Source organism: Oryctolagus cuniculus, chromosome 19 (genome assembly GCF_964237555.1).
Source record: "Oryctolagus cuniculus chromosome 19, mOryCun1.1, whole genome shotgun sequence".
Taxonomy (NCBI): domain Eukaryota; kingdom Metazoa; phylum Chordata; class Mammalia; order Lagomorpha; family Leporidae; genus Oryctolagus; species Oryctolagus cuniculus.
In genome coordinates this window covers 54330225-54402313 of record NC_091450.1, presented here as the reverse complement: position 1 = coordinate 54402313, position 72089 = coordinate 54330225, and the positions used below count along the sequence as shown (strand labels likewise).

Genomic DNA, 72089 nt, shown 5'->3' with positions numbered 1-72089 from the left:
GATTCTTCCAATCCATGAGCATGGAAGATTTTTCCATTTCTTGGTATCCTCTTCTATTTCTTTCTTTAAGGTTTTGTAATTTTCATCGTAGAGATCTTTAACGTCCTTGGTTAAGTTTATTCCAAGGTATTTGATTGTTTTTGTAGCTATTGTGAATGGGATTGATCTTAGAAGTTCTTCCTCAGCCATGGCATTGTCTGTGTATACAAAGGCTGTTGATTTTTGTGCATTGATTTTATACCCTGCTACTTTGCCAAAATCTTCTATGAGTTCCAATAGTCTCTTAGTAGAGTTCTTTGGCTCCCCTAAATAAAGAATCATGTCATCTGCAAAGAGGGATAGTTTGAGTTCTTCCTTCCCAATTTGTATACCTTTAATTTCTTTTTCTTGCCTAATAGCTCTGGCTAGAACCTCCAGAACTATATTGAATACAGTGGTGAGAGTGGACATCCCTGTCTGGTACCAGATCTCAGTGGAAATGCTTCCAACTTTTCCCCATTCAATAGGATGTTGGCTGTGGGTTTTTCATAGATTGCTTTGATTGTATTGAGGAATGTTCCTTCCAAACCCAGTTTGCTTAGAGTTTTCATCATGAACGGGTGTAACAGAATTGAAACACCAGAAATCAACCCAAACATCTACAGCCAACTTATATTTGATCAAGGATCTAAAACTAATTCCTGGAGCAAGGACAGTCTATTCAATAAATGGTGCTGGGAAAACTGGATTTCCACGTGCAGAATCATGAAGCAAGACCCCTACCTTACACCTTACACAAAAATCCACTCAACATGGATTAAAGACCTAAATCTATGACTTGACACCATCAAGTTACTAGAGAACATTGGAGAAACCCTTCAAGATATTGGCACAGGCAAAGAATTTCTGGAAAAGACCCGGTAGGCACAGGCAGTCAAAGCCAAAATCAACTATTGTGATTGCATCAAATTGAGAAGTTTCTGTACTGCAAAAGAAACAGTCAGGAGAGTGAAGAGACAAACGACAGAGTGGCAAAAAATATTTGCAAACTATGCAACAGAGAAAGGGTTAATAACCAGAATCTACAAAGAGATCAAGAAATTCCACAAAAACAAAACCAACAACCCACTTAAGAGATGGGCCAAGGACCTCAATAGACATTTTTCAAAAGAGGAAATCCAAAGGGCCAACAGACACATGAAAAAATGTTCAAGGTCATTAGCAATCAGGGAAATGCAAATCAAAACCACAATGAGGTTTCACCTCACCCCGGTTAGAATGGCTCACATGCAGAAATCTACCAACAACAGATGCTGGCAAGGATGCAGGGAAAAAGGGACACTAACCCACTGTTGGTGGGAATGCAAACTGGTCAAGCCACTATGGAAGTCAGTCTGGAGATTCCTCATAAACCTGAAGATAACCCTACCATACAACCCAGCCATCCCACTCCTTGGAATTTACCCAAAGGAATTTAAATTGGCAAACAAAAAAGCAGTCTGCACCCTAATGTTTATTGCATCTCAATTCACAATAGCTAAGACCTGGAACCAACCTAAATGCCCATCAACGGTAGACTGGATAAAGAAATTATGGCATATGTACTCTTTAGAATACTATACCGCAGTAAGAAACAACAAAATCCAGTCATTTGCAACAAAATGGAGGAATCTGGAACACATCATGCTGAGTGAAATAAGCCAGTCCCAAAGGGACAAATATCATATGTTCTCCCTGATCGGTGACAACTGACTGAACACCAAAAAGGAAACCTCCTGAAGTGAAATGGACACTATGGGAAACGGTGACTTGATCAGCATAGCCCTTACTGTTAATGAACAACTTAATACATTATCCCTCTTAGTAGTTTTTTTGTCTGTTCTACTTAATATGACTGGTTTAATTCTGTAATTAATACACAGTTATTCTTAAGTGTTGAAAATTAACTGAAATGTGATCCCTGTTAAACATAAGAGTGGAATAAGAGAGGGAAGAGATGTATAATTTGGGACATGCTCAAGCTGACTTGCCCCAAATGGTAGAGTTAGAAACATACCAGGGGATTCCAATTCAGTCCCATCAAGGTGGCATGTACCAATGCCATCTCACTATTCCAAGTGATCAATTTCAGTTCACAATTGATCATAATGAAAGGACTAAGAGTCAAAGGGAGCACATAAACAAGTCTAGTACCTGCTAACACTAACCGATAGAATAAATAAAGGGGAGAGTGATCCAACATGGGAAGTGAGATACTCAGCAGACTCATAGAATGGCAGATGTCCTAAATAGCACTCTGGCCTCAGAATCAGCCCTAAAGGCATTCGGATCTGGCTGAAAAGCCCATGAGAGTATTTCAGGCATGGAAAGCCAAGACACTCTGGCAAAAGATCTCTGTGAGTGAGATCCCAGTGGAAAGAACAGGTCTTCAAAGAAGGAGGTACCTTTCTCTGAAGGGAGGAGAGAACCTCCACTTTGACTATGACCTTGTCTAAACAAGATAAGAGTCGGAGAACTCAGAGGGCTTCCATAGCCTTGGAAACTCATGACTGGTGCATAGGGAGATTACTGATGCCATAGACAGGAGTGTCAATTGGTAAAGTCAACAACAGGAGTCACTGTGCACTTACTCCTCATGTAGGATCTCTGTCCTTAATGTGCTGTGCATTGAGATTTAATGCTATAATGAGTACTCAAACAATATATTTCACTTTGTGTTTCTATGGGGGTGCAAACTGTTGAAATCTTTACTTAATGCATACTAAACTGATCTTCTATAAAAAAAAAAGAAATTATCAATTCCCAACTTGACTCTCACTGGGATTAAACATGACAGTAGGTCTGATCTGATTTCATCATCATTTAAAAAAAATCATCTATTATTTTTCACTTTATGTTTCTGTGTGGGAGCAAACTGTTGAAATCCTTACTTAATGTATACTAAGCTGATCTTCTGTATATTAAGATAATCGAAAATGAATCTTGATGTGAATGGAAGGGGAGAGGGAGTGGGAAAGGGGAGGGTTGTGGGTGGGAGGGACGTTATCGGGGGGAAGCCATTGTAATCCATAAGTCGTACTTTGGAAATTTATATTCATTAAATAAAAGTTAAAAAAATCTATTTTTTAAAAAAAAACTATTCTTTACAGGAATACAGGCCAGTTTACATGAGGAGCGTTGTCCTAATGATTTTGTAAGCTTTTTTTTAAGATTTGTTTTATTTATTTGAAAGATAAAGTTACAGAGAGAGGTAGAGACACAGAGAGAGAGGTCTTCCATCCACTGGTTCACTCGCCAGATGGCCACAACTGAGCCGATCCAAAGCCAGGAGCCAGGAGCTTCTTTGGGTCTCCCATGTGGGTGCAGGTATCAAATGACTTGGGCCATCTTCCACTGCTTTCCCAGGCCATAGCAGAGAGCTGGACTGGAAGAAGGGAAGCTGGGACTAGAAGTGGTGCCCATATGGAATGCCTGTGCTTCAGGCCAGGGCTTTTTTAACCCCTGTGCCATGGTGCCAGCCCCTTGATCTTACAAAGTTTGAATTAATGTTTTTATTCTGTTTAAAATTATGATTATATGACAAATAGGGAAGATAGGTTCTGAGAAAGTATCAATCTATTACTATAGCAAAAAGGTTTAATGCTCCCTTTTATCATTTTTAAACTTTTATTTAATAAATATAAATTTCCAAAGTACAACTTTTGGGTTATAGTGGCTTCCCCCCCGCCCAATAACCTACCTCCCACCTGCAACCATCCCATCTCCCACTCCCTCTCCATCCCATTCGCATCAAGATCCATTTTCAATTATCTTTATGTACAGAAGATCAATTTAGTATATGTTAAGTAAAAATTTCAATAGTTTTCACCCACACAGAAACACAAAGTATAAAATAATGTTTGAGTACTAGCTATACCACTAATTCACACAGAAAAACACATTAAGGACAGAGATCCTACATGGGGAGTAAGTGCACAGTGACTCCTGTTGTTGCTTTAACAATTGGCACTCTTATTTATGGCATCAGTAATCACCTTAGGCTCTTGTCATGAGTTGCCAAGGCTATGGAAGCCTCTTGATTTTGATAAATCCTATCTTATTTAGACAAGGTCATAGTCAAAGTAGAAGTTCTCTCCTCCCTTCAGAGAAAGGTACCTCCTTCTTTGATAGCCCATTCTTTCTGGTGGGATATCACTCACAGGGATCTTTCACTTTAGGTCACTTTTTTACTTTTTGCCAGAGTGTCTTGGCTTTCCATGCCTGAAATACTCCCATGGGCTTTTTAGCCAGATCTGAATGCTTTAAGGGCTGATTCTGAAACCAGAGTGCCATTTAGGACATCTGCCATTCTATGAGTCTGCTGTGTATCCCACATCCAGTGTTGGATCGTTCTCTCCTTTTTAATTCTATCAGTTAGTATTAACAGACACCAATCTTGTTTATGTGATCCCTTTGACTCTCAATCCTATCATTATGATCAATTATGAACTGGAACTGATCACTTTGACTAGTGGTATTGGTACATGCCACCTTGATAGGAATGAATTGCAATCCCCTGGTCCGTTTCTAACTCTACCATTAGAAGTAAGTCCAATAGAGCATGTGCTGAACTGTACATCTCCTCCCTCTATTATTCCAACTCTTATATTTAACAGGGATCACTTTTCAGTTAAATGTAAACACGTAAGCATAATGGTGTGTTAATTAAAGTGTTCAACCAATAGTGTTAAATAGAACAAACATATTAAAAGTAATAAAGTAGTAGATTGTAACATAAGAGTCAGGACAAGGACTGATCAAGTCATTGTTTCTCATAGTGTCCATTTCACTTCAACAGGTTTCATTTTAGGTGCTGGGTTACTTGTCACCAATCATGGAGAACACATTATATTTGTCCATTTGGGACTGGCTTAATTCACTTAGCATGATGTGTTCCAGATTCCTCCATTTTGTTCCAAATGGCTGGATTTTGTTGTTTCTTACTGCGGTATAGTATTCTAAAGAGTACATATCCCATAATTTCTTTATCCAGTCTACTGTTGATGGGCATTTAGGCTGATTCAAGGTCTTAGCTATTGTGAATTGAACTGCAATAAACATTGAGGTACAGACAGCTCTTTTATTTGCCAATTTAAATTCCTTTGGGTAAATTCCAAGGAGTGGGATGGCTGGGTTGTATGGTAGGGTTATATTAAGGTTTCTGAGGAATCTCCAAAATGACTTCCATAGTGGCTTGACCAGTTTGCATTCCCACCATCAGTGGGTTAGTGTCCTTTTTCCCCACTTCCTCGACAGCCTCTGTTGTTGGTAGATTTCTTCATGTGAGACATTCTAAGTGGGGTGAGGTGAAACCTCATTGTGGTTTTGATTTGCATTTCCCTGATTGCTAGTGACCCTGAAAATTTTTTCATGTGTCTGTTGGCCCTTTGGATTTCTTCTTTTGAAAAATGTCCATTGAGGTCCTTGGCCTAATTCTTAAGTGGGTTGTTTGTTCTGTTGTTGTAGAGTTTCTTGATCTCTTTGTAGATTCTGGTTATTAATCCTTTATCTGTTGCATAGTTTGCAAATATTTTTTCCCATTCTGTTGTTGCCTCTTCACTTTCCTGACTGTTTCTTTTGCAGTATAGAAACTTTTCAGTTTGATGTAATCCCAAATGTTAATTTTGGCTTTGACTGCCTGTGCCTCTGGGGTATTTTCCAAGAAGTCTTTGCCTGTGCCAATATCTTGTAGGCTTTCTCCAATGTTCTCTAATAATTTTATGGTGTCAGTCATAGATTTAGGTCTTTAATCCATGTTGAGTGGATTTTTGTGTAAGGTGTAAGGTAGGGGTCTTGCTTCATGCTTCTGCCTGTAGAAATCCAGTTTTCCCAGCACAATTTGTTGAATAGACTGTTCTTACTCCAGGAATTGGTTTTAGATCTTTGATCAAATATAAGTTGGCTGTAGATGTTTGGATTGATTTCTGGTGTTTCTATTCTGTTCCTTTGGTCTATCCATCTGTTTCTGTACCAGTACCATGCTGTTTTGATTACAACTGCCCTGTAGTATGTCCTGAAATCTGGTATTGTGATGCCTCCAGCTTTGTTTTTGTTGAACAAGATTGCTTTAGCTATTCGAGGTCTCCTGTGTCTCCATATGAATTTCAGCATCCTTTTTTTCTGAGAAGAATATCTTTGGTATTTTGATTGCTATCACATTGAATTTATGGATTGCTTTTGGGAGAATGGACATTTTGGTGATATAGATTCTTCCAATCCTGAGCATGGAAAATTTTTCCATTTCTTGGTATCCTCTTCTATTTCTTTCTTTAAGATTTTGTAATTCTCATCGTAGAGATCTTTAACATCCTTGGTTAAGTTTATTCCAAGGTATTTGTTTTTGTAGCTATTGTGAATGGGATAGATCTTAGAAGTTCTTTCTCAGCCTTGGTATTGCCTGTGTATACAAAGGCTGTTGGTTTTTGTGCATTGATTTTATATCCTGCTACTTTGCCAAACTGTTCTATGAGTTCCAATAGTCTCTTAGTAGAGTTCTTTGGCTCCCCTAAAAAAAGAATCATATCATCTGCAAAGAGGGATAGTTTGAGTTCTTCCTTCCCAATTTGTATCCCTTTAATTTCTTTTTCTTGACCAATGGCTCTGGCTAAAACTTCTAATACTATATTGAATAGCAATGGTGAGAGTGGGCATCCCTGTCTGGTACCAGATCTCAGTGGAAATGCTTCCAACTTTTCCCCATTCAATAGGATGCTGGCAGCAGGTAGAGGAAAGTTCCTTCTATACCCAATTTGCTTACTGTTTTCATCATGAGAGGGTGTTGTATTTTATCAAATACTTTCTCTGCATCTATTGACATAATCATATGATTTTTCTTCTGCAGTTTGTTAATGTGGTGTATCACATTGATTTGCGAACATTGAACCATCTCTGCATACCAGGGATAAATCCCACTTGGTCTGGGTGGATGATCTTTCTGATGTGTTGTTGCATTCTATTGGACAGAATTTTATTGAGCATTTTTGCATGTATGTTTTTCAGGTAAATTGATCTGTAATTCTCTTTCAATGCTACGTCTTTTTCAGGCTTAGGGATTGAGGTGATGCTGGCTTCATAGAAAGAATTTGGGAGGATTCCCTCTTTTTCGATTGTTCTGAATTGTTTGAGAAGAATTGGAGTTAGTTCTTCTTTAAATGTCTGGTAGAATTCAGCAGTGAATCCATCTGGTCCTGGGCTTTTCTTTGTTGGGAGGGCCTTTATTACTGTATCAATTTCTGTCTCAGTTATGGGTCTGTTTAGGTTTTCGATGTCTTCCTGGTTCAATTTAGGTAGGTTGCATGTGTCCAGGAATCTATCCATTTCTGATAGGTTTCCCTGTTTGCCTGCATACAGGTCCTTGTAGTAATTTCTGATGATTCTTTTTATTTCTGTGGTGTCTTTGTTATGTTTCCTTTTCATCTCTGATTTTATTGATTTGGGTATTTTCTCTTCTTTTTTTTTGTTAGTTGGGCCAATGGGGTGTCAATTTTGTTTATTTTTTCAAAACTCCAGCTTCTCGTTTCGCTTAATTTTTGCAATTTTTTTTTGGATTCAATCCTGTTGATTTCTTCTCTGATTTTAATTATTTCTCTTCTCCTACTGATTTGGGTCTGGTTTGCTGCAGATTTTCTAGATCCTTGAGATGCAGTGAAAGCTCATCTATTTTATGCCTTTCGAATTTCTTGATGTAGGCACCTATTGCTATAAACTTTCCTCTTAACTGTTTTTGCTGTATCCCATAAGTTTTGGTATGTTGTGCTGTTATCCTCATTTACTTCCAAAAAGTTTTTGATTTCTCTTTTGATTTCTTCTATGACCCCTTGTTCATTCAGGAGCATGTTGTTCAATCTCCACGTGTTTGCATACTCTCTAGGGATTCCTGAGTTGCTAATTTCCAATTTCATTCCTTTATGGTCTGAGAAGCTGCATGGTATGTTTCTAATTCTTTTGAATTTGCTGAGACTTACTTTATGGCCTAGTATGTGGTCAATCCTAGAGAAGGTTCCATGCACTGCTGAGAAGAATGTAAATGCTTTCCGTGTAGGATGAAAAGTTCTGTAGATATCTGTTAGATCCATTTGGGCTAGTGTCATTTAAATCTACTGTATCCTTGTTGATCTTCTGTCCTGTTGATTTGTCTATTTCTGAGACTGGAGTATTGAAGTCCCCCAGTACTATTGTATTGGGATCTAAGACTCCCTTTAAGTCCCTTAACAAATCTTTTAAATAAACCGGTGCTCTGTAATTAGGTGCATATACATTGATAATCATTATATCTTCCTGTTGAATTGATCCACTAATCATTATATAGTGCTGCTCTTTGTCTCTCCTAACAGTTTTTGTGGTAAAGTTTATGTTGTCCAATATTAAGATGGCTACACCCACTCTTTTTTCATTTCTGTTGGCATGGTATATCTTTTTCCAGCCTTTCACTTTAAGTCTGTATGGATCTTTGTTGGAAAGATGTGTTTCTTGCAAGCAGCAAATAGATGGGTTTTGTTCCTTTACCCAATCAGCCAATCTTGTCTTTTAACTGGACAATTCAGGCCATTAATGTTCAATGTGACTATTGATAAGTAGTAGCTTTGCCCTGCTATTTGCCAAAGATATTTTCTGATATATGTTTTGAACTTCCTGTGATCTTTTGGTGTGAGATTTCCTTCATTTACCTTCTTTCATATAGATGACCATGTTTCTGTGTTTCTGGGTGTAACATATCTTTAAGCATCTTTTGCAGGGATGGACGAGTGGCGACAAATTCTTTCATTTTCTGTTTGTTGTGATAAGTCTTTATTTCACCTTCATTCTCAAATTATAGCTTAGCAGGATATAATATTCTGAGCTGGCAGTTTTTCTCTCTTAGTACCTGGGCTATGTCTCGCCATTCCCTCCTAGCTTGTAGGGTTTCTGATGAGGAGTCAGCTGTGAGTCTAATTGGAGATCCTCTGAGAGTAATCTGACGTTTCTCTCTTGCACATTTTAGGATCTTTTCTTTATGTTTCACTGTGGTGAGTTTAATTACAACGTGTCGTGGTGAGGATCTCTTTTGGTCACGTTTATTAGGGGTTCTATGAGCTTCCTGTACTAGGATGTCTCTGTCCTTTTCCAAACCTGGGAAATTTTCTGCTAATATCTCACTGAAAAGGCCTTCTAATCCTTTCTCCCTCTCCATGCCTTCAGGAACTCCTAGAACCCGAATGTTGGTTTTTTTAATAGTATCCTGAAGATTCCCAACAATATTTTTTAGATTTCTAATTTCCTCTTCTTTTCTTTGGTTTGATTGTATATTTTTCTGTTCTCTGTCTTCTAAGTCTGATATTCTCTCTTCTGCTTCACCCATTCTGTTTTTAAGGCTCTCTAATGTGTTTGTCATTTGATCTATTGAATTCTTCATTTCATTATGATTTCTCATCACTATCACAGTTTCATTTTCTACTAGTTGTTTCATTTCATTTTGATTCCTCCTTAATATTTCATTTTCACGAGAGAGATTTTCTATCTTGTCCATTAAGGATTTCTGTAGTTTGAGAATTTGTTTTTGAGAACTTCTTAATGTTCTTATCAATTTTTTGAGATCTGCTTCCTGCATTTCTTCTATCTCATCATCTTCATAATCTTGAATTGTGGTGTCTATTTCATTTGGGGGCATCATAGTGTCTTCCTTGTTCTTGTTACCTCGGCTTTTGTGTTTGTTTGGCATATTGGAGATATTCTTTGGTTTTTTCTCGTTATACTGTGACTCTAGATTAAGAGGACTGTCTGCTTTTGATGGATCCTTAGAGGCTGTGATGGGTATGGCCAGACAGCTCTGGTTCTACAGGGTTAAGGGTGTGCCAAAGGTGATTCACCCTGATTGTTCTCTTGTTCGCTCTCGCTCTGGCTCTCTCGCTCTCTCGCTCTCTCTCTCTCTCTCTTTTTTTTTTTTTTTTTGACTCAGTTGGGAAGTAATTCCACACTGCTGAGTGGAATTGAGAGTAGCTGATGTATGAAATGTGCCCCCTGTGGGTATTCGCTTGCTTACCAGAGTCAGGTTTTTCTGCTTGGCTAATGAGGGGCACCCGCTTTACATATGCAAAATGGCACACACCGCTTTACTTACATAAAATGTTGCCTGCCCTTTGTCTTGCTCAGTTTTGTAAAGTGAGTGAAGAGAGAGGCTAAATATCTGTGCCAGTTCTCCTTATTTCTTCGATTTTTTTTATCTCCTCCAGCCAGCCAGGTGAACTTTCCCCAATGGGGTTTCAGGCCTCGTTCTCTGCAGGCTCTTTCTGCCTTTCCCAACCAATGTCTCAGGTTACTGAGAGAGGTTTTTGTCTCACCTCCCCTTCCAGCACTGGTGCACAGACTCGGCAGCTCCAGCAGGTCCAGTGGGTCCGGCGGGTCAGGTGGCTCCAGCAGGTCTGGCGGCTCCTGTGGCTCGGCTTCCACATGGTGGGCAACCTTGTTCTCCCCGTAGGTCCTCCGAGTCACAGCCACTAGATCTGGAAGAGTTTCCTTTGCAATTTTTCCCTGATCCTTTTCCTGAGGCTACCGTAACTCCACTTTTATTAAACTATCTTTCCCAGACTATCGGTGTGTGCCCTCGCTATTCCACCATCTTGGTTCCACCCTCAATATTCTCACTTCACAAATCTTCTCAAGGACTTATTGTGTTCTTGGATTATGAATAATTGTTTAGATTTATTTAAATCTTAAAATATGTTGAATGTGAATGTAATATTAATGTGCATGAGTTTCTTTTTATATCCAGGGTAGAATTTTGGGCTCTAAGGTAAATTACAGAGTCAAATAGTAGCCCATGGTAAGTTATTTCACCTAGTAGTTAAGATGCTGATTAAGATCATGTGCCATGTTGGAGTGCCTGGACTTCTGGTGGCTTCTGACTCCTGCCAATGCAGACGCTAGGAGGCAACAGGTGATGGCTCAGGTAACTGGGTTCCAGCTACTCGTGTGGGGGATCAAGATTGAGTTCCCAGCTTCTAGCTTAGGCCTGGCCCTAGCTGTTTTGGTATTTCAGGAGTGAACCAGTAAATGGGTGCTTTCTTTCTCTCTCCCTCTCCCTCTCTTCCTCCCCTACACACTTCAAAATAAATAAATATCAGAAAGCATATTCCAAGGTATTTTGGGGATTGCCTTGTTTTCCTCTTTTTCTTGCAATTGATTATTGGTGTACAGAAAGCCAACTAACTTTGGTATCCTGGTTTTACACCCTGCAACTTTTAAAAAAATTTATTTTATTTATTTGAAAGAGTTACAAAGAAAGGTAAAGCCAGAGTCAGTCTTCCATCAGCTGTTTCACTCCCCAAATGACTACAATGTCTGGAGCTGAGCTGATCTGAAGCCAGAAGCCAGGAGCTTCTTCCAGGTCTCCCACGCAGGTGCAGGGACTCAAGGACTTGGGCCATCTTCTACTTCTTTTCCAGGCCATAGCAGAGAACTGGATCAGTAGTGGAGCAGCCAGGACTTGAACCAGTGTCCATGTGTGATGCTGGCATTGCAGGCTGGGACTTTAACCTCTGTGACACAGTGATGGCCCCTTATACCCTGCAGCTTTTCTGAAGTGTTACTTACCAGTCCTACAATTTTTTCTTTGCTAAATCTTCAGTCTTTTTTTTAAATGAACTCTGTTGCTATTCTTTAGTCAGTATGTTGAAATATTATTATTTGAATTTAGCAAGTATTAGTAATATGGACAAAATGCATGTCTTAACTCCTTTCCTGAACACTAAAATAAGTTTAGGACATTTTCATTCCAGTCACTTAATATTTCCTTTTCTGACGATATCTTGATTTTTTCCATATTTTATTTTTATTTCTTAACTTTTTCCCAGAAAGGCTTTAAATTCACAAAATAAAAGTTGTGTAGGATGAGTTCTAATCTAGCCTACATGCAGCTTTCTCTATTGTTAATACCTTACGTTAGTATGTCACAGTCCTTAAACCACATCAAGCAGCCCCTACTTTTGAAATACAGTTTTTGCTGACTACAGAATTATGGATCTCTCTCCATATCATTGAGATTTTACTTTTCAGTACTTTGTCTTTTGTCATTGCCATTGAGAAACTGGCTCTAAGTCAGTTGTGATTTTCCTTTCAGGTTCTCTGTTTTAGTCTCTGCCTACTTTTCAGCTCATCTGTTTTTATTTTATGTTCTACAGCACTATTCCTGCATGTATTACAATGAATTTCTGTTTATTTATTCTGCTTGCTACATGTTGTATTTTCCATTCATGTGAACTTTGAAATTCTCATCTTTTATATACTTCAGTGTTTCCTGTTCATTATTTCTAGTTTTTCTTTCTGCAACTCAAAATGGGCTGTGTAAGATCTCTCATTCTATCTTCAATATCTCTATATATTTTGTTCATGTTATTATTCTGAAAAAGTTTTTTTAAGTTTTGTTTATTTATTTGAGAGGTTGAGTTATGGAAAGAGAGAAGGAAAGACAGAGAGAAAGGTCTTCCATCCACTGGTTCAATCCCCAAGTGGCCACAACTTCCAGAGCTGGGCTGATCTGAGGCCAGGAGCTTCTTTCAGGTCTCCTATGTGGGTGCAGGGGCCCAAGCACTTGGACTATCTTCCACTGCTTTCATGGGCCATAGTGGAGAGCTGGATTGGAAGAGGAGCAGCTGGAACACATACTGGCATCCATATGGGATGCCAGCAGTGCAGGTGGAGGCTTAGCCTACTATGCCATAATGCCAGCCTCCTGAAAAAGGTTTTAAAATGCGTCTTCCATTTTCTTTCTTCCAAGGTCTCTCTTTGTCTGTGTCTAATCCACTATGTAAGTAACATATCTTATATATTTTGTATTTCAACAATTATAATCTTAGCTTTAGGAAGTTATATTTGATTATTACATTTACATGGTAATTATTTATTTATTTGAAAGAGTTACACAGAGAGAGGAGAGGTAGAGAGAGAGACAGGTCTTCCATTTGATGGTTCACTCCCCAATTGGCTGCAATGGCTGGAGCTGTGCTGATCTGAAGCCAGGAGCCAGGAGCCTCCTCCGGGTCTCCCACACAGGTGCAGGGGCCCAAGGACTTGGGGCATCCTCTACTGCCTTCCCAGGCCATAGCAGACAGCTGGAAAAGAAGTAGAGCAGCTGGGACTCAAATGTGCCCATATGGGATGCCTGCGCCTCAGGCCGGGGTGTTAACCTGCTGCACCACAGCACAGGCCCCTATGTCATAATTATTAACATGCTTTGCTCTTCTTACACACCCTTTTTTTGAGCCCAAAATATGTAATTTTTTAATATTCTGAATCAGATAATTCCAAATTCCAAAGTCTTGGGAGACTAAATTTATATTTTGTTGTGCCCACTGTCTCTCACTTATGTCATCCTTCCTCAATGTATTTGTTTAAAAGCTTGAAGTATCACAATACCAGATTTCAAGACATAATACATGGCAGTTATAATCAAAACTGCCTGGTACTGGCACCAAAACAGACATACGGACAAACAGAACAGGATAAAAACCCCATAAATCAACCCACACATCTAAAACCAAACTTATCTTTGACAATGGAGCTATAATCAATCCTTGAAGAAAGGACAGTCTCTTTAACAAATGTTGTGGGAAAAATTGGATCTATGTATGCAGAAGTATAAAACAAGAACCCTACCTTACTATATCTTATACAAAAATTAATTCAAGGATCTGAACTAGGACTTGATACCACCAAATTACCAGAGAGGAACATTGGGGAAGCTCTGTATCACATTGGCATAGGCAAAGAATTCTTAGAAAAGACCTCAGAAACACAGGCAATCAAAGGCTAAAATAGACAAAAGAGATTACAGCAAGCTGAGAAACTTGTGCCCTGCAAAAGAAACACTCAGCAAAGAGACAACCGACAGAATGGGAGAAAATATTTGCAAACTATGCAACTGATAAAGAATTAATATCCAGAATCTATGAGGAGCTCAAGAAACTGAACAAAAAACAATGTGGTTAAAAAATGCACAAAGGCAGTATATTTCACTTTGTGTTTCTATGGGGGTGCAAACGACTGAAATCTTTACTTAATGTACACTAAACTGATCTTCTGTAAAAAAAAAAAAAAAAGAAAGAAATTATCAATTCCCAACTTGACTCTCACTGGGATTAAACATGACAATAGGTCTGATCTGATTTCATCATCATTTAAAAAAAATCATCTATTATTTTTCACTTTATGTTTCTGTGTGGGAGCAAACTGTTGAAATACTTACTTAAGGTATACTAAGCTGATCTTCTGTATATTAAGATAATCGAAAATGAATCTTGATGTGAATGGAAGGGGAGAGGGAGTGGGAAAGGGGAGGGTTGTGGGTGGGAGGGACGGTATGGGGGGGGAAGCCATTGTAACACATGAGTCGTACTTTGGAAATTTATATTCATTAAATAAAAGATTAAAAAAAATGCGCAAAGGACTTGGAAAGGCATTTTTCAAGAGAAAATTCAAATGGCCAATGGACACATGAAAAAATGCTCAGGATCACTAGCCATCAGGAAAATGCAAGTCAAAACCACAATGAGGTTTCACCTCACCCCAGTTATAATGGCTCTCATACAGAAATCAACCAACAATAAATGTTTGTGGGGAACGTTTGTGGGAATGTAAACTGTTGCAGCCATTGTGGAAAACAGTGTGGAGATACTTCAGAAAGCTGAAAATAGATCTACTAAGATGACCCAGCCATCTTACTCCTGGGAATTTACCCAAGGGGAATGCAATCAGCAGATGAAAGAGTTATATGTACTCCTATGTTTACTGCAGCTCAATTTGCAATAGCTAAGGTATGGAATCCACCCTGATGTCCAACAACTGATGACTGGATAAAGAAATTTTGGTATATATAAACTATAGAATAGTATTCAGCTATAAAATGAATAAAACCCTGTCTTTTACAACAAAATTGATGCAACTGGAAACCATTATACTTAGTGAAATAAGTCAGTCCCAAAAAGACAAATACCATATATTTTCCTTGATCTGTTGTAACTAATTGAGCACCTAAAATGTAATGTATAGGAGTGAAATTGACATTTTGAGCTTTGGTGATTGTTTACAGCCCTAAAAAGTAGTTTTTTTCCTTCCTTCTTGCTATTTGTTGAACTCTTTACTTAGTGTGGGTTTAATCTTATGCTTATAAAGTAAACTGTGGCATAGCAGGTAAAGCCACTGCCTGCAGTGCTGCCATCCCATATGGGTACCGGTTTGAGTCCTGGCTACTCCACTTCCAATCCAGCTCTCTGCTGTGGCCTGGGAAAGTAGAAGAAGATGGCCCAAGACCTTGGGCCCCTGCACCCAAGTGGGAAACCCAGAGGAAGCTCCATGCTCCTGGCTTTGGATCAGCACAGCTCTGACCATTGTGGCCATCTGGGGAGTGAACCAGCAGATGGAAGATCTCTCTCTCTGCCTCCCCTTCTTTCTGTGTGTACTCTGACTTTCAAATAAAATAAATAAATCTTTTAAAAAAGAATAGTAGGTCATTGTAAAAATTAAGTGTGGGATTAGGAGAGGGATGAAGAGGAAGGGTGGGAGTGTGGATGGGAGGGAGGGTAGAGTGGGAAGTATCCCTATGTTCCTAAATCTGTATACATGAAATACATGAAATCTGTATAAATTAAATAAAATTTTAAGAGGAGGGAAAAAAGCATTTGTTTATCTTTGATTGTGAGTTCATTTTTGTTTGAAAACTTGATTTGTAAGAAGATACGTATTTGCCTTTTTCAGTTGCCAGGGGTCTAAAGTACCTGTGACAATTTAGCCCTTCCCCATTTTTTTCCTGCCCTGTTGTGAGAGTGTCAGGACTTCTGGGTAAGTTTTACATGTGTTTACTGCTAAAATTTTCTTTCTTTTTTGAGCATTGCCCTTCAGCTGGAGATCCCAGTAATGATGGAAAAGTTTATATTTGTGTATTTTTTGCTTGTGTGGAGTGGAGAACTTTGTGGAGAATTTAGTACTCTACATAGGACATGAGCTTGCATTTTCTTTCCCAGGGAAGGCCACTAAATAGACATGGATGCTATCCTAAAACACTTACAAACACATCCTCCTGTCTTTCTAGGTTTTGTGTGAGGGGTTTGTCTTAAATTGCTCAAAATTGCCCATCAGTTCCATTTCTCAGACTTCGTATCTTCTAATGTAGCCTCTACAAAACACTAGGCTGGCCTCATCATGCCATTTTCCTGAAAAACATTATGACAAGTCCTTAGCATGCTCTGCAGGTCTCCATCACTTTTCCTCTTGCTTCCCAGGTGTCCCAATGCACTCCTTGCTCCAGTATCACCAACTTCATGGCCTTGTCAGTGTGTTTTCTGTCCTCTTCCAGGACAAAATAATTTCTCACTAGCTGTTAAGTTATTGTATTGTTTTACTCAGAAGTCTGTTCATTTTTTTCCTAAGTAATGAATCTGCTGCAGAGGCCAATTATTTTTAACCTACACTATTTAGTGAGAGCCAAATATTACAGAAGTGGGAATTAAAGAAGAAATCCCCAAAGTCAATTTTAATATACTGTATAACCAATCTACTCCTGAAAATAAGTTAATTGCAGAAAGAACTATCCAAGGATGAAATCATAATCAGGTTATAATCTTTGAAATCTGAACTTCTTCAATAATAAAAAAAAAGGTTTCATGGGATGACACTTCCTCCAGTAGTAACACATCTACACTGTCAGCCAGGCTAAGGTGTGAGTTATGCTTGGTGCGAGGAGGTTGTTTGCAATGCCTAATTCTTTAGCCTGACTGCATATCTGTCTAGTGACATAAAAACTGCATGAAGGCCTGAGTTCCCCATGTTGAAGGTAATCAGTATATTAAATTTGAAACCATGTTGAGGTAATTGGACAAAACCAAGAAAGATTATTTATTAAGAAAAATCTATCAGCTGGAGTTTTCGTTACCACATCAATAAGACAATCCACTGATTGACTATTTCCCTGTTGTTAGCATTGTGCTGCAGCCTTAATGAATAGACAATTTGGGGATGCATTGAGACCCTGTAGTGGATGAGAACATCAGTACAGCTCAGCAGTCTTGGGCCAATGATCTCAGATAACCCTACTTGTGTTCTAAGTTTCTCACATGGTTGATGTGATGATTAAACAAGTGAAAATATGGCAAACATCTACCATTGTACTTATTCTTAAAGACCTTCCACACTCAAGAGTACAATATAAAATTAACTGCCATTTTATGACTTTTATATACAGAGAAATCATTTTTCATAACCTGTAGAAACAACTTGAATAAAAGCAAATAAAAATGTGGTCATAAAATTACCTTTAGTGAATCAAGAACTCCAATGTTCACTAATTGCAAACATTTTATATGAAGTTCTCTTAAAGGAGGTTTCTTGTGTGAATAATTTATTTTTCTTTCTTATAATGAAACCTTTAATGTCTATCTATACCTTCAAAATATTGGACTATTTTCATTCAATTAATTTAAATTATGTAATGTGAAAATGAATGATGGCCAGGAGTCAGGGACGGTGTAATTCTGGTGAGGATTTATATTTTACACATTGTTTATTTAGTTAGAATTTTTTGGGGTAATAAAAATAGTGTTATATAGAAGTTTGTGGTATTTAGCCTCACACATACTGCCATGAATGACTCTTGCAAATCCTATACACTGCGCAACAGTGACAAGCCCTGCAGAAGGCAACTTTACAGGAAAGCTTGACTATTCCAGATTCACTGGGAATGAGTTGTTGTGTAGGTTCCAGATAGCTGTTTTAACATAGCAAAATAATGAATATTTCAATGACTTGTATTGGAATGTTTTTTCAACTTCAATAAGTTTTTAGTTAAAACTTTTTAATCGATATTTGGAAGACAGGGAAAGAGTTATAGCAACAAAGAAACAGAGAGAGAGACCTTCCAATCACTGACTCACTCCCCAAATGCCTGCAGCAATTGTGGATGGACCAGGCCAAAGCCAGGAGCTGGGAACTCAGTCTGAGTCTCCCATATGAGTGCCAGTAACCCAGCTACTTGAGCCATCATTGCCTGCTGCCTCCCAATGCACACCTCAGCAAGACTCTGGAATCAGGAGTGGAGCTAGGACTTGAACCAAGGCATGCTAATATGAGATATGGGCTTCCCAAATGACATCTTAACTGCTATGCCAAATGCATGTCCCAGATTTATTATTATTATTATATTAATTTATTTATTTGAAAGGCAGATCCCAAAGAGAGAAGGAGGGACAGAGAAAGATCTTCCATTTGCTGGTTCACTCCCCAAAGGCCACAATAGTTGTTCTGGGACAGGTCAAAGCGAGGAGTCAGGAGCTTCTTCCAGGTCTCCTACATGGGTGCAGAGGCCCAAGGACCTGGCTTTCCTAGGAGCATTAGCAGGGAACTAGATCTGAAGTGGAGCAGCTGGGACTCAAACCAGTACCCATATGGGATGCTGCCACAGGAGGCAGCCCAACCCCCTACACCAGTGCTAGCCCTCCAGATTTTTAATTGATTCAGTAATTGCATATATTTATAGGGTACAATGTGAGATTTTAATACATGTCTACAATACAATGTGAACGATAAGGTCAGGGTAAATGATTAAACACTTATTATTTCTTTGTGTTGGGAACATTTAGAATCCTTTCTACAAGCTATTTTGAAATTTACAGTTGTTAGGGCAGGAATTGTGGTGCAGCAGGTAAAGCCACCGCCTGCAATGTTGGTATCAAGTATGGGCACCAGTTTGAGTCCTCGTTGCTCCATTTCCAATCCAGCTCCCTGCCTGGGAAAAGCAGCAGAAGATGGCCCACGTGCTTTGCCCTGCCACCCATGTGGGAGACCTAGAAGAACCTCCTGGCTCCTGCTTTGACCTGGCCCAGGCCTGGCTGCTGCAGCCATCTGGGGAGTGAACCAGCAGATGGAAAATCTCTCTCTGTCTCTCCTTGTCTCTCTGTAACCTTGACTTTCAAATAAATAAATATTTAAAAAAATAAATATACAATTGCCAATCATAGTTATCCTACTGTATCCTGTAGAATATTTGAATGATCCCATCTATGATTGGAACATTATCTAATTGCATCATATATCTAGTTTTTTTCTTAAATGGATCATATATGGAACTTTTCTGAATGACTCATGATGTATGCCTCTATGGCCTAGATACTTAGGAATCAGAGAACTGGATCTCAGTATTTAAATACACATAAATACAGCTTCTTTGGAACACAGCCATGTCTGTGCATGTATATGTGGTCAGGCAGTTAAATATCATTTATTTATTTTAAAGGTAGAGGGACAGAGAGCAAACACACAGAGTGAGAGCTCCCATGATCTGGTTCATTCTCTAAATGTCCACAATTGCTAGGACTGGGCCAAGAGGCAGGTATTCAATCCAGGTGTCTCACATGGGTGGCAGGAACCCAACTGCTTGAACTATCAGAACTGTCTCCCAGAGTCTTAACTGGGAGGAAGTTGGAGTCAGGAATCAAACCTCAGTACTCTGATGTGGAGTATGGGCATCTTAACAGGGGCCTTACTCCTAGGATAAAGGCCCTCCACCTGGCAGCAAGTATTTTTTAGAAAAGCATGTTTCAAGCTGATCCCACATGTAATAATTATAAACACAAAATATTGTTTGAAAAGGATAATATTTGTATGATTATGTCAACAATTTTCACAATGCAGATCAAGGTTTTAACCTTCCCCCAGTCAACCAAGAGCATTCATTTACCTCAAGTTATTCAGAATTTGTTGAAATAGGAGAAAGAGAAGGAAAGGGCTGATCCCTAGGTTTTGCCTACCAATATGGGGTGTTTTTTGTTTGTTTGTTTAAATTCATTCAAACACAATGGTCTGGAAACTTTTAAGAATTTTCTAAATTTCTTAAGTAAATCATTTCTGATGACCCTGGAATGTGAGGTCTTCTCTCCCAGAGTGGGGCAAGCTGTTTCTCTCCCTAGCCCTTATTCCCAAGGGAAGATCAGGGACAAACAGTTCTGATAAACGAACTTTGAACCAGCTGAATGAATAACTCCAATAAAGAAGTTTTAAACAAGAAGAGTCTGAGTCTCTTAATTAACCACTTAAATTCTAAGCACTCTTTCTACTCATCTCTCCTACACAGGCATGCCTAGCTACGTAGGGACAAAAATCAGTTAAGAAAATATAGTCCTTTTCTTAGAATATATGAAGAGTAGTGTGCTGTTTTTTTTTTACTTCTCTTCTATATTCAATCATCTGTTTTCTCTTAAGCAGTGACTTCAAAATGTTTTGATCATACCCCTGAATAAAAATATATTTTACAGCATTATCAAGAATATTTCTAGTTATGCATGTGCTTGAAATAAGATGTCACAAAATGGGCAGGGTATTTGGCTGAGTGATTAAGATGTGCTCATCCCAAGTATCTAGGTTTCAGTCCCAAGTCTGCTTCTGGCTCCAGCTTCCTGCCACAGCATCAAATGATGGCTCAAGTAATTGAGTTTCTGTCAACCATGTGGGAAACCTCTACTAAGTTCCTGGTGGCTTTAGACCTGGCCCAGCTGCTTTGGGCATTTGGAGAGTGAACCTGTGGATGGGAGATATCCCTCTCCTTCTGTCTGCCTGTGTGTGTGTGTGTGTGTGTAAACAAATAAATAAATAAACATCCTTTACAAGTCAGAGATAAAATTTATCTTTACTCTGTGTGATGTACTCTGTATTTTCTGTGCTTTAAAAAAAGTCACTCACATACAACTAAATTTATTTCATGACCCAGGTGATATTCTGTGACTGATAACTTGAAATATACTTCCCTAAAGGCATAATGAGGTGAATAAAACCTTTGTCCCTTCATGGTATAGCTCCAGATGCTGTGCTTTCACATCGTTCTGTTTTGATAGCTCTACTGACCCCACAGTTGCAGGAAGCAATCAGTTATTAAGGCTATCACCATAACATTTACTGTAGAAATCAAGATGCTTTCAGTTATATTTTATCAAAACCCAATCCAAACCTAAAGTGATAAGTATGATCTCATGTAACAGGAGAACCATGATAATGTTAACTTCAAGCATAGCCGTATACAGGGACTAAGATATTTTTATTTCTTCTCTCACCTCTCTAAGTTGTCTTATTTTCATTGAGATCTACTCTACTAGGTAGGGATCATGTCTTGTCCCAAACAAGAATCCCCACAGTTCACAATGTAAAAAGATGAAAAGTGCTGCTCCCCCTCACTGTCCAGATGAAATCTCATGGAAGCATTCTGATTGGCCATGCTTTAGTACTCCTACACAGGCATGCCTAGCTACGTATGTACTCCCCCTTGAACCCATCACAAAGTCCAGATATATAAAGGAACTCTGATTGCTTCATTATGATCTCATGTTCAGCCCTTGACCTAGAGTGCAACAACAGATTGACAGTACCTCCAGGCCCACATGGAAGGGGGAAAGTGAGGTAGCTATTAAAATAAGGGAGGGGGCATTTTGCTCAGACAAGTAGAAAAATCAAGGAAGATAGATAGGTAGACAAATTAATAGTGGTACTTATAGAAAGATAGGTCTTGTGTGGAAGTATAAATAACTCTCTTATCAATCAAGTCAATTTAGCAGCAGACTTTGTGACATTCTGTGCCCTTTTAGGAAGACAAGGGGAGGAAAGTGGCAGATAAACTAAAGAAATAGTGAATCCTGGTTTTTGATATGCTAAATTGGAATAACATTGCAGGTAGCTTCAACAGTGCTTGCTCCTTCAAGGCAGAATCAAGCAAAGAAGCTGAGAAAGATGCTAAGGACAACTTTTCTTTTTGTCTTTGGTTACAAAAAGTATGTTAAAGAAATATAATCCCCAACGCACAGCTCTTATAGGATGAAGGGCATGTGAGTATCAGGCATTAAGTGCTATTATAGCCATTTACAAAGATAACACTAATGACCATTTCCTGTAGGAGTGAATAACATTGAGTCCATTTCCCATGCTGCATAGTTGATTGTGTCTCTTACATCCAAGCTCTTCAGCTGATGCCTTCAAATAACTCACAGCAGGTGTTCTTAAACCAAGGTCAAGTATGGATTCTGTATTTCTGAGACAGTGGAAACTTAGTTAACCCACAGGGGTAGAAATCAAGATCTTTGCCTCATTGGTCCCTTACAGTACCTGCAGAGCTAACTCAATGCAGACCATTTGAGAAGGAAAAAAAATTTAAATAAAAGATACCTTTGACAGCAATTATATAGCAGCTTTTGAAAGAACTCCATATGATTTACAAACTTTAAAGACAGTTTTTCAAAACATTCTCTTATGGCTGGTAAAGTGAGAGGGTAGTAAGAAGATAGAAATAAGACAAGAGCCCTCTGCTTTCTTCCTCTTCTAAAAGCCTTTCCTTCATCAAAGGAACACATGGCTGCTGAGCAGCAGCTTACCATTTTTCCAGGGTCAGGTCACTTGTCCTGCTGCTCTAAACTCTGCTGAAAGCTAGCTCCTTGGGGAGCCCCAGCTGTTGGGGCTGGCCCCTCTTCAGTCTGCACACACTCAGAAGGAAATGTCCCTTGCTGAGAAGGCGATGGTGTTGGGGGGAGAATCCATCTACTGTCAGGAAGTATCAATTAAATGTGGATGCCAATTAATTTAATTTATATTTCTGCATGAAAAATGTCATTCCATTATACATGCACTGGAAGGATGCCAGGAGCCCAGGTTAATAAATTACATCTCTACTGACATCATATGGAATCATAAACTAATCATATACTTATTAAATGCCCACCTGTGCTTGGGGCTATACCTTGCAGAAATCCAGTTGAAATAAGATCTGTCAAGTAGGGCCTGTGCCTACCCTGTGCTCCTCTTCTCCTAGCTTTAGGCCTGTCTCCTGGGAGCAACTCTAAAAACAAATAATCAATATTCAATTACCAGTGGTTCTGAATGGCTTCACTGGATAAATCAGGGAATGAACACTGAGGAAGTATACATAATCTCCACTTAATCAGGGAATTGGTCTGTTCCAGTTAACAGGTTCCCTGCCATAATTGATATGGATTCACATCAGCTGGTGGAGGGATGAAGGTTATGAAGCTCCCACTATGTGCCAGACTTGCTGCGTGTTTGATTTTGAAGCCTTATGGCAGTCTGTCAAGGTGGGGATTATTCTCTCACCCTACTCCACCCCTGTTTTATTTTTATTTATTTACTTATTTTAAAAGATTTGTGCATTTGAAAGGCAACGTGTCAGAGACAGAGACATATACACAGAGAGAGAGAGGGAGGGAGAGACAGAGAGAACTTCTATCCACTGGTTCCAGTATACACTAATGAAAAGGAGGTCAGATATATGGAGTATCAAGTAATTTGGAGGTTTGATATTTTCCACTAGTAAATATCATCTAACTGAATTCAGGTAAAATGCCCTTTGAGTAAGTCAAATAGACAGGAGCTTTGAATGGGGGAATTAATTATTGCTGTTCTCTCAAGGAAAAGAATCCCACTGTGGCAGGAAGAATATAATTAATGGGAGGTAAGCACCAACAAATCACTCCCTAAAATATTAATGCTATCAAAGAACAGCTGGGTAATGAGAAAAACTTGACCCTTGGGGACTGCAGAGGCTGCTGCTGTAGAACTTTATGTACTTGTGATGTAATGAAATTCCTCTCCATGTTAACAGCAATAACACTAAGAAGTGTGGTTCTGGGAAAGTTATTAGCAGTAAATATCTCTTTGTAGCTTTAGCATCTTATAATTATTCCATCTTACTTTTGCTGTGATTCCAAATTACCTTTCCCCTTCAGTGCTTAGGATATATTTACAACATTAATAACACTCCTAAAAACAAAATAGGGTAAAAAAAAATCATTAAGCCTGGTAAGAACATTTTTTTTTTGGTAAATAAAGGCCCAGTACCTAAAAAAAAAAAAAATTCTGCAAAAACATTTTTCTATGTGTTTAAATTCTTTAAAACAATATAAACTGTCCCAAGAGTTGTTGGTTGATTAAAAAAAAAAAGCCCTAACTTAATTTTGTTTTATTGAATAGCTTTTTATTGTCCCAAGAAACATCTATTTCTAAGAGAATACGGTTAAATATTTACAGTCCTACTGAACATGTTAAATGTGTTGGACATTTAGTTTTACAGGGCTATAAACCGAAGGATAATCCCAGTATTTAAAACTTAGAAGTCAGAAGCAATTCTTTAGTTGGAGTACACTTTAGCTTAGATTTCATAAAAGGAGCCATTTTATTCGAAGTTTGTTTGTTTGTTTGTTTTTTGTTTTTGTTTTTGTTTTTTTTTTTTTGACAGGCAGAGTGGACAGTGAGAGAGGGAGGAGAGAAAGGTCTTCCTTTTGCCGTTGGTTCACCCTCCAATGGCCGCCATGGCCGGCGCAGCGCGCTGAACCAATGGCAGGAGCCAGGTACTTATCCTGGTCTCCCATGGGGTGCAGGGCCCAAGTACCTGGGCCATCCTCCACTGCACTCCTGGCCATAGCAGAGAGCTGGCCTGGAAGAGGGGCAACTGGGACAGAATCCAGCGCCCCAACCGGGACTAGAACCCGGTGTGCTGGCGCCGCAAGACGGAGGATTAGCCTAGTGAGCCGAGGCGCCGGCCTTTTTTTTTTTTTTTAAAGAATCTCTAGAACAGACTGGACCATCTCGAAGCTGCAGGTGCGACAGGCCCTCGCTGTTGCACGCTGGCATCGCTAGTGCGCAGCCCATTTGGTTTCACTCACTTTGCCAGCATCTGCATCAGGGACAAGGGTACTCAGCGTGTTTGACAAATAGAGCCATGCCAAACACATTCACACATCCCCATAAACGATGAGAGGTAGCTCATGGTGCAGCAAAAATAAATTCTTTAATTTGGCCCAGGTTTCACATAACACCAGTCCATAAGGCAGTTACGCCTCTAAAGGATCAGTGCCCCTGCAAATAGCACATGGAGGATACATCATTTAAAGAAATGTGTTTCTTTGCCCGAACAGAAGTTCAGATCTGCTCAATTGTCATTCATTTTGTTCTATGTCCTTTAGGGGCGCAAACCGCGAAATCAGGCCCAGTTCGGGTGCGCGAGCCTTGGCTGGCGGAGGGGGCGAGAGGCGCGCAGCATAGGGTGGGCGAGGGGGCGACGGGGTGTGAACGTGGGAATACCGTCCCTTTCTTCCGGGAACCATGGTGACACAGGTGGAAAGCTCAGTGATAATGTTGCCGACCCGTAAATATCCTGTTGTGAGTCCCAAACCCCGAGAATCGGTGTCCTAGGAATGAGGAGACAGAAGATCTGACAAACTTCAGTCACCGCGTGGACACACGTGGAACCCCGCACCCTCGACCTCAGTGCGCACGCTTGTCTGGGCTGGGTGAGGGCTGGGGTGTGTGTCCCTGAGGTCCCAGTCCCGCAGGTTTAGCGTCCGGTCCTGGGGGAGCGCGATGGGCAGGGGTGACAGGGGTAGGCCGCGGACCGCGCGTGAACCAGAGAGTGCAGAGGCCCCGCAGCGCTCGCCGCGCCCGCCATGATTAGCTCCATTCGCGACACCCGGGAGGGCGGACTCTCTCTTCAACCTCATGGTCTCCTCCTTCTTCTTCTCCCTCTTCCTTTTTAAGGGACGCCTCGCTGGCAGGGCTGTCAGCAGCTGGGAGGCCATTTGCACTTGGCGGCGGCCAGTCTGACTCCAGCTCCTGTAACAGGCAAGGGCGGGGGCTGGGCAGCCGCACGCGGGGAACAAATTCTGCCTCCTTCGGGCTCCTCTTGGGACCAGGCTACAGGCACAAGTCGGGACGCAGTGTGGTCCTGGACTTGGCAGCCCTCGCCCTATGAGATGGCTCCCGTGAGGAGTGGGGAGGGAGGTGGCCGGGGGGATCCGCGCGCCCCTCGTGCCCCTCGCGCCCCTCGCATGGTGAGCCTGGCAAAGGGCGGCAGCAGCAGCCTCAGCGGCAGCCTCTGCCAGCACCTCCCATGGTCCCTCGCCAACTCGCACCCGTGCACCATGCAGACCCCCTGCCTGCGGAGCCCTCAGCGCAGCCCCTGTTGCCTCTCCGGCCACCGCTAGCCTCAGAGGGAGCGGTCAGCCGCCCGTGCCATACCCCGAGGGAGGCGGAACTGCGGTGCCAGGAGGCAGTCCCAGCTCAACCCTTCGCTCTCCAGCTGCGTGCGTCCCCTTCCCCGCCGCCCAGGCATCCAGAGGCGATGGGGGCGCTGCTGGCTCTCTGCCTCCTGGGCTGGCTGCCCTGGGGACCTGCGGGTGCCCAGCAGTCTGACGAGTACTGCCGCGGCTGGTTGGCCGTGCAGGGCAACCACCACGAGGGCTTCCAATGCCCGGACTTCGACACGTTGGACGCCACCATTTGCTGAGGCTCCTGAGCGCTCCGCTGCTGCTGAGCCGAGGCCAACGCCAGGCTGGAGCAGGGCGGCTGCACGAAAGACCGCGGGGAGCTGGAGCACCGGGGCATCACCGCGCATAAATGCCAAGCCCTGGGGAGAAGTCCCCCGCAGGCACGCCGAGAGCGTCCGAGTGCTCTCGGGGGAATGCGCAGGCCTCCCAGGGTCTGTGCGCAGAGTGCACGCAGCAGCCAGGTGGGGGGAATCAAGGGAGGAGTGGGTTTTCTGGCCAGGAGGCCTTGTTCCTTTGCAGCCCTCGCGAGTCCCCGCGAGGGACAGCGAGGACCAGGAGTTTACACCTGATGGTCCAGGAGAGGACGCTGGAGGTCCGGGGAGGAGGCGGTCGGGGTAGCACTAGAATACGGGTGGCTTTCGGGGCGGCGAGGGGCCACCGTGGTGCCAAGGGCGTGGCAGCACGACTGTGGCCCCGCTGCGCTAAGCAGCTTCAACCTCTTTCTTCTTCTCCTTTTCTTTTCTTTTCTCTCTCTCCTCCCTTCCTTCCTCCATCTCTCTCTTTCTCCCACCATCCCTGTAGCGTTTTTAAGACACTGCTCCACTCTTCCGACTTCCTTTCATTTCTCTGCATCGAATGAGTCTCCCCAGCCCACCCCCTATTGTCACGCCTTTCAGCAACACCCAGGACTTGGAGGTTGAGATTTAGAAACTGGGGTCGCAGGGGCCTCCCTGCCCCCTATTCTCGCGTCGAGAAACACGGGTCAAATTTCCGTTCACTTCAGAGGGAAATAAATCACGACCCCAGCATAGGAAATTTACACCTTGAAAAAAAAAGTTTCCACCTCAATCGGACCGTCAGGGAAACCCCTCAGGCTCCAGGCCACGGTTTTATGGTGAGGAAACCCGAGAGGCGGGCTGAGCCCAGAGCAGGGCGGCGGGGGGGGGGGGGGGCGAGGGGGGGGGCGAGGGAGGGTCGCCCAGGCCACAGCCCGAAGCCGGGGAGGGTCCCGGGAAAGGCTGGCGGCCTCACTGAGGAGGCCCTCCTCCCGAATTGCTGCCTCCAAGGAAAGCGGAGCCAGCCCTCTGCGGGTCCACCAGGCTCTCAAGGGAGTGAATTGCGGGAGTCCGGGATTCGCTGGCCCTGGCCTGCTTGTTGATTAAGTGAGTGTGTGAGTGCTTGGCGGGGCGCGCCATGAGGGCCTCCATTTACCTCCCTTGCCTTGCTCCACAGTACCATTAACCGCGGGAGAGTGGGTGGCCGGCAAGGGCTTAGACCTGGGAGTCCCCTGAGGTTGTAGGCTGTCAGCCACTGGCTGTGTTTTTGGAAAAGTCAAAAAAGCCCATGGGTAAGACAGCTTAGCATGTCCTTTTAACAGGCTCTCCATGGCACTTGAATCAGATCATGAAAGGGCCAAGTGCACAGTAGGACTTTAGTCAATGCAGGTTTTCTCTTCTCCCTGAGCTGGAAGCTGCATCCCATCGTGGCTCTATCAGAAGGGGAGAGACATGGAGAACTGAACCGGGTCGGGGTGGGGGATGCCAATGGGGTGAGAAATGTCTGTCTAGTAGAGAAAGAGAAATGCTCTCAGAGCTGTTGGAGCCTGGGCTGTGGACACCAACAGTGGTAATACTGAGCCTCCTCCTCCTTCTCCTCAGTTGCCCAGGCAGAGCCTAGGCTTGGGAGACCCTGATGCAAACACTTGTGTGTCTGTTTTCGCCTTGTAGAGCCCCTCTACGTCCCCTTCCTCATCGTTGACTCCATCTTCATTGCATTCATCATTCTGGGCTCTTTAGCAGCTATTTATTGTTGCACCTGTTTGAGACCCAAGGAGCCCTCACAGCAGCCAATCCGCTTCTCACTCCGCAGCTATCAGATAGAGATCCTGCCCATGATCTTGACCTCCACGAGCCTCAGGACACTTTCCAGACAGTCCAGCACAGCCACCAGCTCCAGCTCCACAGGTGGCTCCATCCTTAGAGTCTCCTTTGCCAGGATGGAGCCAAACTGCCTGGTGCTCTCACCTCCCCCACCTTACACCACAGGCCACCCAATCCACCTGACGCAGCCATCTGGTTTCCTGGTGTCACCTCAATATTTCACTTACCGCCTTCAACAGGAGCCCCCACAGCCTGGGAAGAACTGTCCAGACTTCAGCTCCAGTTGACAGGTCATGGCCATGAATCCAGCATGTAGTAAAGTGACAGACAGGTGGAGTGATGTTTCCAATGTCAAGTGCTTTGCTGAGGGAATTTCTCATGTAATTGACCAACGTCTTGGCAGAAAGTGGTAAGAAAACACAGCACTTTCTAGTCTTGAGAAAACACAGCACTTTCTAGTCCTGACTACAATCACAGAATGTCTGGCTTGGCAGATGTTATGACTATTGCATTTCAACCCATGCTACTTCTATTCAAAATATGCAACAGTTTGACTTTGAAGTCACAAATTGACTGAAAATGTTTTACTCGACAATTTAGCTGTGCAGTGCTTGGAAAAGGGCTACATGATCCTTTTTCACATCAGTTGTTTATGGAGTTATTATACAAATATACATAAATGAGTGAAGAAAAATACCTAATTGTGATTATCAAAGGATCAGTTAAAAATTAACTATGAAGTAAACTTGAGAAATCAATGAATAACCTATTTATATCTTTTGGAGTAACCTAATAATATTAGCATGTTGGGAACATTAACTTTTTAAATTAATAAGTAAATTTTGTTTTAAATATTATTATCTTTCAATAATTCAAAGTTTCAATAACCACAGGAGGAGCTTCAAGTTTTATGCACTCTTATATATTTGTTCATTGCAACACAGTTTCTATGTAAAGTCATTTCCCCAACCCACCTGAGGGAATATTTATTGCAGACTTTTTGGTCAGCAACATTTAATGTTAAAATGAAAGTTGAACAGTTGGCTCTTAAAACATTTATTTATAAAATTAGTTATCATTAAATAAAAGTTAAAAAAATGAGTTATGTATAAATGTAAAAATTGATATTTTAATATATTTACTACACTGATAGTACTAATTATTTAGTACTCACACTGTAATTTCTATGTTAATGATAATTGTGGCGTTCTAAGTCCAGCTATTGGTGTAATCATCTAATATTACATATCTCAAGGGCCACTGAATTTCATGCCTGATGATTATGTATGTATTTGGGCAAATATCCTGCTGGGTTAGAATAAATAAAATATGTTTTTATGAACTCTATTTGAATTTCAGATCAAAGCACTTCATTTTATCTCCTGAGAGATATTGTTTGTTATTCAATAAAAAGAAATGTCTTTACCTCATATCTTGAAATTAATTTTTTTTCTCCAGCAGGGCTTAGGAGAGCAGCAGAGGAATCGACATATTCAAGCAGTCTCAGTCTGAGGGCTGTACGCAGCCCTTGGACAAGTCCTTTGGTCTGTAGAGTTTTAGCAAAGCAACACTGCTTGTAAGAATCTAGATTTCTGGCTTCTTGTGACATGCAGAAGGGGTGGCATGATGGGTCCTTCACTGCCATGGGGTCAAGCCAACCCTCTTCAGTCAGGGCACCACCTGCCACTGGCTGGCTTTCTACCTGGTCTTCCCCTACCTGGCCCACCTGGCCCCTGCAGTGTGGCCTGGGAGTGCAGGTTTAAATGAATTCATACTATCACATGTCTTCCTCAGTGGTTCTTTCTGAGCACAACTGGGCAAGGATTGAAGTTGGATCTCAGAGAGTGGCTTTGTTTTCTACATGAGGGAACAAGTTCAAAGATTTGCTCAGTCTAATGGCTCTGACTTCCAGTCTCTTGCTTTCTTCCACATCCACACGGGGTCTGGTTCCCAGGTATCTCAAATTACTCCGGATAATTCAAGAAGGAAATAGTGGGTGTGAGAGGGTGGTCACACTCCTACACCATCAGACTGATTTTATGTTTGCTGTGTACTGCTTGTTTTTTCAGTTTTAAGTTCACCTTTATTGAGCTCTTATAATGGGCTGAGCACTCTTCTAATTATTTACATATACTAACTTATCTCCCAAACAACCTCAACAGGGTGGGATTATAATTCCTATTGTACAGATTTGGAAATTGAGACTCAGAGAAATAGGTCCCACAGTTAATCACTCCTGGAGTTGGTTTGCAAAAATAGATTCAAACATCAAGGGGAAACACTTGCTTTGAGATTCTGACATCTCTGTACACAAAATCCACTGCAGAGGTCAAGTGTGAGTTAAATCCTCCAAGGAGGCTGACCCAAGGAGCTCTCCTTGGAACAAATATTCTGTGAGATCCCTTTAACCATCTTAAAATGAAACTCATAACCTAACTCATAATTATAATATTATTGGCAGATAGAAAGGAGCAAGAAAAGGAAAGTAACTTGTTTCAAAATATAACAATTTGAACAGACTCAAAGAACTCAGAGGCTAACTCCTTATGCAGAATCACAGGGGTGCAGCAGCTCTGAATCCGTATCACTGCAGGTGTGTGAGATGGACAGCTCAACACAGTTGCCCTGCTGCTGTTACAGTGATTTTTCAAACAAAGCAAAAGTAGAACTTCCTTTGACTTACATAATAGTTGTATAAGTAGAGAATTTGCTATATATGAAGCCAAGAGTATTTTCTTTATAGGTGTAATGGGATTAATTTTGTACGCCAATAGGAATGGTGGGACATTGCAAAGTCCTGGTCCTGGACATAGAGTATTTATTGTGCAGGTTGCTTCATTCATTGTAGTATCTCTGTTATAACCAAGTTCTACCCAGTGAATGACAGTAGCACACCCACCTCTATCCTCAAGCCTCCTAATGCCACAGGTGCCCCCCTGCAATTCTGCAGTATCCTCCAGAGGATAGAACCATTAGGTTTGTCAGGTTTTTCTGTGACTGTATTTTTCTATCTGTTTGGAGAGCAGTTATGTCCACCAGGCTGATTAACACTAACAAATTCATACAGAGCTCACATCTGCAGATTTTCCTTCCTTAGTAGGATGTCCCAGTCAGCTAAGTTCACTGGCCATATATCATTTAAAATTAGGGAGATAATGCTACCTCATTAGACATCCAGCGATAATGAATCACATCACATTCTTATGTAATTGGTGGCATAGTGCATGTCTTTGACTTTCTATCTAGAAGCTACATAGCTGGTAGTATTATTATTCACAATCCTAGGGTAACAAGGCCATCCTGTGACAGAATTCCAGATGCTGTCCTATTCAACCAGCTTTTTTGGAACAACACTTGTGAGGCACTGTAATAGGACTTGAGAATCCCAAGATAAATGATAAGCTGCACCTCTAACTCAAGGAGCCACTATTTAACAGGGACTTGTGGTAAAAGTTATAGGTGCTTTATGAAAGAATCTTGTTACCTTTTGGGCTCTCTAGAAACACACAGTCAGACAAGGGAGGAGGAACTCATAAACCAACACTTAAACTGCATTGAGCTAACTGTGATGGTTACAGGGGAGTACAGCATGCCCAGGCAGCATGGACAAAGGGCATTCATGCAGCCTGGAAGGATTAAATTTGGAATTGGGCCTTGAGATATGCATGAAATTTGAATGAAGGAGACCAGGGTTGGGTTGGGGGGAGGTGAGGAGGAAGAGATAGAGGAAGAAAACATAGATGGAAATAAGGGGATGAGCATATTACAGAAGTACCCATGGGCATGAAACAACAAAGAATATTCTGGAAAGTAGACACAATCCAAAAGATAAGTGAGGGTGGAGAGCTCCTGAATGCTAGGGTGGTGGCTGGGAAATGTGCCAGTTGCAAGACAGACCTTGAAGGGTTTTACAGAGGGCAGTGGCTTTATCACATCTTCTTTTTGGAAGATTAGACAGCAAGGGTCAACCCAAATCACTTGGTTTTCCACAGGGATATTCACCATAACCTGCCACAACACCAGAATGCAGCAAAAACTTGTCTGATGGATGTTTTTGTTACTTTCACACTCAAACAAACACAAAAGTGAGCCTCAATATCTTCAAACCATGGTTATTATTAACAGTGAAAGCTCTATACCCTAAAAGATGGTTATGTCAATAATGAATAACATTTATTAAGCTCATGTGTATTCTGAGTGCTTTATGGATTGTACTGTTTCATCTTCACAACCCTGAAGCAGGGACTATCATGCCTGATTTGCAGATGAAATCAAGGCAGGAAGGTTAATCACGTCCAAGGGCAGATAATAATAGGAGAGCCCAGATTTGAACCCAGGCATTCTGATTTGAAACTACAATTTTTGTGACATTAGGCTTAGAAAGCCTACATTTTTCAGGAAAACATATCCATCCTAATTTCAGAAAATCTGTGGGAGAAACATTATTAATTGTGTAATATTTTATCCTGAAAATATCAGGGGTTTGAAATAAGTAGAGTTTGTGCTACATCATGAGAACATAGAATACAAAAAAGCTTGAATAGAGGTACTGGATGATAAATGTTTCTCCCCATATGCATGTGAGACACAGGGCACAAAAGGTTGATTTAGCTTTTAATTAATTTATTTGAAAGGCAGAGAGACAGAAATTTTCTGTTGACTTGTTCAGTCCTCAAATGCCCACAACAGCTGGTACTGGGCCCACATAGGTGACAGGAACCCTATTACTTGAATCATCACTGCTCCAAAGTGTATAAGCAGGAAGCTGGAGTCCCAAAAGAGCCAGACCTCAAACCCAGGCACTCTGATGTGGTTTGTGGGCATTGTAAGCCAGTGTCTCAACTGGTGCCTCAAATTTCTACCCTTAGCATGGATTTTGAGATTTTGAGTTTTTCTGGCTCTATCTCTTAAAAGAGGAGTAGCTTTTGAGTATTGTCTTTCTCACCCCTTCTTCTCTTTTAAAAAAAAGATTTGTTTGAAAGTCAGAGTTACAGAGGGAGGGAGGGAGGGAGGGAGAGAGTGAGCAAGTGGGCGTGAGCTTCCATCTGCTGGTTCACTCCCCAAATGGCTGCAATGGCTAGGGCTGGGCCACACTGAAGCCAGAAGCCAGAAACTTCTTCTGGGTCTCCCACATGGGTGCAGGGGCCCAACCACTTGGGCCATTTTCTGCTGCTTTTCCCAGGTTTTAAGTAGGGAGCTGGATTGGAAGCAGAGCAGCCAGGACTTGAACTGTCACCAACATGGGATTCTGGCATCTCAGCCAGTGGTTTAACCTGCTATTCCACAAGGCCAACGCCTTGGCTATTTTCTTAACTGCCTTTTTCAAAAAAATTTATTTGCATGCATTTCACAAACACAACATTGGGAACATAGCAATTTTTCCCACTGTACTTGCCCTCCCACCCACTCTCCCACCCCTCCTCCTCCTCCCTCTTACATTCCCCATCCTGTTTTTTTTTTTTTTTTACCAAGATTCATTTTCATTGAACTTTATACACAGAGGATTAACTCTACATTAGGTAATGGCTTAACTGCATTTTATCTATTTTCTCATCTGTAAAGTGGAGCTATGAAGAGTACCTTATTGGTTAGGGTTGTCCTGAGAAGTGAGAGGCATCATCTCAAGTAATTAACATTCCAGTGGCTAGGGAACTGTGCAACAATCAGCGCTAAATAGCAGGGAGCAGATGAAATATTCTAGAATAAAAACGAAAGGTCCAGTACTGCAGAAAGCAGATGTCAGTGTCAGTCAGGAACAGGGAGCAGAGAAAATGGCCAACAGTTTGATGCTCCTGGTAACCGCAGTTTCCCAACTTGAGGCAGAAAGGGCTCAGGGGTCGGAGAGATGGGGCTGGACCCTAGGCCGAGGCCATGTCCTGCAGAGTGCAGGCGATCTAAGGAGGAGGCCTAGGTGCCACACCTGCGACCAAGCCTGTAAGCAGCCACTGCCCCCCTTGGCCCTCCTGCAGGCCTCTCATGCCTCCCAACTGGGTCTCAAGGGGGCTGTGGTGTACATACAGAGCAGAGTACGCAGAGATAGAGGAGTCTGCACACCCTGCGCTCCTCCAGAAACCGGGCCTGGCCGCCCGGGATGCTAATGAGGTGGCCCGGAATGCTGATGATCTTGTGTGCCCAGAGTGGAGATCCTTGTCCACCACGCAGGCCATACACCCTCGGCCCTTGCGAGATGAGGCACTGAGGCAGCCGCTGATGCTGCGGGGTCGTACCCAAAGACGAGAAAGCAGCCTGGCAGAGGGCGAGGGGCGCTGGCCTGCTTGAGTAGAGGGGCGGCAGGCGCATGGCACGGTAACATTCCCTACAGCTCTCCCTGCCCCCTGGCCCTGGGCTAGACATTGCGGCCACCACCTCTCTTACTCGACCACCGCCGCTGCCACCATGGGCAATGACAGTGGCGGGCCTGGCGGGCCGAGCCCCAGCAAATGGGCCAGCAGTACTGTGAGCCCTGCGGGAAGATGGAGAACCTGCTGTGCTGAGGCCACTGCCGCAGCTCCTTCTGCTGCAAGGAAGGACCGGAAGAAACACAAGCTCCTGTGCTAGGGCAGCGAGGGCGCCTCTGGCCACGGAGCAGGCCAGCACCAGCACCCAGGCCGCTGCCCAGTGCCGGTGGGGTCTGAGCCTGGGAGGCCAGAAAAGGAGCGGCGCTTCGGGACAGCGTCGCCGCCGCCGCCGCCGCCAAAGTTTCAGGCTGGCCGGCCGCCGGAGATGCGACCAAGGCAAAGGCCAAGTTCCTGGCCAACCCTGCAGTAGCTGTGTCCCTGCCTCCTGTGAACCCTGCCCTCCAGGGCCCTGCATCGGTTAAGGCGGAGCCTGGGAAGGAGGCACCACTGACCGGCTGGTCGCTGTACCTGGAGAAGGGGAACCTGTACCCACCAAGCAACACACCCAGGGAAGGCTGGGCCACAGCGTCGGCCTGCGGCCCAAAGGGCAGAGAAGCTGCTGTGGTCACTGAAGCTTGCGCTCGAGTACATCCTGTCTTGCATGAACAAGCATGGTATCTGTGTAGTGGATGACTTCCTGGGCAAGGAGACTGGGCAGCAGATCCGCGACGAGGTGCACCCTGCACTACACCTGCAGGTTCATGGATGGCCAGCTGGTTAGCCAGAACAGCGACTCATCCAAGGACATCCCAAGCGATAAGATCACCTGGATCAAGGGCAAAGAGCCCTGCTGTGAAACCATTGGGCTGCTGATGAGCAGCATGAAAGACGTGATCCACCACTGTAACGAGAAGCTGGACAACTACAAAATCAATGGCCGGATGAAAGCCATGGTTGTTTGTTATCCAGGCAGTGGAACAGGTTATGTGCAGTATGTTGATAATCCAAATGGAGATGGGAGATGTCTGACATGTATATATTATCTTAATAAGGACTAGGGTGCCAAGTGGAGGTATACTTTGAATTTTTTCCAGAATGCAAGCCCAGTTTGCTGACATTGAACCCAAATTTGATAGACTACTGTTTTACTGGTCTGACTGGCACAACCCTCATGAAGTATAACCAGCATATGCTACAATAACTGTTTGGTATTTTGATGCAGATGAGAAAGCACGAGCTAAAATAAAATATCTAACAGGTGAAAAAGGAGTGGAGATTGAACTCAATAAACCTGATTCAATCAGTAAAGGTGTCTTATAAAGCCTCTCATCCAGCAATACCCTCAGTTCACTACAATAATTGCTGACACTATTTGTTAACTTATGAATGCAAATAAATGGGATAAAGAAAAATAGACAACCAGTTGGCATTTTAATGAGGAAAAGATACAACTGTTTTGTGGTGCATCAAACAAGAAGATTTAATTGCTGTGACTTTGTACTGCATAATGTACCCCAAATCTGTGATTGCTTATGAGAGGAAGGTAAGCTATCAGTTGAAAGGGTTTTTACATCTGTACATGAAGTAAGTGCCCTGTGCAGAATTTTTTCTTTCTTATATTTTGTCCAATCTGTCATCTAGCTGAGTTCATCTCTCCCTTTTTTATATCAAGTTTGAATTTGGGGTAATTTTTGTATGATTAGGTACAATTTATCAAAACTGAATTGAGAAAAAATTACAGTATTATTTCTCAAAATTATTATTCTCAATCTATTTTTATAAACCTCTTCATACTATTAAATTTTGCCCTAAAACACCTTAAAAATGATTGTTGCTAGTGACTGATGATTAATTAATTTTCTTTTCATTTAAAATAAGAAAAGGAGCACTTTACCAGTGGTTTCAGATGTTTTGTAGTCCAATCTTGCTCTATTTTGGATTCTTAAAGATTGCTGCCATCATGTTTTTGACATTGTTAATAATAAAACCTAACAGTAAAACAGTCACCATTTATTACCAGTAACTATAGTTCATGTTTTATAAGGAAAAATACACTGTATGAACGATTTATCTTTTCAAACTTGTTTTTTTTTTTTAACAAAACTAAAATGACTGCCTCTAAATAAGCTTGAGATTATCCTCAGCATCAAGTTCCTAAGATAAAAGGCTTTCTTCTGCTTTCAGGTGTTTCCTAAAGAGTTAGATGATGATTTCCCATTTCCAATGTTTTCTCAAATTGATTGTACTTTTAAATTTATTGTTTTCTTCCTATTACTATGATCCATCTGATTTGCAGATCAGAACCTTGTTTCTTTTGAAGAATATCAGGGGGAGATTATATTTGCACTGAGAAGGAAATGTGTTTATGCAGACTTGTTGTTCAGTGAGTCTTCAGACAGCTCTTGAGGCATTCCTCAAATGTGATGCCAGCCTTCTTGTCAGTACTGATAGATGTATGCTTAGTTTAGAAAAACAAAAAAGTGCAAAACCAGACAATTTTATTTTGGGGGGGTTTCTTTTTTACATTTTAGAAAAAGAAGAAACACCACATAATCACGCAAGGCCTCTAAGACTTCTGTTATTTAAAGAATGAGTTGAGATAGACTTCCTGGATTTCATTCTCTTAGGCCCTTTAGCAAAGAGCCCTTACTAATTTAAGTTTTCTATCCTCCTTCCTCTATCTTCTTTGCCGAAATCTGAGTATACAGAAATATTCCTATATATTTCAATTTACAACAGTTTTAGAATCTGTATAGTTTGTATGTAATTACAGACCTTTTCTATGGAAATCTCAGTAATTTTTATTAAAATATTGCTATTGTTCATGTAAAAAATGAAAAAAATTATTTAGTGAAACTGACAGTGTGAATTTAGAATGATTAATTATTTGATATCATGTTCTCACTTAGGAGAACCTGCAGGAAAAAAGGTGATAGTTTGTTGCTTCTCCTTGCCCATGTTCAGCTTTGTCTTACTTCCTCCCCCAGATGCTAACATAACATCCCTACAGTAAGTTCCTCTCTGCCAGCCTGATCTGGGAGTGCAAGTTATTCTTGCCATCTCATCTATAGTGCAGTGCACTGCCTTGGACCATATCTTGAAAGCACTATCATTTTTAGGGTTAGTAGGAATTGTTTTATGTAGAGTGAAGTCTGTTAAGATGTATAGCACAGCTTTTTAATTTGGGAGCCCCTGTTGTTCAAATGTGTGTACCTTTGCAGTTGTACAGTTATCAGATTCTAATATCTATTGGTTGTGCTTGATAGACAGGTCTTAAATTGTATATTTTTTGAATAAGTTTATATACTTTCTTGGAGATCATTGTGAAAATATCAAGAAATCAGGATAGTCATTTATTTTAATACTCCCTGAAACTATTCATTTGATGTTAGTGGGACCGTTAACTTGTCACCGAGCAGGACTATAATTAAAACTAAATTGAAAATGATTTGTGGCATCTATGTGTTTAATCCTGGTTAAAGATAATTCTTCACAATGCTTATTTGTATTCAACACATTAACCAGTTGTAAAACACAGAACTTTATCAATAGTAGGCAAATAATTTCAGGATTCCTATATAGAAAAGACTATAAAGTCATAATTTGGGAAGCAGTGTTTCTTTATGAAACAGCTCTCAAGTTGCTTGTAAAGCTAACCTAATTAAAAAGACATATAAATGTTCTTGAAAAAAATTTAATGGTTCCTAGAGAAAATTCTGGCATGACAGACCCCTATTTAGAAAATTACTTAAAAGAAAAACAAAAAGCCAACCATTTAAATGTTCTTTAAATGATTGGAAGGTCATACAGCAAATAAAAGAAAAATACTTACTGAAGAAGATCTTCTAAGAATCAGTAACAGCATGGGGATCCAGTGGTATTTCAATCCAGAACTTCTCTCTCTCTCCTGTCAGTGAAATGGGAACTCTATTTCAGACATGTGGAGTCAAGAGCATGAGGCTTCCTCTCCCAGCAGTTGGTTGGTGAGTATTCTGAGTGTGACAAGACATGCTCATTTTTTCTCCTTTCCCAGGTACCTGCTGCTGTTCATATGTTATAGTTGAGTGCAACTGAGAGGTAGGTTTCTGACCTCATTTGTTGATGGGGGCTCTACATTGTGCATAAGAACACTTAGATACCATCATCAACTGCATGTAATGTTTACAACAGGCAGATTTCTCAAAATAGTAGATTTCTGGTTGCTGTGGATTGGAGGGATGAGCATGAGCATATAGTTAAGAAAGAGTAGGCCGGTGCCGTGGCTCAACAGGCTAATCCTCCCCCTTGCGGCACCGGGTTCTAGTCCCAGTCGGGGAGCCGGATTCTGTCCCAGTTGCCCCTCTTCCAGGCCAGCTCTCTGCTGTGGCCCAGGAATGCAGTGGAGGATGGCCCAAGTGCTTGGGCCCTGCACCCCATGGGAGACCAGGATAAGTACCTGGCTCCTGCCATCGGATCAGTGCGCCAGCCACGGTGGCCATTGGAGGGTGAACCAATGGCAAAGGAAGACCTTTCTCTCTGTCTCTCTCTCTCACTGTCCACTCTGTCTGTAAAAAAAAAAAAAAAGAGTTACAAGGCACTAAATTTGGGGGAGTTTTTTACTTTAACAAAATTGGCAACTTCTTTATACAAAAGGAATAATTTCCATCTTTTAAAAATGTTTTTAAAATTATATTTAAGTTACACAATTTCATGTATCTTCAGCATAGTGATACTTCCCACTCTTCCCTCCCTCCCAACCATGCTGAAACACTTCTTCCTCCTCCCTCTCATATTCCCACCCTTAATTTTTTTTGACAGGCAGCATTAGACAGTGAGAGAGAAAGAGACAGAGAGAAAGGTCTTCCTTCTGTTGGTTCACTCCCCGAATGGCCACTATGGCTAGCGCGCTATGCCGATCTGAAGCTAGAAGCCAGGTGCTTCCTCCTGGTCTCCATGTGGGTGCAGGGTCCAAGCACTTGGGCCATCCTCCACTGCCTTTCTGGGCCACAGCAGAGAACTGGACTGGAAGAGGAGGAACTGGGACAGAATCCAGTGCCCCAATCAGGACTAGAACCTGGGGTGCCAGTGTTGCAGGCAGAGGATTAGCCTAGTGAGCCACGGCGCTGGCCTCCACTCTTAATTTTTACAAAGATGTATTTTCAGCTTACATGCTGATTGTATAGTTAACCCTACACTAAGTAAGAGTTCAACAAACAGTATGAAGAAAAAAAAAAAACCACTGCTCCTCAACAAGAACTGCAATCATCAAGTTTCAAAATGCCTATTTCACTCCAATACATTACATTTTGGGCACTTTATTAGTTATCCCAGGTTGGGAAAAACATATGATATTTATGTCTTGGGGATGCACTTATTTCACTAAATATAATGGTGTCCAGATGTATCCATTTTGTAGCAAAGGACAGGCTTTCTTTTTTTTTATAACTGAGTAGTGATCCATAGTGTATATATACCATAATTTCTTTATCATGTCATCAGTTGATGGACATCTGCATCAACGCCATATCTTAGCTATTGTGAATTCAGCTGCAATCAACATGGGGGTACAGATAACTTTCATATGCTGATTTCATTTCATTTGGGTAAATTCCTAGAGTGGAATTACTCTTCATCCATTGTGATAACCATATGGTTTGTTTTTTTTCAATTTGTTAATGTGATGTATCACATCACATTTATTCATTTGAGAATGTTGAAACATCCATATCTATAAGAGAGAAACTCCAGTTGGTCTGGGTGAATGATCTTTCTGATGTGTTGCTCAATTAGCTAATATTTTTGAGGATATTTGCATCTATATTCAGCAGGGATATTCATCTACAGATCTCTTTCTCTGTTGTTTCTTATTCTGGTTTAGGAATGAAGATGATGCTGGTGTCATACGAGTTTAAGAGGTTTTCCTCTTTTTCAATTGTTTTGAATAGCTTGAGAAGAATTGGAATTAGTTCTCTTAAAATGTCTTGTAGAATTGAGTAGTAAAACCATCCAGCCCTGGGCTTTTCTTTATTGGGATGGTTTAATTAGTGATTCAGTTTCTGTCTTGGTTATTGGTCTGTTAGATTTTCTGTCTTCATACTCAATTTAATTAGATTGTATGTGTGCAGAAATGTATGCATTTCTTCAGGACTTTCAAATTTATTGGCATATAGCTCTTTGTAATTTGTCCCAGTGATTCTTTTTATTTCTATATTATCTATTTTTATATTTCCTTTTTCATCTCTGATTTTATTGAATTGGATCTTTTCCTTCTTTTATTGGTTAGTTGGCCCAGTGGTGTATCAATTTTGTGTATTTTTTCAAAAAAATCAGCTCCTTATTTCACTGATCTTTTTTATTTATTTTATTGGTAGAGTTATAGAAAGTAAGAAAGAGGGAGACAGAAAGAAAGATCTTCCTTCTGTTGGTTCACCCCCCAAATGGCCACTATGGCTGGAACTGCGCTGATCTGAAGCCAGGAGCCAGGAGCTTCCTCTCAGTCTCCCATTTGGGGGCAGGTGTCCAAGCACTTGGGCCATCCTCCACTGCCTTCCCAGGCCACAGCAGAGAGCTGGACTGGATGAGGAGCAACAGGGACTAGAACCTGGTGCCCATATGGGATGCCGGTGCCACAGGCAGAGGATTAACCAACTGACCCATGGTGCTGGCCCTCACTGATCTTTTGTATTTTTGTTTCAATTTTGTGTATTTCTTCTCTAATTTTAATTATTTCTTTTCTTCTACTAACTTGGGGTTTGGTTCATTGTTTTTCTAGATCCTTGCGATGCATTGACAGCTCACTTATTTGGTGTCTTTCAATTTCTTTCCACCAGATCTTATCCTATGCCTCATCCACTTTTTTTATTTTATTTTATTTTATTTTTTATTTTTTGACAGACAGAGTGGACAGTGAGAGAGAGAGAGAGACAGAGAGAAAGGTCTTCCTTTGCCATTGGCGCTGATCTGATGGCAGGAGCCAGGTACTTATCCTGGTCTCCCATGGGGTGCAGGGCCCAAGCAATTGGGCCATCCTGCACTGCACTCCCTGGCCACAGCAGAGAGCTGGCCTGGAAGGGGGGCAACCGGGACGGAATCCGGCGCCCCGACTGGGACTAGAACCCGGTGTGCTGGCGCCGCAAGGTGGAGGATTAGCCTAGTGAGCCGCGGTGCCAGCCCTTCAATTTCTTATGTAGGTTCCAATTGCTATAAACGTCCTTCTCTACACTTCCTTTATTGTACCCCATAAGTTTTGATATGATGTATTGTACTCTTTGATTCTTTCCAGAAATATTTTGATTTGTTCTATGACCTACTATTCATTCAGGAGCATGTTGTTCAGTCTCCATTTGTCTGCATATGTCCTAGAGATTCTTAAATTGTTGATTGCCAGGTTCATTCCATTGTGGCCAGAGAAGAAGCATGGTAGGATTTAAATTGTTTTGAATTTTCTGAGACTTGCATTATGGCATAGCATATGGTCTATCCTAAAGTTCCATGGACTGGTGAGAAGAATGTGTGTTCTGCTACTGTGAGATGGAAAGTTCTGTAGATATCTTTTAGGTCCATTTGGTCTACAATATTGATTAACTTTGTTGTATCCTTGCTGATTTTTTGTCTGGTGATCTGTCCATTGCTGAAAGTGGAGTATTGAAGTCCCCCATTACTATTGGATTGGAGTCTATATCTCTCTTTAGGTCCCTAACATTTCTTTTAAATATCCAGATGCCCTGTAACTGGGTACATATACACTTATAATGATATCTTCCTGTTGAATTGTTCCCTTAATTATTACATAGTGCCCTTCTTTTTCTCTTTTAACAGTTTTTGTGTTAAAATATGCTTTGTCTGATATTAGGAGGGCTATATCAGCTCTTTTTTAGTTTCCATTAGCATGGAATAACTTTGTCCATCCTTTCTGTTTCAGTCCACATGTATCTTTGTTGGTGTTTCTTGTAGGCAGCAAATACATGGGTCTTGTTTTTCAATCAATTCGGCCAGTCTGTATCTTTTAATTGGAGAGTTGAAGCCATTTGCATTCAAGGTGCCTATTGATAAAGAACAACTTAGCCCTGCCATTTTTCTCCCTTTTTTAAAAGATTTATTTATTCTCTTGAAAGTCAGAGTTACACAGAGAGAGGAGAGGCAGAGAGAGAGGAGAGGCAGAGAGAGAGAGAGAGAGAGAGAGAGAGAGGTGTTTCATCTGGTTCACTCCCCAATTCGTCGCAATGGGCCGAGCTGTGCTGATCCAAAGCCAGGAGCCAAGAGCTTCTTCTGGGTCTCCCACTTGGGTGCAGGGGCCCAAGGACTTGGGCCATCTTCTACTGCTATCCCAGGCCACAGCAGAGAGCTGAATCAGAAGAGGAGTAGCCGGGACTCGAACAGGCACCCATATGGGATGCTGGCACTTCAGGCCAGGGTGTTAGCCTGCTGTGCCACAGCACGAGCCCCAGCCCTGCCATTTTTCCATGAATATTCCTTTTTTTTTTACTTTTGACAGGCAGAGTGGACAGTGAGAGAGAGAGACAGAGAGAAAGGTCTTCTTTTTACCATTGGTTCACTCTCCAATGGCCACCACGGCTGGCACGCTGCGGCCGGCGCACCACACTGATCTGATGGCAGGAGCCAGGTGTTTCTCCTGGTCTCCCATGGGGTGCAGGGCCCAAGCACTTGGGCCATCCTCCACTGCACTCCTTGGCCATAGCAGAGAGCTGGCCTGGAAGAGGGGCAACCAGGACAGAATCCGGCTCCCGGACCGGGACTAGAACCTGGAGTGCCGACGCTGCAAGGTGGAGGATTAGCCTATTGAGCCATGGTGCTGGTGAATATTCCTATTTCCTATTGTTTATTTTGGATTTCCTTTGTACTTTCACTAGGACATTTTATGTCTTCACTTTATTTCATATTGATGACCCTGTTTCTGTGTTTCTGTGTGTAGCACATCCTTAAACATCCTTCATAAAGCTGAACAAGTGGGGTGAAATTTTTTCAATTTCTGTTTAACAGAGAAGGTCTCTATAGTAATTGTAGAATTATTTAATCATTTGTCCATCTCTAAATGTTTTTGTTTCTAAGTTGTAGGATTTTCTTATATGCAATATATCTCCAATAATGATCTCTTCTGTAATATAAATTGTAAAGACTTTTCCCATTAAATAGGTTCCCTTTTCACTCTGATAGTGCTTTTTGTTGTGTATAAGTAGTTTTAATTTTATACAATTCCTGTTGCAGTTTTCTTTTGTTGCTTTTGAATCATTAATATTATATAAATAAGTTATTGCAATCCTATTTTATTATATAAAATAAGTTTCTCCCTTTTTTCTTAACATTTTAAATCCAAAATTAAAAGTTGATATCATAACAAACTATTAAAATATTGTCATTTATTTAGAGAGCAATATTCAAATTAAATTTAATACATTTCCAGTTAGGGTGGCATCCTTTGCTACTACTAGCTTTTTCAGTGTTTTAAATATGCCAACTTTATTGGCTCAGTAAGCCTTGGCCAGCCTACATTCAAAGGGCAGTAGTTTCCACCTCAGATGTGAGAGTCACAAAGACATTCTGGCCTCCATGTATCTACCACAGTTGTCATTGTTATTTTGTATTTTTGTTTCATTCAACACAAATTCTAATTTTCTTTGTGTTTTTTTTTTTTTTTTTTACCCATAGATTATATAGGTTATTTGAGTTTTAAATACCCAAGGCTTCCGGGCTTCTATTTTTTTATTGACTTCTTTTTAAAAATTTTTAGAAAGCTTTCATTTAATTAATATAAATTTCATAGGTACATCTTTAAGAATATAGTGGTTGTTCCCCCCATACCCACCCTCCCACCCCCACTGTCATCCTACCTCCTACTCCCTCTCCATCCCATTCTTCATTCAGATTCATTTTTAATTAAGTATATATGCAGAAGACCACTTCTACACTTAAAGATTTCAACAATTTGTACCACACACACACAACATATAAAGTACTGTTTGAAAACAAGGTTTATAGTTACTTCTCACAGTACAACAAATTACGGACAGAGGTCCCACATAGGGAGTAAGTACACAGTGACTCCTGTTGTTGATTTAACAATTGACACTCTTATTTATGACCTCAGTGATCACCCATGTGTCTTTTGTTTCATGTCATTTGATACTTTCTTTTGGTCACCTTAATATTTACAATTGTTATATCATTCAGATATATGATTCATTTATTTCCATGAAAAGTCTTAATAACATTTGCCAATTTTAGAGTAATCTATAGAGATAATTCTATATCTACACTTCAGGAATAAAATGTGACTTTCAAACCATTAAAGATGAGTATGAAGATTACAAGAGAAATTGCATCCAGGGTACATCATAGAGTATTGTAATTTAAGAGTCTTGGACTGTCAAGAAATTTTAGAAACAATAAAAGTGAATGGGTATGTGGCCTGGCAGTTAAGTCACAAGTTGGGATGCCCACATATAATATAGTGCCTCAATTTGAGCCCTGGTTCTACTCCAGATTCTGGCCTTGTAATATCAGACACCCTGGGAAGCAGCAGGTGATGGATCAAGTATTTTTTTTTTCAATTTAAAAATAGTATTTTATTGACATCTTCCCTGAGCAGCAGAGAAACCAAAGGACACTATGTCATTTTACACAGTGAGGTCCATATTCCAATATCTCATGCTGTGGCCACCAAGCACCTGAACATTTCTTAGGCTTCACAAATCCCTGTTTGTCCAAAGTTGACATTTGTCAATTTTTAACAGATAAATGAGGAAGCAACCATTTAAGAGACTGGGCCAAGTTCTAGTGATGGTCTTGATGTGGATCTCATGTAGGTAAAATAATAAACCATTGTGGGGAGCAAACCGGACTAGACTGTTACTGGAATTAAGACTTATTCTGTGCATCTGCTCTCCCACAATATGGCGCTGGGAGAGAAGTAAACAGCTTCCGCACAGCTGCCTCCAGTTCAACCAATTAACTGTAGGACTTGCTCCTGATTGGAGAGCAGCGTACTCAGCCGAGTTGGGATTGGCGAAGGAGGACTATAAAGGAGGAGAGAAACGGCATGCACCGGGGAACATCTATGGGGAACATCTAAGGGAACCCGTGCAGCCCCCGAGAGAGCCGGCCGGCGGTGTGCCGCTCCCCTGCGGAAGTGGGGAATGCGGCCAGGGGGAACTGCCCTTCCACGGAGGTGGAAGGGATAGTAGCCAACCCGGGAAGAACCAGCAGCAAACCCGGGGAGGGCCGAGCAGACGAAAGAACAGCGCAGGGTCCTGTGTCGTTCCTCCACGAAGAGGGGGAGCGGCATAATGGTGCCGTGACTCGGATAGGAAACCCAGGAAGGATAGGAAACCTAGCTCGGATGGGAAACCTAGGACGGATAGCAAACTTAGGAGGGAAGAAACGGGAAGAAACGGGAAGAACTGGGAAAATATCGGAGAGAGAAACTAGCAAACAGCCTAGGGAAAAGCCGGACGAAAAAGGAGCCGGAAGAAGCTATTGAAAGCCTAGGCATAGACTCGAAACAGCCTAGGGAAAAGCCGGACGAAAAAGGAGCCGGAAGAAGCTATTGAAAGCCTAGGCATAGACTCAGATACGGACTACGGGGGGAAGCTGGGAGAAATCTCTAAGGTTGAAAGCGAAAGTGAAAGCTAGAACAAACAGACTCAGACGCGGACTGTGGGGAGAGGCCAGGAGAAATGAGGGAGGAATATTGTTGGAAGAAAACTTAGGGAAACATACCGGGTAGAGAAAAGTGTTAGGGAAATTGAAGCCGCGGGGGGCAGGCCGAGGCGGAAACGGAAGCCACTTTGGGGTTCTCAAGTTAGCCCGGGAATAGGGGGCGAAAAGTTGAAGCCAGAAGCTGAAACGTGAGCCAGGTTGGGATCCGTCTGGTTAGCCCGGGGAGCAAAGGACGGGAAGCCAAACCGTGGGGCGGAGACGTACGCTGGGTTGAATTCGCCAGGCTAGCCCGGGGAACTTGGATTGAATCCTAGTGGCGGAGACGCAAGCTACGCTGTGTTACTCGTGGAAGCCGCCGCGTGCAGAGAGAGCACGGGGCGTGAATAGATAGGGAACGCTGGCGTAGGCCGTGGTTCAGACGCGAAAGGGTTAAGCGTGGAGACCGCGGAGCGCGCAAAGCCGAGCCGCGCAAAGCCGGGAAGCTGCGCAGATGAGAGAGGCGCGCGGGCTGAAGCGGTGCAGAGCCGGGAACCCGCCGGCGGGGCGAGGTGCCGGAAAGCTGCGGGGATAAGAGAAACAGAAGTTTAGAAGTAAAAGAGAAATAGGAATGTTGGCAGACAGAAGTAAAATGGGAGAAATAGAAATGCCCGGAGATAGAGAAATAGAGAAAAATAAGGCCTCCCCTCAACATGCCAATTAGAAGGCTTGGATTCGGTCTGCCTGATTTAAGGCGGTAAGCGCCAGCAAAGCTCGACCAGAGTATGAGCTGCAGGTCACCGAAGATAGGCACGAACCAACACTAATAAGTCTCCCCCACAATAAGGCAATGAGAAGGCTTGGATTCGGTTTGCCTGATAGGTTTTGTAAGCCCCTGCGGGCAGAGCAGAGCATGCGCTGCAGGGCACCGAACACAGGCACGCATCAGCGCCTAAAAACCTCCTCACAATGGCGAAGAGAGGACCCGGATTCGGTTTTCCTGATTGATAGGACTTGTAAGAGCCTGTGGCAGCTCTAGCAAGTAGAGCAGAGTGTGTGCCGCGGGACACCGAAGACAGGCGCGTATCAACGCCAAAAATAAAAAGAAAGGGGGATCTGTGGGGAGCAAACCGGACTAGACTGTTACTGGAATTAAGACTTATTCTGTGCATCTGCTCTCCCACAATATGGCGCTGGGAGAGAAGTAAACAGCTTCCGCACAGCTGCCTCCAGTTCAACCAATTAACTGTAGGACTTGCTCCTGATTGGAGAGCAGCGTACTCAGCCGAGTTGGGATTGGCGAAGGAGGACTATAAAGGAGGAGAGAAACGGCATGCACCGGGGAACATCTATGGGGAACATCTAAGGGAACCCGTGCAGCCCCCGAGAGAGCCGGCCGGCGGTGTGCCGCTCCCCTGCGGAAGTGGGGAATGCGGCCAGGGGGAACTGCCCTTCCACGGAGGTGGAAGGGATAGTAGCCAACCCGGGAAGAACCAGCAGCAAACCCGGGGAGGGCCGAGCAGACGAAAGAACAGCGCAGGGTCCTGTGTCGTTCCTCCACGAAGAGGGGGAGCGGCAAACCATGAGCTAAATACACCCTTAAAGGAGCCACTGTTTTGGCACAGTGGATTAAGCTGCTGCCTGTGACACTGGCATCCCATATGAGTGCTAGGTTTGAGTCCCAGCTGTTCCATTTCCAATCTGGCTCCCTGTTAATGCTCCTGGGAAGGCAACAGAAGATAGCCCAAGTGCTTGGTTCCCTGACACCCATATAGGAGACGTGAATGAAATTCCAGGCTCCTGGCCTTGGCCCAGTCCAGTCCCAGTAGTTGTGGCCATCTGCAGAGTGAACCAATGGATGGAAGATCTTTCTCTCTGTGTGTCTCTATCCTCTCTCTCTCTGTAACTCTGCCCCTCAAATAAGTAAAATAAATCTTTTCAAAAAATGTATGTTTTTAGCATAGGGCAGAAGCAGCAGCCACTGTGATATCAAGTAGGTCTGGGAAGGAACTCTGAAAATTAAAATAGAATGTACTCATAGGATGAATTGGTATTATCAGTAGAAACCGGGCATGTTTTTCAAAATAGCAGATCATGAAAGAAATCAAGGAAATAAAGTTCCAGAGGGTCTGTTCCATATCTACATATATGTAGTTTTTTGTAACTTTTGTTACTTTTTTTCTTGACATAATTTAAAACTTAACAGAAAAAGTTCCAAAAAACTCCTGTATATTTAATTTCACCAAAGTAAAGTTTTTGGAAATTTGCTTTAGATTCTTTCTGTATATACAGACATATACCTATGTACACATTTGTTTGTTTGTTTTTACTTTTTCTTTCTTTTCTTTTTTTTTTTTTTTTGGACAGGCAGAGTGGACAGTGAAAGAGGGAGACAGAGAGAAAGGTCTTCCTTTTCCATTGGTTCACCCCCCAATGGCCACTGCTGCCGGCACACCACGCCGATTGGAAGCCTGGAGCCAGGCACCTCTCCTGGTCTCCCATGCTGGTGCAGGGCCCAAGCACCTGGGCCATCCTCCATCACCCTCCTGGGCCACAGCAGAGAGCTGGACCAGAAAAGGAGCAACCAGCACAGAATCCGGCGCCCCGACCAGGACTAGAACCTGGTGTGCGGGCACCGCAGGCGGAGGATTAGCCTATTGAGCCGTGGCGCTGGCCCCTATGTACACATTTTAAAAGTCACTTGATTGGGGCCAGCACTGTGGCATAGTGGGTAAAGCTGCAGCCTGCAGTGCCGGCATCCTATATGGGCACTGGTTCAAGTCCTAGCTGCTCTACTTCCGATCCAGCTCTCCGCTGCAGCCCGGGAAAGCAGTAGAAGATGGCCCAAGTCCCTGGGCCCCTGCACCCAGTAGGAGACCCGGAGGAAGCTCCTGGCTCCCGGCCCCAGGTCAGCACAGCTCCGGCCATTGCGGCCATTTGGGGAGTGAACCAGTGGATGGAAGACCTCTCTCTCTCTCTCTGCCTCTGCCTCTCTGTAACTCTGTCTTACAAATAAAAAAATAAAATAAAAAATAAAAATCACTTGATAGCAACTAGGAGACACAGGGCTCTTTACCCCTAAACATTTCATATTGTGTATTTCTTAAGAACAAGGACGTTCTCTGAAATAACCACAGAATAATTATCAACATCAGGACATTTAAAATTAATACTCTTCATTCACATTTTTAAAATCACTCCACTAGTGTTCCTTATAATGATTTTTTTCTTCATCCAATATGCAATCCAGTGTCATGTCTTTATGTAAGGATTTCTTTATTTGAAAGACAGAATGACAGAGAAGGATAGAGACAGGGAGAGATCCTCCATGTGTGGCTGGTTCATTCCTCAAATGATAACAGCCAGGGCTAGGCCTGGCTGAAGCCAAGAGTCAGAAATTCCACCCAGCTCTCCCACATGGATGGCAGGGACCCAAACACCTGAGCCATCATGTGCAAGTCACATTAGCGGGAGCTGTATCACAAATGGAGTAGCTACGATTGAAACTGGCACTCCAATGTGGGATGCATGCCCATCTCCAGGATCATATTTTACATCTGACATTTCTTTTTAGTCTCTTTTAAATCTTACCCTTCATTTTTCTTGACCTTCACACTTTTTGAAGAGTATTAGGTCAGTTATTTTTTAGAATGACCTTCAGTTTAGGTTTAATTGATGGTTCCTCATGATTAGGTTCAGTGTGTGCATTTTTGGAAAGAATACCATAAAAGAAATGTTGTGTCTTTTTGAGTGCATACTATCAGGAGACACATGATTTAGTTTCTCCCAATATTGGTGGTATTAACTTTGTTCCTTGGCTATGGTGTGTTTATTAGGTTTATTCACTGTAGTTACTGTCCCCCATTGTTATTAGTAATATGTAGGAATACTTTGAGACCGTGTTTCTCATTAAATACTTTGTTTCATCCACCAGTTTTAGCATTCACTACTTTTTCTTTTTTTAAAGATTTGTTTATTTGAAAGGCAAAGTTACAGAAAGAGAGGATAGAAAGACCTTCCATCTGCTCGTTCATACCCAAATAGCTGCAACAGCTGGGGCCGGGCCAGGCCCAAACCAGAAGCTTCACCCAGGTCTCCCACATGGGTTCAGGGGCCCCAGCACTGGGACCATCCTCTGCTGCCCTCCCAGGCTCATTTGCAGGGGGCTGGATTGGAGGTGGAGCAGCAAGGACTCAAACTGGCACCCATACGGGACGCTGGTGTTACAGGGACAGCTCAAACCGCTACATCAAAATTCTGGCCTCCATTCACTACATTTTCTAACTCCATCATTCTTTCCCTATAATCATCTCTCAGTATCCATGGAGAATTGATTCTAGGACCTCCCAGAGATGCTCAAGTCCATGTACATCCTTTCACATACTTTAAATCATCTCAAAGTCACTACAATGTAATCACTATATAAATGGTTGTCACACTACTGTTTAGGAAATGATGGTAAGTAAGTTTGTACACACTGTTGTGTAGGCACAATTGTTTTTCTGAATATTTTCAATCTGCAGTTAGCTGAATCCACAGATGCAGAACTCACAGATACAGAACCCATGGATACAGAAGACTGACTGTATATTAGCTGACATGCTACTTTAAGGAAAAACTTTCCCTTTTCCTCCATATATTATTACTACTATAACTCAAATTTTTTATTTTGATGAGTTAAAAATCTATTATTATCCTGAGGTCAGCACTGTGGCACAGCAGGTGAAGCCACCACCTACAACACCAGCTTATTTATTTGGATGCCAGTTCCTGTCCTGGCTGCTCCACCCCTGATCCAACTACCTGGCAATGTCCTGGAAAAAAGCAGCGGAAGATGATCCAAGCACTCAGGCCCCCGCTACCCACATGGGAAACCCATTTGAAGCTCCTGGCTCCTAGCTTTGGCTTGGCCCATCCCTGGCCACTCTAGCCATCTGGAAAGTGAACTGTCAGACAGAGGATGTCTCTAACTTTCAAATAAATGAATAAATATTTTTAAAAAATCTATTACTATCCTATATTTCAATGCTAAAATTATCTCAGAGTGGACTGTAGGAGTCTCTTCAAATTAGCTCTTGTACTCATTTTGCACTCCCTTATTTTCTGATGCAGTAAGGTGTTTCCCACTGTGTGTTCTACTGTAATCATTCACCTTTTTCTTCAACTGATTTTTGAATATTGATTTCTTCCTGTGACTGTTACTTCATTTTGTAGAATTCGTTTAGTTGTTTGTAGATTACTAAGTAAATAATCATGTTATCTGTAAATAGAAATGGTTTTTACTTCTTTCTTTCTCTAATCCTTCTACTTTTTACTTCTGCTTGCCTTATTATATTGGCTAGGACCTCTAGATCAGTATCACAGAGCAGTAGTTAGAGCAGCTGTCCTTTACTTGTACTGATCTTAAGTGAAAACATTAAATATTTCATGATTAAATTTGATGTTACCAGGCAGGCATTGTGGCTTAATGAGTTTAGTCAGCATTGGGATGCCTGTATCCTGGCCTGTATCCCATGTCGGAGTACCAGCTGGAGTCCTGGCTATTCCACCTCTGATCCAGTTCCCTGCCAGTGCTCCTGAGAAGCAGCAGATGATGGCTCAAGGACTTGTGTCCCTATTTCCCACGTGGGAAATCCAGATGGGATTCCTGGCTGCTGACCCAGCCCTGGCCACTGTGACCACCTGGGGAGTGAACCAACAGATGGAAGATCTCTCTTTTTCCCTGTCTCTCCCTCTCTCTGTCTTTCAAACAAAGAAAAAATCTCCAACCAATTTTTTTGATGTTAGTCATAGTTTCATAAATGTTCTTTATCAGACACTATTCTTGTTTATGTGATCCCTTTGGTTTTTAGTCCTATCATTATGATCAATTGTGAACAGAAATTGATCACTGGGACTAGTGAGATGGCATTGGTACATGCCACCTTGATGGGATTGAATTGGAATCCTCTGGTATGTTTCTAACTCTACTGTTTGAGGTAAGTCAGTCAATCCACATATTTTGAATTCTGGAACCTCAAACAGGAAAAACCTATTCCATCCTCACTTTCCCACTCCCAATTAAAACTAGTATGACTTTCATACTGTGAAAAGAATTTCATGATAAAGCTAATAAACTAGAATCACTCACATCACTAACTTTCATATATATACATAAACACTTTAAGTGGCTGCAAAATATCCATGTTTTATGGATAAACCATTACTTTTTTACTTTGTGATTTCTATATGAGTAGATGGGAGTAGAGAATAATATAATGTTATACGGAGTTACAAACATACATCTAAGTACTTCAAAAACCTCAGAGCTTCCTTCACCCTGTTCCTAAAGAGAACAAATGCTTTTCAGAAACCCTTAGCAACTGAAATTAGTATTAGCCCAACTTCCTGATATCAAGGATATATATTCTAAGGAACAAAGCAATTCAAGTATACTTTGATATGTAATAAATTCTTTTTCTTACCATTCAGAACTGTTCTTAGTTTGTCCCTTGTCTTCATCTGAAGTAGACATGTTACAAGTGTGAGTTTATGTAGGCCTGCTCCAGTAGTCTGATAGTGTGACCAGTAGTGTGGTTACCGGTCATGTACAGAACCCCAGTGACTCCAGTTTTGCCACTACTAGAGAGATCTTTGCAAATGAAGAAAATGAGTAGTGCAGTAGAAATCTTGGTAGCTCAAGTGAAAAAAAAGAAAAAGGAAAAAACTACAGTGATAGAGTTCAAGTGAAAGGAGTCTGATTAGAGTAAGCACAACAAAACACAGGGCTATTGTCACAAGCTAGCAGGCTTATAAGGGTCTTGGTGGTAATTTATTTTCCCCTTTCTGCTTTACTGTAGGCTATCATTCCAAAACTTTTCTTGATAAGAAATTACTTTGATTCCTCTAGTTTTATTCCTCTAGCTATTGGGGTGGGACTGCTAAATCAAAGAAATCACTAGTGGAACAGGGAGTTTAGGTAGCAACAGCACTTAGTCTTTCCAAGTAAACAGCAGGGAAGTAAGCTACATCTCAAGGCCTTAGTCAGTTTAAGACATATTAACTGAACACCAGCCATGGATATGGTTCAGTAATGGAGCCCATGGTACTTGGCTGCTGTGCTTCCTAAAAGCAGTGGTGGACAGCTTATGGGATATAACAAGAAGATTGGTTGCGGCCGGCGTGGCGGCTCACTAGGCTAATCCTCTGCCTTGCGGCGCCGGCACACCAGGTTCTAGTCGCGGTCGGGGTGTTGGATTCTGTCCCAGTTGCCCCTCTTCCAGTCCAGCTCTCTGCTGTGGCCCGGGAGTGCAGTGGAGGATGGCGCAAGTAGTTGGGCCCTGCACCCCATGGGAGACCAGGATAAGTACCTGGCTCCTGCCATCGGATCAGTGCGGTGCACCGGCAGCAGCGCTGGCCGCGGTGGCCATTGGAGGGTGAACCAATCGCAAAGGAAGACCTTTCTCTCTGTCTCTCTCTCTCACTGTCCACTCTGCCTGTCAAAAAAAAAAAAAAAGAAGAAGAAGATTGATTGCAACACTAACCCAAAGGTAGTTGACTTCATTATAGCTTAAAATTGTAGCACTTTGGGCTTCAGATTATTCCACTTCTTCCTCAGTTCAGATCTGGTGCTATCAGAAGCAAAGATGTAGTTGATGGATTCATACGATAAATCCCACACCTGAGACTGGGTCAAATTAAATGTTTCAGCTTCCAGCCGGTACTCTTGAGAAAGGTATGTTGCAAAAACACCTTTATCATCGGTACAGGTCACAGAAGGATGTGCAATGGTGTACCAGAATCCGAAATGATACTGGTCATAAGATGGAACTGTCTGACTTTTGATGTTTGAGGTCAAACACAGTTCCAGAGTTATCCGATGTTGCCTCACAAAGTCCACCAGATCCAGGGATCCTCCCTCAGAAGAGTTGAGGAAAGTTCCATGCCCAATTCTGTCAGGAAGTAGGTCCAGGAACATTTGGGTTTATTTTCCTTGGTTTGGGATCTCTGAAAGATGCAACGCCAACTTCAGACCTGCATTTTTAGCTTCTAAAAGAGGTTCCAAGAAGTCTTCTGCTCATCCTATAGTAGGGTCTCCACTAAGGTCAAGGCCAAGAACTACATCCTCAGTAGAAAGGAAGAACTTCTCCGCAAGTTTAACAGTCTCCTTGGCAACTGAAGGGCCGCCTCTTCTGCCGATTGCTATCAAATACCTAACATTGATGTCTAAGTTTTCTTGTTTGGACTGTTTTATACCCTCAAGTATAGATTCCACATAACTCTTTTTAGTCATTCCAATAGCATTTTCTCTTCTGGGAGTGCTCCTTAGTTCCAGGTATGTGACACCATCATCCGAAAATTCTTTAATGACATCTTTTGTGATCATTAGAATATCTTCAGGACTAGTAGTAAGCTGATGAATTATCTGAAACATCTGGAAACATTCTTCAAGAGTTCTTTTCTTTCCTTTATCAATCATAGTCATCTCATCGTGGATTTTAAAGTCTGGCTTCTTGGCTATTAACTTCTTCATGGTATTAGAACTAATGGATCCATTCAAGTGGGCATGAAGTTCCACTTTTGGTAGTTCCAAGTAAAAGTCTGTCTTCCATGACTGTTGCTGTTCCTCTACCTCCACCATGATTGCAGTAGGGAAAAAAATGGTTCTACTCCACTCTTACTCTTGGTGTGCAAAATACAGTGTATTTCAATCAGTAAATTCTGTGGTCCTGAATTTTCTTCAGATTATTTCACTTCCACATATTTTGATGAGATGAGCTCGCTAGGTAGGTCTGGGCTCAGCTTCACCTGGAGATTTCCCAACTATGAGGCTCTAAACATGTTTTCTCTTCAGACTGAAAAGCTGGTACAGAAAAATGACAAGCGGTGCTCCCCTAACACACATGTCACAGGGGTAGCAGGCTGTCTTCCCGGCAGAACCAAAAAAATGTCAATTGCCCTCATATTTTAGCACAAGCTACCCCTTCCTGAGCTCATTGGCACCGCCGGATCAAGTATTTTGATTCATACCACCTATATAAGAGATCTGGATTGGGTTCCTGACTTCTGGTTTCAACAGGTTCATTCCCAGTTCTTTTGCACAAATGGGAAATGAACTAGTGTAAGAGAGTTCTGCTTCTGTCTTCTCTCTACATGGCTCTGTCTCTCCACTTGCCTCTCAGATAATAAAGAGCAAGAAAGACAACAAATTTGCCTCACTTAAATTGCATGCATTCTTACAAAATTTCCATTAAGAATGTATACTTAAATATAGAAAAAGATGCTTAGTGTTTCAAAGGAATCCATTTGGAAACAGTACTTAGAAATTCAATATAGGGGCAGAGCCAAGATGGCAGAATAGGGAGGGCGTGCAACAATAGTCCGGGAAAATTTAGTTTAATAAAAGTGGAGTTACGGTAGCCTCAGAAAAAGGATCAGGAAAAAATTGCAGAGGAAACTCTTCCGGATCTAGTGGCTGTGACTCGGAGGACCTACTGGGAGAACAAGGTCGCCCACCACGCAGAAACCAAGCCACGGGAGCCGCAGGGTCTGCGTGCCAGTGCAGGAAGGGGAGTGGATGTCACACAGACACCAGCAGCGAGAGTTGGGACGCCCAGGGCTCCGAGTCCACACATTGGCGCTGGAAGGGGAGGTGAGCTCAGTAACCCGAGACATTGGCGGGGAAACGGCGGTCAGAATCTAGAGGGGAGTGGGAAAGTTCACCAGACTGACTACAGGAGAGAAGGAAAAAAGGTGGGGGGGTACTGTTAGGGATGAGTTTCTCTCTCCACCAACCTTGCAAAGGTGAGCAAGAGACAAACAGCAGGCCCCCATTCTGGATTTACATAACAACAGGGGAGAGCTAAGGAACTGAGTCACTACAATTCAGTAGCCTAGGCAACCCAGTGGGAGTCCAGAGGAGAAACAGAGCCTGCACAGACACTTTGGGTAGAAGCCAGAGGCCAGAAGCTAAATACCATAAATTCTGCACAGCTGTACGGTGCAGTATTACTTACTTCCTGAATAAATAAAATAAATAAATAAATAGAGAGAAAGAGAGAGAGAGAGAGAGATTTACCACACATAACCTGAGGGTGTCACCTTTGCACACCTGTAACCCGGAAGAACCAAGCAGAGCTCTCAGGCCACACCCATCTCAAGCCTCCAAGGCTCCTCCAACAGCAGGCAGTCCACTTAACACAGACATAGTATAAAATTAAAAAAATTAAAAAAAACGCACAGTGATGAAAGATGAATTAACTATGCCAAGCAACAAACACAAATATCGAGGGAACAAGATCAACGAAGACACTATGATGTCTCCAAATAAACAAAACACCCCAAGCCAAGATTATGAAGATGATGAGATAGAAGAAATGCAAGATACGGATTTCAAAAAATTTATGATAAGAACATTTATAAGTTTTCAAAAGCAAATCCTTGAACTACAGAAATCCTTATTGGACAGGATTGAAAATCTCTCTCGTGAAAATGAAATTTTAAGGAAGAATCAAAATGAAACACAGAAACTAGTAGAACAGGAAAGTGTGATAGTGAAGAGAAATCAAAATGAAATGAAGAGCTCAATAGATCAAATGACAAACACATTAGAGAGCCTTAAAAACAGAATGGGTGAAGCAGAAGAGAGAATATCGGACTTAGAAGACAGAGAACAGGAAAACATACAGTCAAACCAAAGAAAAGAAGAGGAAATTAGAAATCTAAAAAAAAATTGTTGGGAATCTACAGGATACTATTAAAAAAACCAACATTCGAGTTCTAGGAGTTCCTGAAGGCATGGAGAGAGAGAAAGGATAAGAACACCTTTTTAGTGAGATACTAGCAGAGAACTTTCCAGGTTTGGAGAAGGACAGAGACATCCTAGTACAGGAAGCTCATAGAACCCCCAATAAACATGACCAAAAGAGATCCTCACCACGACACGTTGTAATTAAACTTACCACAGTGAAACATAAAGAAAAGATCCTAAAATGTGCAAGAGAGAAACGTCAGATTACTCTCAGAGGATCTCCTATTAGACTTACAGCAGACTTCTCATCAGAAACACTACAGGCTAGGAGGGAATGGCGAGACATAGCACAGGTGCTAAGAGAGAAAAATTGCCAGCCCAGAATATTATATCCTGCTAAGCTCTCATTTGTGAATGAAGGTGAAATAAAGACCTTTCATAGCAAACAGAAATTGAAAGACTTTGCCGCCACTCGTCCATCCCTGCAAAAGATACTTAAAGATGTGCTACACTCAGAAACACAGAAACATGACCATCAATATGAAAGAAGGTAAAGGAAGAAAACCTACCAGTAAAAGAGGATGGGAAGCTCAAAGCATATACTAGAAAATATTTCCGGGAAAATGGCAGGGCAAAGTCACTACGTATCAATAGTCACATTAAACATTAATGGTCTTAAATCTTCAGTTAAAAGACACTGATTGCTGATTGGCTCAAGGAACACAAACCAACTATTTGTTGCCTACAAGAAACACATCTCTCTAACAAAGATGCATGCAGACTGAAAATGAAAGTTTGGAAAAAGATATTCCATGCCAACAGAAACCAAAAAAAAGCAGGTGTAGCCATATTAATATCAGACAAAATAAATTTCAATACAAAAACTGTTAAGAGAGACAAAGAGGGACACTGTATAATGATTAAGGGTTCAATTCAACAGGAAGATGTAACTATTATAAATGTATATGCACCTAATTACAGGGGACCGGTCTATTTAAAAGATATGTTAAGGGACTTAAAGGGAGATTTAGATTCCAATACAGTAGTACTGGGGGAATTCAATACTCCACTCTCAGAAATAGACAGATCATCTGGACAGAAGATCAACAAGGAAACAGCAGATTTAATCGACACTATTGCCCAAATGGATCTAACAGATATCTACAGAACTTTCAATCCTACATCTAAAGACTTCACATTCTTCTCAGCAGTGCATGCAACCTTCTCTAGGATTGATCACATACTAGGCCATAAAGCAAGTCTCAGCAAATTCAAAAGAATTAGAATCATACCATGCAGCTTCTCAGACCACAGTGGAATGAAGCTGGAAATTAGCAACTCAGGAAACCCCAGAAAGTATGAAAACACATGGAGACTGAACAACATGCTCCTGAATGAACACTGGGTCATTCAAGAAATCAAAAGAGAAATCAAAAACTTTTGGAAGTAAATGAGGATAACAACACAACATATCAAAACTTATGGGATACGGCAAAAGCAGTATTGAGAGGCAAGTTATAGCAATAGGTGCCTATATCAAGAAATTGGAAAGGTACCAAATAAATGAGCTTTCAGCGCATCTCAAGGACCTAGAAAAACTGCAGCACACCAAATCCAAATCTAGTAGGAGAAGAGAAATAATTAAAATCAGAGAAGAAATTAACAGGATTGAATAAAAAAATTGCAAAAAAATCAGCCAAGCGAAGAGCTGGTTCTTTGAAAAAATAAACAAAATTGACACCCCATTGGCCCAACTAACTAAAAAAAGAGGAGAAATTACCCAAATCAATAAAATCAGATATGAAAAAGGAAACATAACAAAGACACCACAGAAATAAAAAGAATCATCAGAAATTACTACAAGGACTTGTATGCCAGCAAACAAGAAAATCTATCAGAAATGGATAGATTCCTGGACACATGCAATCTACCAAAATTGAACCATGAAGACATAGAAAACCTAAATAGACCCATAACTGAAACAGAAATTGAAACAGTAATAAAGGCCCTCCCAACAAAGAAAAGCCCAGGACCAGATGGATTCACTGCTGAATTCTACCAGACATTTAAAGAAGAACTAATCCTATTTCTTCTCAAACTATTCAGAACAATCGAAAAAGAGGGATTCCTCCCAAATTCTTTCTATGAAGCCAGCATCACCTTAATCCCTAAGCCAGAGAAAGATGCAGCACTGAAAGAAAATTATAGACCAATAATATCCCTGATGAACATAGATGCAAAAATCCTCAATAAAATGCTCGCCAATAGAATGCAACACATCAGAAAAATCATCCACCCAGACCAAGTGGGATTTATCCCTGTTATGCAGGGATAGTTCAACATTCGCAAATCAATCACTGTGATTCACCACATTAACAGACTGCAGGAGAAAAACCATATGATTATCTCAATAGATGCAGAGAAAGCATTCTATAAAATTCAACACCCTTTCATGATGAAAACTCTAAGCAAATTGGGTATAGAAGGAACATTCCTCAATATAATCAAAGCAATTTATGAAAAACCCATGGCCAGCATCCTATTGAATGGGGAAAAGTTGGAAGCATTTCCACTGAGCTCTGGCACCAGACAGGGATGCCCACTCTCACCACTGCTATTTAACATAGTTCTGGAAGTTTTAGCCAGAGCCATCAGACAAGAAAAAGAAATCAAAGGAATACAAATTGAGAAGGAAGAAGTCAAACTTTCCCTCTTTGCAGACGATATGATTCTTTACTTAGAGGATCCAAAGAACTCTACTAAGAGACTGTTGGAACTCATAGAGGAGTTTGGCAAAGTGGCAGGAAATAAAATCAATGCACAAAAATCAACAGCCTTTGTATACACAAGCAATGCCACGGCTGAGAAAGAACTTCTAAGATCAATCCCACACACAATAGCTACAAAAACAATCAAATACCTTGGAATGAACTTAACCAAGTATGTTAAAGATCTATACGATGAGAATTACAAAATCTTAAAGAAAAAAATAGAAGAGGATACCAAAAAATGGAAAAATCTTCCATGCTCATGGATTGGAATAATCAACATTGTCCAAATGTCCATTCTCCCAAAAGCAAGCTATAGATTCAATGTGATACCAATCAAAAGACCAAAGACGTTCTTCTCAGATCTTGAAAAAATGATGCTGAATTTCAATGGAGGCATAGGAGACCTCCAATAGCTAAAGCAATCTTGTACAACAAAAACAAAGCCGGAGGCATCACAATACCAGATTTCAGGACATACTACACGGAAGTTGTAATCAAAACAGCATGGTACTGGTACAGAAACAGATGGATAGACCAATGGAACAGAATTGAAACACCAGAAATCAACCCAAACATCTACAGCCAACTTATATTTGATCAAGGATCTAAAACCAATCCCTGGAGTAAGGACAGTCTATTCAATAAATGGTGCTGGGAAAACTGGATTTCCACGTGCAGAATCATGAAGCAAGACCCCTACCTTACACCTTACACAAAAATCCACTCAACGTGGATTAAAGACCTAAATCTATGACCTGACACCATCAAGTTATTAGAGAACATTGGAAAAACCCTTCAAGATATTGGCACAGGCAAAGAGTTTCTGGAAAAGACCCGGGAGGCACAGGCAGTCAAAGCCAAAATCAACTATTGGGATTGCATCAAATTCAGAAGTTTCTGTACTGCAAAAGAAACAGTCAGGAGAGTGAAGATACAACCGACAGAATGGGAAAAAATATTTGCAAACTATGCAACAGATAAAGGGTAAATAACCAGAATCTACCAAGAGATCAAAAACTCCACAAACACAAAACAAACAACCCACTTAAGAGATGGGCCAAGGACCTCAATAGACATTTTTCAAAAGAGGACATCCAAATGGCCAACAGGCACATGAAAAAACGTTCAAGATCACTAGCAATCAGGGAAATGCAAATCAAAACCACAATGAGGTTTCACCTCACCCCGGTTAGAATGGCTCACATACAGAAATCTACCAACAACAGATGCTGGTGAGGATGTGGGGAAAAAGGGACACTAACCCACTGTTGGTGGGAATGCAAACTGGTCAAGCCACTATGGAAGTCAGTCTGGAGATTCCTCAGAAACCTGAAGCTAACCCTACCGTTTGACCCAGCCATCCCACTCCTTGGAATTTATGCAAAGGAATTTAAATTGGCAACCAAAAATGTGGTCTGCACCCTAATGTTTATTGCAGCACAATTCACAATAGCCAAGACCTGGAACCAACCTAAATGCCCATCAACGGTAGACTGGATAAAGAAATTATAGGATATGTACTCTTTATTATACTATACGGCAGTAAGAAACAATGAAATCCAGTCATTTGCAACAAAATGGAGGAATCTGGAACACATCATGCTGAGTGAAATAAGCCAGTCCCAAAGGGACAAATATCATATGTTCGCCAATCGGTGACAACTGACTGAACACCAAAAAGGAAACCTGTTGAAGTGAAATGGACACTATGAGAAATGGTGACTTAGTCAGCATAGCCTTGACTGTTAATGGACAACTTAATACATTATCCCTCTTAGTATTTTTTTGTCTGTTCTACTTAATATGACTGGTTTAATTCTGTAATTAATACACAGTTATTCTTAAGTGTTGAAATGTAACTGAAATGTGATCCCTGTTAAACATAAGAGTGGGAATAAGAGAGGGAAGAGATGTACAATTTGGGACATGCTCAAGCTGACTTGCCCCAAATGGTAGAGTTAGAAACATACCAGGGGACTCCAATTTAATCCCATCAAGGTGGCATGTACCAATGCCATCTCACTAGTCCAAGTGATCAATTTCAGTTCGCAATTGATCATAATGAAAGGACTAAGAGTCAAAGGGAGCACATAAGCAAGTCTAGTACCTGCTAACACTAACCGATAGAATAAATAAAGGGGAGAGTGATCCAACATGGGAAGTGAGATACTCAGCAGACTCATAGAATGGCAGATGCCCTAAATAGCACTCTGGCCTCAGAATCAGCCCTAAAGGCATTCAGATCTGGCTAAAAAGCCCATGAGAGTATTTCAGGCATGGAAAGCCAAGACACTCTGGCAAAAGATCTCTGTGAGTGAGATCTCAGTGGAAAGAACAGGTCTTCAAAGAAGGAGGTACCTTTCTCTGAAGGGAGGAGAGAACCTCCACTTTGACTATGACCTTGTCTAAACAAGATAAGAGTCGGAGAACTCAAGGGGCTTCCATAGCCTTGGAAACTCATGACTGGAGCATAGGGAGATTACTGATGCCATAAACAGGAGTGTCAATTGGTAAAGTCAACAACAGGAGTCACTGTGCACTTACTCCTCATGTAGGATCTCTGTCCTTAATGTGCTGTGCATTGAGATTTAATGCTATAACGAGTACTCAAATAATATATTTCACTTTGTGTTTCTATGGGGGTGCAAACTGTTGAAATCTTTACTTAATGCATACTAAACTGATCCTCTGTAAAAAAAAAAAAAAAAAAAAAAAGAAAAGAAAAGAAACTATTAACTCCCAACTTGACTCTCACTGGGATTAAACATGACAATAGGTCTGATCTGATTTCATCATCATTAAAAAAAATCATCTATTATTTTTCACTTTATGTTTCTGTGTGGGAGCAAACTGTTGAAATCCTTACTTAATGTATACTAAGCTGATCTTCTGTATATTAAGATAATCGAAAATGAATCTTGATGTGAATGGAAGGGGAGAGGGAGTGGGAAAGGGGAGGGTTGTGGGTGGGAGGGACGGTATGGGGGGGAAGCCATAGTAATCCATTATTCGTACTTTGGAAACGTATATTCATTAAATAAAAGTTAAAAAAAAAAAAAGAAACATACCAGGGGGCTCCAATTCAATCCCATCAAGGTGGCATGTACCAATGCCATCTCACTAGTCCAAGTGATCAATTTCAGTTCACAATTAATCATAATGAAAGGGCTAAGAGTCAAAGGGATCACATAAACAAGTCTATTGCCTGCTAATACTAACCGATAGAATAAATAAAGGGGAGAGTGATCCAACATGGGAAGCGAGATACACAGCAGACTCATAGAATGGCGGATGTCCTAAACAGCACTCTGGCCTCAGAATCAGCCCTAAAGGCATTCGGATCTGGCTGAAAAGCCCATGAGAGTATTTCAGGCATGGAAAGCCAAGACACTCTGGCAAAAAAAAAAAAAAAAAAAAAAAAAAAAAAAAAAAAAAAAAAAACTAAATGAAAGATCTCTGTGAGTGAGATCCCAGTGGAAAGAACAGGTCATCAAAGAAGGAGGTACCTTTCTCTGAAGGGAGGAGAGAACCTCCACTTTGAATATGACCTTGTCTAAACAAGATAAGAGTCGGAGAACTCAAAAGGCTTCCATAGCCTTGGAAACTCATGACTGGAGCATAGGGAGATTACTGATGCCATAAACAGGAGTGTCAATTGGTAAAGTCAACAACAGGAGTCACTGTGCACTTACTCCTCATGTAGGATCTCTGTCCTTAATGTGCTGTACATTGAGGCTTAATGCTATAACGAGTACTCAAACAGTATATTTCAATTTGTGTTTCTATTTGGGTGCAAACTCTTGAAATCTTTACTTAATGTATACTAAACTGAACTTCTGTGGAAAAAAAAGAAATTATCAATTCCCAACTTGACTCTCACTGGGATTAAACATGACAATAGGTCTGATCTGATTTCATCATCATTTAAAAAAATCATCTATTATTTTTCACTTTATGTTTCTGTGTGGGAGCAAACTGTTGAAATCTTTACTTAATGTATGCTAAACTGATCTTCTGTATATAAAGAATTGAAAATGAATCGATGTGAATGGAAGGGGAGAGGGAGTGGGAAAGGGGAGGGTTGCGGGTGGGAGGGACGTTATTGGGGGGAAGCCATTGTAATCCATAAGCTGTACTTTGGAAATTTATATTCATTAAATAAAAGTTAAAAAAAGAAATTCAATATAAATATGTTTTGGTAATGAATATGGTCAAGATATCTTGTAACTCCATTCAGGCGTATGTAATGTAGATAGGGCATAAAGCCTACCCATTCTCTGGTAACGTTAAAAATGTAAATCTAGTACCTATTAATACGCATATAATTATTAATAAACAAAGCCTTAGTAATATGTATTTCACTGCTTACAGAAGTTGTATAGTGGATACACTAAATGTAAGGAAGGAAGTCAGTGTAGGGAAATGTCAGCCAGATTTTTAAAGCTATGCATATCTATGGGATACCATAGGATGTTTCACTACATGTATCCATCCATGTTGGTACATTTAACTTAACACAATGGACTCCAGTTTCCAGCGTTTTGCTGCAAAGACAAAACTTCATCCCTTTTATTACTGAGTAGTATTCCAGTGTGTTTATGTGCCATATGTTCTTTTTCCATTCATTTGAAAATGAAACTCCATTGATTCCATATTTAGCGACTGTGAATAGTGCTGTAACTCTCTGATACAATTATTTTATGTCTTTTAGATATTTACCCAATAGTGGGATTTCTGGATCCTAATTATAAAGAAATTGCCAAAATTTATTCTGAATCTGCTAAATGCATAGATAGGAATTATATATTACTATAGTGCTAATAATTTTGTGACTACTTTAAAATTTAATTTATGTAAGTGATGTTGCATATCTTTTCATTTGATTATTGCTTATAGCCCTTGCCTATTTTTCTGCTGGATTATGGTATTTTTAATTTTTATTTGTTTAACTTTTACAAATTAGTAGAACCATTAAGCCTTTGACTATGATGTAAGTTAACAATCTTATCTCCAAAATATACTTATTAAATTAAAAACAAAAAGATATTCTGACAGTTTTCCATAGTTGCTAAATAATTTACATTACCACAGATATGTGTGAGTTTCCAATTCACCACATCCTTGCTTGCATTTATACTTTCTGTCTCTTTAATGATAGCATTTGAACAGCATTGAGGTGATATCTCATTGTGGTTTCCATTTGAATTTCTATTTTGACCAGTGATATTTGACCAGTGAGCATTTTTCATGTGTTTCTTGGGGATGTGTATATCTTCTCTTGAGAACTGTCTGCTCATGTCCTTTGCCCATTTCTTCACTGGATTATTTTTGCTCATGAGTTTTTGTTTCCCATGTATTCTTAATCATTTCTTTGGTAAGTAGCTTGTAAATATTCTCTCCCATTTTGTTAGATGTGTCACCTCCTTTGCTATGAAGTAGTATCTGAATGTAATATAATTTAATTTATCTAGTTTTGTATTCCTTGCCTGTGCCATTTGTCATTGTATTCACATATTCTTTGTCTACATCAATATTTTGAAGTTTGTTCCCATAATTATCTTCTAGTAATTTTATAGTTTCATGTTTTATCTTTAGGTCTCTATTCATTGTGAGTTGATTTTTGTATATGGTGAGAAGTATGCATTTTATTTTTTACATATGTATAGCCAGTTTTGACAGATCATTTGTTGAATGGATTATCCTTTTCCCAATGTCTGTTTTTGACACCTGCATCAAACATAAATAGGATGCATGTGTATGGCTTGATTTCAGCATTATCTAATCTGTCCCATTTATCCTTGTGTTGGTTTTTATGCCAGTATGATGCTGTTTCAATTATTGAAGTTTTGAAATCTGGTACTGTGATGCCTCCAGTTCTATCTTTTCACTTGGGTTCTGTATCTTTTGTGATTCCACATAAATTTAGGATTTTTTGTAATTCTGTAGAGAATCCCATTGATATTTTGATGGAGAGTCATTATATCTGTATATTGCTTTAGACTGTATTGACATCTCAACACTACTAGTTCGTCCAGTTCATGAACAAAAATCTTTCCTTTTTTCTGTGACCCTGATGATACCTTTCACTGATGTTTTATAATCTTAAATATCTTTCACCTTCCAAAATTATTTCTTAATATTTAAATTTTTGTATCTATTGTGAAGAGAATTTCAGAGAAAAAGTCATTATGTAATAATGCAAAAGATCAATGAAATGAAGAAGTATTATTTTGAAAAATAACAAAATTGATACATCCATGGTTTAAATAACCACAAAAGGGAGAAGAACAACATTAACAAAATCAGAGATGAAAAAAGAGATGTTGGGATTGGTACTGTGGCACAGCAGGTAAAGTTGCAGCCTGAAGTGCTGGTATCCCATGTGGGCACTGGTTGGAGCCACGGATGCTCCACTTATGATCCAGTAGAAGGTGGCCCAAGTCCTTGGGCGCCTGCACATGCATGGGAGACCCAGAAGAAGATCTTGGCTCCTGGCTTTGGATTGGCCCAGCTCCAGCCATTGTGGCCATTTGGGGAGTGAACCAACATATGGAATCCCCCCCCCTCTCTCTGCTTCTCCTTTTCCATCTGTGTAATTCTGAATTTAAAACAAATAAATCTTTAAAAAATAAAAAAGAGATGTTAAAACAGAGACCACAGAAATAAAAAGAATCATCAGGAATTACTGCAAACAACTATATGTCAACAAATCAGAAAATCTACAAGAAATGCATAGATTTCTACAAGCATACAATCTATCAAAATTGAGTCATGAAGAAAAATCTTAAATCAGCCAATAAACAAGATGGAGACTGAATTAGTAATAAAGACCCTCCCAACATAGAAAAGCCCAGGGCCATATGATTTCACTGCTGAACTCCACAAAACTTTTAAAGAACAAATTCTAATTCTGAAATCTTCACAACAATTGAAATGAGGCCAGCATCACCTTAAGTCTAAGACAAGAAAAAGATACAACAAAGAAAGAGAACTATAGACCAATATCCCTGATGAACATAGATGCAAAAATCCTCTATAACATATTAGCTAATCGAATCCAACAACACATTAGAATGATCATCCACCTAGACAAGTGGTATTTATCTCTGGTGTACAGGGATGTTTCAACATAGGCAAGTTAATAAATGTGATACATCACATTAACAAACTGAAGAATAAAAATCATGATTATCTCAACACGTGCAAAGAAAGCATTTGATAAACTACATCTTATTATTATAAAAACCTTAAGCAAATTGGATACAGAAACATTCATTTCTCAACACAATCAAGGAAATATATGACAAACCTACAGCCAGCATTATACTGAATGAGGAAAAGTTGGAAGCAGTGGGATCCATAACCAGACAAGGATACCCACTTTCACAAGTGCTATTCAGTATAGTCCTGGAAGTTTTAACCAGAGCCACTAAGCAAAAAGAAAAAGAAAGAAATCAATGATATACAATTTGGAAAGGAGGAAATCAAATTCTCCTTGTTTGTAGATAGCATGATCTTATATATAAAGGAACCAAAATATTCCACTGAAGAAAACTGGAACTCATAAGAGAATTTGGTGAAGTTACAGGATATAAAAGCAATACAAAAAAATCAGTAGTGTTTATATACTCAGACAATGCCATGACTGAGAAAGAACTTGTAAATTCAGTACAACTCACAATAACTACCAAAAATCTAAATACCTTGGAATAAATTTAATCAAGTGTTTGAAATATCTCTACAATCAAAATTACAAAACATTAAAGAAATAAGAGAAACCACAAAATATTTTTAAAAATCCATGTTTGTGGATTGGAATAATTAATATACTCAAAATGTCCATACTACCCAAGGCAATTTATAGATTTCAATGCAATCCTAATAAAAATGCCAATGATATTCTCATATCTAGAAAAAAATGCTGCCAAAATTCACATGGAAGCACAAAACACCTGGAAAGACTAATGCATTCTTAAACAACAAAAACAAAGCCAGAGGCATCACAATACCTGATTTTAAGACATACTATGAGACAGTTATAATCAAATAGCTTGGTGCTGGCAAAAAAAAAAAAAGACATGAAGACCAATGGAACAGAATAGAAACCCAGAAATTCATCCATGCATCTACACCCAATTTTGACAAAGGAGCTAAATCTTTGACAATGGAGATAAAATCAATCCCTAGAGAAAGGACAGTCTCTTCAACAAATGGTGCTGGGAAAATTGGATCTCCACATGCAGAAGTATGAAATATGACACTTACCCAAAAGTCAACTCAAAGTGGATCAACGATCTACATCTATGACCTGATATAATCAAATTAGTAGAGGAAAACAATGGGGAAACTGCAAGACACTGACATAGGCAAAGAACTCTTGGAAAAGACCCTATAAGTATAGTCAATAAAAGTCCAAATAGACAAATGGGATTACATCAAGCTGAGAAGCTTTTTCACTGTAAAATGCTCAACACATTGAAGAAGCAACTGAGAGAAAGAGAGAAAATATTTGTGAGCTATGAAACTGATAATTAATATCCAGAACCTATAATGAGCCCAAGAATCTCAAAAACAATAAAACAAAATAATCTAGTTAAGAAATGGATAAAGGACATGAACAGGCATTTTTTTTCAAAGGATGAAATATAAATGCCAACAGACAAATGAAACAATGCTCAGGATCAGTAGTCATCAGGGAAATTTAAACAAAAACCACATTAGACTTTTCCTCACCCAGTTCCAATTGTAATCATCCAAAAATCAGAAAAATAATAAATTCTGGTGAAGATGTAGTAAAATGTTACCTTAAACACTGTTGGTGGTAATGTAAACTAGCAAAATCATTATGGAAGACAATAGGGGGATTCTTCAGAAATCTGAAAATAGATCTACCATATGACTCAGTCATCCATCTCCTGGGAATTTACCCAAATAAAATGAAACCACCATATGAATGAACCCTCATGTTCATTTCAGATCAATCCACAAATAGCTAACACATGGAATCAACCCAAATGCCCATCAATTGATGACTCAATGAAGAAAATGTGGAGGCCAGAGATGCACTGTAGCAAGTTAAGCCAGATCTGCAGTGCTGGCATCCCATGTGGGCACCTGTTCAAGGTCTGGATGCTCCACTTCTAATCCAGCTCTTTGCTAATGCATGTGGGAAAACAGTGGAAAATGCCTTGTGTTCTTGGGCTCCAGAACCCATGTGGCAGACTTGGGAAGAAGCTCCCAGCTCCAATCTGGCCCAGCCCTGGCTGCTGTGGCCATTTGAGGAGTGAACTGGCAGAAGGCAGAAGGAAGATTTTCTCTCTCTCTCTCTCTCTCTCTCTCTCTCCTTCCCTCGCTCTCTATAATTCTAACTTTCAAATAAATAAATCTTCAAAAAAGAATTTTTAGTATATATACATGATTGACTACTACTCAGCCTTAAAAAATAATGAAACCCTGTCTTGAAAATGAATGGATGCAACTGGAAATAATTATGCTTAGTGAAATCAGCCAGTATCTCAAAGACAAATACTATATGTTTTCTCTGATATGTAATAGATATTGTAAAGCACAAAAATGTATAGGAATGAAATGGACATCTTGTGATTTGATGTTTTTAGCCCTCGTTTATACTTCTGTGAAACTGTGGTCTTTCTACCTTTAACATTATTGTTAGTGGTGCATTAAATCTGTGATTATACAATGGATTGAAATTGTGTTTTTGCAAAGATTAAAGGAAAAAAGAAGGGAAAGAAGAGCATTGGCTGATGGAGAAAAGGGAGGGAGTGAAGTACGGTTATCTCACTAGAATCATACCTCTGAAATATATTTAATCTGTTCTTTATATTAATGAAAATTAAAAAGAACTGAGAAAATATTTTAAAACAATGAAGGTAATTTTTAAAAATTATATTGAATGCATAGGAAAAGACAAAACAATAAGAAAGCAAAGTAGTCTTTGCATCATGTTTATAAAGTGTAGAATCCCCTTTTAATCTTCAGTGCTTAGGATTAAAGTCTAGTGACTATTTACTGTTACATATGTTTTGTGACTCCCAGAAAGGAGTCTTTCAACTTGTTTAGGCATTTTTCTGTTATGCAGTGGCAGAAAATAACAAAAGGTCTTCATCCACTCACCCATGTGTCAATATCTATCCATTAATTGCTACCTAAACTTCAGTAAGTCAAAACGTTTTCAGAGTAGATTAAAAAGAGCAATATACTTCTTTAAGTTTATATTTCTCTACCATTTATGGAAAACCAATGACAAATGACTGTGGCTGCACTTAGAGGGATAAGGAATAATCCCAAATCTGTAAGTCCCTTAACCCCATGCTCAAATGCATTATGCAGAACAGTTTCTCTTTGTAGAATAAAAGAAAAGCATTTGTGACATTCACATGCTACTTAAATTCACTGAGCCTCAGTTTCTGTTTTCAAAACATAAAAAGGTTATAGTTTCTACCTTACAGGGTCACTGAAAAAATTTAATGGTAGTATACCTGCCAAGTCCCTAGAACAAAATTTGCCCTTCATTAAGTGTTCAAAAATTATTAGTCATTATTTTTATTACCATAATTCATATTCACAGTTAATCATAGTAATTATAGTAATTATAGTAATTCCTCATGATAACAGGCATAGTGGCCTTGAGGGATAAAAATTAAAGTATTCTTAAATGTACAAACTATTACTGTATTTGCCAGAGTTACCCAGAGAAACAGCCAATAGAATATATCAATATATAAGTATATATATAAGAGATTTATTGTAGAAATTGGCTCAAGTGATTATTGTGGCAAAAAAAAAAATTGCAAGATGAGAACCAGGAAACCAATGATATAACTCCCAGTTCCAGGTGAAGGCCTGAGATCCTGGATGAAATCCTCTATTGAAATGGATTCTAGTTACCAAGGCCCAAGGACCAGGAGCTCTAGTGTCAGTGGACAGAAGAGGGATGTCTCAGCACAAGAGTAATGAGATAGAATTGGCTTTACCTACACCATTTTGTTCTGTGTAGACCCTCTGTGGTTTGGACAACACTGGCCAACAATGATGACGGTGAATCTTGACTCATACTGATACAAATGTTAGTCACTTCTGGAAATACCCTCATATACACCTGGAAATAATGTTTTACCACATCCCTGAGCATCTCTTACTCATAAAATTAATCAGAATTACTAAGTGAAGAGCCCTGGTCCCTAGTATTGAAGGTGCTGCTGAATTGTGTAGGTACCTCCCTAAATATGTGAAAGACCATGGAAAAAAGATAACAGTCACATTGACAGGAAAGGTTGGCTTTCCACTCTTACAATGTTGAAAGCAGCCTGAAGAACCAAGAACATTTCAGAAGCAACATGTCAGGAAAATAAACTTGGAGGCTTTGGGGGACATAGTCTACAGTTTTGTCAGGGTCAGATCATCATTAGTGAAGTAAGCAATTTGCTGAAGTAGTCAGGTTTTCTTTTATCTTTAGAACATATGACCCAATACCAAATTACTGTTAGATTGATTTAACAGATGTATTGATATTGATATATGGGCATTTAAAAAGAGTTTGTGCTAGTGTTTCTTTCATGTCTTAGAAAAATGTATCTCTTTTGTGATACATAGCAATGTCTTATAAATTGTGATTTACATTCAATTCTAAGTCCCCCTCCCCTTTAGTCTACTTGCTAGAAAAGTCATTTTTCACATCACTAGAAATTAGTTTGGATTTTTCTAATATTTATAGGGAAAGATAATTTTTGGCTAATAGTAGTGGGTAGAAACAGAAATAAATAGTGTATTTGAGTAATATTTATGAGGCATAACTATTAGACTTGCTTAAGGTTAAGGGAAAAGGAAGTGTCAAAGATGCTTACTAGAAGTTAGAGTCGATACAATTTTGCTAAATATCCACATATATACAGCAAAATAACTAACCTGTATTAATATAAAACTGAATGAAAAACAAAATATGTAAATATTGCATAGCCTATAATATATATTAAAGATTTATTTATTTTGTTTTTTAAATTTTTTATATATTTTTAAATTTTATTTAACTTATACAAGTTTCATGGAACTCATATATACAGGTTTAGGAATATAGTAATACTTCCTACACCACCCTCACTCCCAGCCATGCTCCGGACCTTCTTCTTCCTCCCTCTCCCATTCCCACTATTATCTTTTAAAAAGATCTACTTTAGTTTAATTAATGATCATAAACTTAACATTAAGTAAAAGAATTTGACAAGTGGTATGGAAACAAAAAAAAATTCCTCAATGGAAGAAATAAGGGATGTAAACAATCATCAAATCTTACAATGTCCACTTCACTCCAATACATTACATTTTAAGTACTCTATTAGTTACCTCAGATCAGGGAAAACATATGGTGTCTCTATTTTTGGGATTGGCTTGTTTCATTAAGTATAATGATTTCTAGTTGCATCCATTTTGTT

At 40.7% G+C, this 72089-nt stretch overlaps 1 protein-coding gene and 2 pseudogenes across 1 annotated transcript; 2 read left to right on the top strand and 1 right to left on the bottom strand.

The window, feature by feature from the left end:
- The first annotated feature begins 26421 nt into the window (after positions 1 to 26421).
- Positions 26422 to 28458, top strand: LOC103346728 (protein shisa-3 homolog). Its single transcript, XM_070063913.1, has 2 exons — positions 26422 to 26533; positions 28019 to 28458. The coding sequence occupies exons 1-2, from the start codon at positions 26422 to 26424 to the stop codon at positions 28456 to 28458; spliced, it is 552 nt and encodes a 183-aa protein (XP_069920014.1).
- A 5201-nt stretch (positions 28459 to 33659) lies between these two features.
- On the top strand, positions 33660 to 36516 carry LOC127487034 (egl nine homolog 1-like; annotated as a pseudogene).
- Positions 36517 to 53646: 17130 nt separating this feature from the next.
- Positions 53647 to 54775, bottom strand: LOC100351892 (adenosine deaminase-like protein pseudogene; annotated as a pseudogene).
- Positions 54776 to 72089: the final 17314 nt, after the last annotated feature.

Coding starts and splice junctions, on each gene's coding strand:
- LOC103346728 (XM_070063913.1), top strand. CDS start 26,422: ATGCCAAGCCCTGGGGAGAAGTCCCCCGCAGGCACGCCGAGAGCGTCC. Junction 26,534..28,018: donor AGAGTGCACGCAGCAGCCAG/GTGGGGGGAATC, acceptor TTCGCCTTGTAG/AGCCCCTCTACGTCCCCTTC.